The sequence below is a fragment of the Sorex fumeus genome, unplaced genomic scaffold, assembly GCF_029834395.1.
Source record: "Sorex fumeus unplaced genomic scaffold, SorFum_2.1 ptg000017l, whole genome shotgun sequence".
In the NCBI taxonomy this organism is placed as follows: Eukaryota; Metazoa; Chordata; class Mammalia; order Eulipotyphla; family Soricidae; genus Sorex; species Sorex fumeus.
Window position 1 is genome coordinate 3079094 of NW_026606074.1, and position 72089 is coordinate 3151182.

Genomic DNA, 72089 nt, shown 5'->3' on the forward strand with positions numbered 1-72089 from the left:
TGGGGCGGGGGGCGGTTCCTGTTGGAATTGGAGCCGTACAGCTTTGTTGCCCAGAGCTGGGCCTCTGTGCCCGTCCCACACAGTTCAGGGGTTGAAAACCGGCTTTCTAGGGGCTGGTTCTAGCTGTGCATGCCCAGAGAGGGACCCAGGCCCTTGGGGGGGGGGGCGGAACCTGTTGGAATTGGAGCCGTACAGCTTTGTTGCCCAGAGCTGGGCCTCTGTGCCCGTCCCACGCAGATCAGGGCTTGAAAACCGGCTTTCTAGGGGCTGGTTCTAGCTGCGCATACCCGGAGAGGGACCCAGGCCCTTGGGGGCGGGCTGTCCCTATTGGAATTGGAACCGTTCAGCTTTGCTGCCCAGAGCTGGGCCTCTGTGCCCTTCCCACCCAGATCAGGGGTTTAAAACCGGCTTTCTAGGGGCTGGTTCTAGCTGCGCATGCCCAGAGAGGGACCCAGGCCCTTGGGGGCGGGCTGTACCTGTTGGAATTGGAGCCGTACAGCTTTGTTGCCGAGAGCTGAGCCTCTGTGCCCGTCCCACGCAGATCAGGGCTTGAAAACCGGCTTTCTAGGGGCTGGTTCTAGCTGCACATGCTCAGAGAGGGACCCAGGCCCTTGGGGGCGGGCTGTACCTGTTGGAATTGGAGCCGTTCAGCTTTGTTGCCCAGAGCTGGGCCTCTGTGCCCGTCCCACGCAGATCAGGGGTTGAAAACCGGCTTTCTAGGGGCTGGTTCTAGCTGCGCATGCCCAGAGAGGGACCCAGGCCCTTGGGGGCGGGCTGTACCTATTGAAATTGTAGCCAGTCAGCCTTGTTGCCCAGAGCTGGGCCTCTGTGCCCGTCCCACGCAGATCAGGGGTTGAAAACCGGCTTTCTAGGGGCTCGTTCTAGCTGCGCATGCCCAGAGAGGCACTTAGGCCCTTGGGGACGGGCTGTACCGACCTGGGTTCAATTCCTTCATCTTTCTCGGAGAGCCCATCAAGCTACCGAGAGTATCCTTCCCGCACGGCAGAGCCTGGCAAGCTCCCCATGGTGTAATCTATATGCCCAAAACAGTATCAAGTCTCACAATAGAGATGTTACTGGTCCCCACTCGAGTACATCGATGAACAAAGGGAGGACGGTGCTACAGACTAAATAACTGTCTTGTATTGATTAAGACTGTCAGCCTCAGGGTATAAATACAAAGTCTAATGATGTGCTATTACTAATGGCCACATATATAATAAATTTACTGAGTGATTGAAAAGGAAAAGACAGAAAGAAAAAAGCTATAAAGGACAGCCCAAGATACAAGCTGAAGTAGCTCTGTTAAACCTCCAGAAGAGCGAGTTGAAGGAGGCATAAGTATTTGTGGACTCATTGCTGCCAGCTCTCCAATCTGAAAGCACCTGAAGATCCCCCGAGAGTAGCAGGAGTGCAGTGTGGCTCATTCTTGCGAAGCAAAGGAATGAATTATCAACACACATGAGCTCTTGGACAGCTCTTCAGAGCATAGGGTGAAGAGGCCAGGAATATAGTTCAAGTGGTAGAACACATGCCTTGCATGTCCAAGGCCCTGAGTTCAAGCCCTGACACTTCCCACACCTCCAATGACTTGGTGACCCCAAGCACTGTCAGGGGTGACTCTGGTGGCCTCCAGTTTGGGTGTGGCCCCCCTTTTTAAAAAAAATTTTGAGGACCGTGAGAGAGCACAGTAATTAGATGCTGGTCATGCAGGCAGCAGGCCCTGGTTCAGTCCATTGCAGCACCCCACATTCTGTCTCCTCAGCACTGCAGGAGTGATCCCTGAGAACCGCTAGTAAGCCCTGAAAACCGCCAACTGTAGCCCCAAAATAAAACCAAAAAAAGTGTTGAGTAAGGTAGTAAGGCATGAAAGAAAACATGCAGGAGGATTCTGCACGCGTGGGCAGACATTCTAGGCTGGGCAAAACAGCACATTACTTTAGGAGCCGTTAGTACTACCTAGGTGCTAGGAAACCCCGTGAAGGGTCCATCTCTCTGTCAGTTTACGTGGATTCCTTTTCCAAAAAGCCAGGTTCAGTGTCTTGATAGATCATGGGTTTGTTTCTGGAAATGAGTAGGGCATGGAGAGGAACTCCTTAGGCCAAGCATCACCTAATTTCAGGCTTCCTTGACAACTCTTTGCTAAGGGCACACACGGGGATGGGGCCTGATGAAGGCTAAAGGAAGAAGAGATAGGGAACTCCTGCCCTCGCTGGCCTGTGCTGTTGGGCTCCATGGTATTCACAAGCCATGGAATGAATGACGCTCGTTCAGGGCAATTGCCCCTCAAAGGCATTGAACAAAGGACCCTGCAACGAACACCTGAGCTTCAGAAGCAGTTGTGAAAGGCTCTCAAGCTCTTTCTATAATTAATTGTGTCAGCTTGGAGAAGGATCGAGGAAGTAAGTGGATTTTCCAACAGTGCCTTCAGCTCAGGTGGCCAGGCCAAAGCTGGCTGTAGCTGGCTGGGTCAGCGCATCTCCTGTGTATGGTGGGCCAAACCTGTTTGATGTTTTGGCTTGGGGCCACATTCTTTGAGTCTGCTTGCCTTCATCTAGGAATATAGCCCTCAACTGGGGACTGACCTGCATCCCCAGGGGACACCCAGAAATATAGGCAGACATTTTTAGTTGTTACAACTTGGGGCAGGGGGCTATATACTGGCCTCCAGTGGGCAGAGGTCAGGGATGCTGTTCAACTTCCTTTGAGGCAGACTGGAGGTCCAGCACCATATGGGCCTCTGAGCACCACTGGAATCTGGTCCTCTGCACAGAGCCAGGAGTAGCCCCCAAGCACCACTGGGTGGGCTCTGAAGCCATAGTACAGTAGTAGGCAGAGCACTTGCCTTGCACGTGGCTGACCCAGGTTTGATTCCCAGCAACTGACAGGGTCCTGCGAGCCCCACCAGGAATAATTTCTGAGTGCAAAGCCAGGAGTAATTCCTGAGCATCACCAGGTGTGCCACAAAACAAAAGCACTACTGTATGACAAAATAATAATAATAATAATAGTAATAATGGGACGGAGAGAGAGACAAAGGAGAAAAAGAGAAAATAGTCCCCCTTTGGAAGTTATAGGAGAGTTTTTTCTCTTGCCACAGTCTAAAAGTATAGAGAAGACAACCTACAGCCACCCTCTACCACCCCCCATCTCACTACCCAGACAGTATTCCACTCCAGACAGGGATCATCCCTTCAAATTTCTCTTTTTGCATATTTACATGTGGATTAAAAAATAGGTATCATGTGACAGAAACCCGCTCATGGTAGACGTGCAGTCTTGTACCCCATTTCTCTTTCTCACTCAATAACACACCATGTGCATCTTTCCATTGTCAACAAATGGAGATTTGCAACATCCTTTGGAGACGTCTGCGTGGCATTCCATAGTAGGGATGTAACACTTTATTTAGACAATCCCTTCTGGATGGATCTGCAGCTCATTTCCAGAATATTGCTGGTATAAACACTCCGGAGATGAATATCATTGTATATACATCTCTGTGCACTTGTCTGAGTCAGTCCTTAAGGAGATTCTAGAGTGAAATCACTGGCCAGTAAAAATTGCGTGTGTGTGTGTGTGTGTAAACTTTGAACACACAAAGCTGAATTGGCACGTGAAATGACACAACCTTTCACAGGGCATAGGAGGGCCCATCTCTGCCCCTTTGCCTCACTGTATATTAACCAATGTCTTCGTCTGCACAATAATATTCGTCTGCAATGCACTGTAGCACTGTCGTCCTGTTGCTCATCGATTTGCTCCAGCGGGCCCAGGAACGTCTCCATTGTGAGACTTGTTAGTGTGTTTAGCATATTAATTACGCACAAGATTTTTTTTTAAATTAAGCTCTAGCAGAGAATAGGCAGGAATGTGCAGAGCTGTTCCCCCCGGCAGTTGACTCCTGGGATTTGATATCATCTTTCTGGAGTCTGATTTTCTGTCCCCTTTCCCCGACCCTACTCCTACCCTGGTTCCAGCTCCATGTGGAGTCCTCAGCTTGTTTTCCAGAATTGCTACCTTTACTAGAAAGCTCTTTCTTCAGTATTTTTGTTTGTTTTTGAGCCATGCCCAGTAGTGCTCAGAGCTTAATCCTGAATCTACTCAGGAATTACTTCTGGTGGGGATTGGGGAACCATTCATGGTGCCAGGGATTGAACCTGGGCTGGCTGCATGCAAGGCAAGCACCCTACTGCTATAGTAGTTCTATCAGTTCATATATCAGCTATTTCTCTGTCCTCAAGCACACCACTTGTTTTTGGTGGTGGTGGGGTCACGCCCAGTGAATGCTCAGGAGTTATTCCTGGCTCTGTACTCAGAAAGTACTCCTGGTGGTCTCAGGGGATTATGTAGGTTTCTGGGATTGAACTTGGGGAGCCTCATGCAAGGCAGACACCCTACTCAACTCACTGTATTATTGCTCTGTTCCCTCAAATACACCACTTTCGAGGCCATCAGAGTGATTTTGGTTCCTTGAGTTCAAGTGACTGATGTTTTCCGAACAGTCCTTCCATTGCACATTGCTAGCACTTTCCCACCATACATATCTTTCTGGGACTAACAGCTCTTCTTGGCTCCCTTTTAGCTACCTACCTTTTAGTTGCTATAGGACTCCTGTCTTTGCCAACTCCCTAGGTGCTTTGGATATCAGCGATGGACATGGACTGTGGATAGCTGCTGTGGATACTCACTGTGGATACCAGTGGTGGATAATGACTGTGGACACCTGTAATGGATACTGTCTGTGGCTGCCCGCTGTGAATACTTTCTGTGGATAATGGCTGTGCATACCAGCCATGAATACCTGCTGTGAACACTCTCTTTGGATACCTGTTGTAGATACGAACTGTGGATACTCTCTGTAGATACCTGCTGTGCTGTGTGCACTGGCTGTGGAAACCTGCTGTGAATACTTTCTGTTGATACTTGTATATACCAACTGTGGGTACTGGCTGTGGATACCCTGCTGTGGATACTGGCTGTGGATACCTTCTGTGGATACTGGCTATGGATACCTGCTCTGAATACTCTCTGTGGATACCTGCTGTGGATACCTGTTGTGAATACTGGCTGTGGATACTGGTTGTGGATATCTGCTGTGGATGCCAGCTGTGAATACTGGCTGTGGATACCTGCTCTAAATACTCTCTGTGGATACCTGCTGTGAATACTGGTTGTGGATACCTGTTGTAGATACCTGCTGTGGATACTGGCTGTGGATATCTGCTGTGGACACCGGCTATGGATAATAGCTGTGGATACCTGCTGTGGATACCTGCTGTAGATACAGGCTGTGGATACCCGCTGTGGACACCGGCTATGGATAATGGCTGCGGATACCTGCTGTGGATACCTGCTGTGGATACCTGTTGTAGATACCAGCTGTGGATATCCTGCGTGGATACTAGCTGTGGATACCTGCTGTGGATACCAACTGTGGATACCTGCTCTGAATACTCTCTGTGGATACCTGCTGTGGATATCAACTGTGGATACTGGCTGTGGATACCAGTTATGGATGCCTGCTCTGGATACCTGCTGTGGATACCCACTGTGGATTCCTGTTGCGGATACTGGCTGTGGATACCTACTGTGGATACTGGTTGTGGATACGTGCTGTGGATACTGGTTGTGGATACCTGCTGTGGACACCTGCTGTGGATACCCACTGTGGATACCTGCTTGACTACTTTCAGTGGATACCTGTTGTACATACCAGCTGTGGATATCCTGCTGCGGATACTGGCTGTGGATACAGTTGTGAATATGTGCTGTGGATACCTGCTGTGGATACTGGCTGTGGATACCTGCTGTGGATTCCCGCTGTGGATACCTTCTGTGGATACTGGCTGTGGATACCAGTTGTGAATATGTGCTGTGGATACCTGCTGTGGATACCTGCTGTGGATACCTGCTGTGGATACCCGCTATGGATACCTTCTGTGGATACTGGCTGTGGATACATGCTGTGGAAACTGGCTGTAAATACTGGCTGTGGATACCCGCTGTGGATACCTGCTGTGGATACATGCTGTGGAAACTGGCTGTGGATACTGGCTGTGGATACCCACTGTGGATACCTGCTGTGGATACCCGCTGTGGATACCCGCTGTGGACACCGGTTATGGATAATGGCTGTGGATACCCGCTGTGGATACCTGTTGTAGATACTAGCAGTGGATACCCTGCTGTGGATACTAGCTGTGGATACCTGCTGTGTATACCCGCTGTGGATACCTTCTGTGGATACTGGCTGTGGATACATGCTGTGGAAACTGGCTGTGGATACTGGCTGTGGATACTGGCTGTGGATAATGGCTGTGGATACCCGCTGTGGATACATGCTGTGGAAACTGGCTGTGGATACTGGCTGTGGATACTGGCTGTGGATACCCGCTGTGGATACCTGCTGTGGATACCCGCTGTGGATACCCACTGTGGACACCGGCTATGGATAATGGCTGTGGATACCCGCTGTGGATACTAGCTGTGGATACCTGCTGTGGATACCAACTGTGGATACCTGCTCTGAATACTCTCTGTGGATACCTGCTGTGGATATCAACTGTGGATACTGGCTGTGGATACCAGTTATGGATGCCTGCTCTGGATACCTGCTGTGGATACCCACTGTGGATTCCTGTTGCGGATACTGGCTGTGGATACCTACTGTGGATACTGGTTGTGGATACGTGCTGTGGATACTGGTTGTGGATACCTGCTGTGGACACCTGCTGTGGATACCCACTGTGGATACCTGCTTGACTACTTTCAGTGGATACCTGTTGTACATACCAGCTGTGGATATCCTGCTGCGGATACTGGCTGTGGATACAGTTGTGAATATGTGCTGTGGATACCTGCTGTGGATACTGGCTGTGGATACCTGCTGTGGATTCCCGCTGTGGATACCTTCTGTGGATACTGGCTGTGGATACCAGTTGTGAATATGTGCTGTGGATACCTGCTGTGGATACCTGCTGTGGATACCTGCTGTGGATACCCGCTATGGATACCTTCTGTGGATACTGGCTGTGGATACATGCTGTGGAAACTGGCTGTAAATACTGGCTGTGGATACCCGCTGTGGATACCTGCTGTGGATACATGCTGTGGAAACTGGCTGTGGATACTGGCTGTGGATACCCACTGTGGATACCTGCTGTGGATACCCGCTGTGGATACCCGCTGTGGACACCGGTTATGGATAATGGCTGTGGATACCCGCTGTGGATACCTGTTGTAGATACTAGCAGTGGATACCCTGCTGTGGATACTAGCTGTGGATACCTGCTGTGTATACCCGCTGTGGATACCTTCTGTGGATACTGGCTGTGGATACATGCTGTGGAAACTGGCTGTGGATACTGGCTGTGGATACTGGCTGTGGATAATGGCTGTGGATACCCGCTGTGGATACATGCTGTGGAAACTGGCTGTGGATACTGGCTGTGGATACTGGCTGTGGATACCCGCTGTGGATACCTGCTGTGGATACCCGCTGTGGATACCCACTGTGGACACCGGCTATGGATAATGGCTGTGGATACCCGCTGTGGATACTAGCTGTGGATACCTGCTGTGGATACCAACTGTGGATACCTGCTCTGAATACTCTCTGTGGATACATGCTGTGGAAACCAACTGTGGATACTGGCTGTGGATACCAGTTATGGATGCATGCTCTGGATACCTGCTGCGGATACCCACTGTGGATTCCTGTTCCGGATACTGGCTGTGGATACTGGTTGTGGATACCTGCTGTGGATACTGGTTGTGGATGCCTGCTGTGAATACCAACAGTGGATACTGCCTTTGCATATGGCTGTGAATACTGGCTGTGGATACCAGTTGTGGATACATGCTGTGGATACCAGCTGTGGATAATCGCTGTGGATAACTGCGGTGGACACCAGCTATGGATATTGGCTGTGGATACCTGCTTTAGATACCCGCTTTGGATACTGGCTGTGGATACCCTTTGTGGACACGGGCTATGGATAATGGCTGTGGATACCTGCTGTGGATACCCGCTGTGGATTCCTGTTGTAAATACCAGCTGTGGATACCTGCAGTCGATACTAGCTGTGGATACCTGCTGTGGACACCACCCAGGAATACCTGCTCTGAATACTTTCTGTGGATACCTGCTGTGAATACCAACAGTGGATACTGCCTTTATATACGGCTGTGAATACTGGCTGTGGATACCAGTTGTGGATACCTGCTGTGGATACCGGCTGTGGAATCCGCTGAGGATACCTGCTCTGAATACTTTCTGTGGATACCTATTGTGGATATCTGCTGTGAAAACTGGTTGTGGATACCTGTGTTGGATACCTGCTATGGATACTGGCTGTGGATACCTGCCTGTGAAGACCAGCTATGGATAATGGCTGTGGATACCTGCTGTGGATACCCGCTTTGGATACTGGCTGTGGATACCCGCCTTGGACACCGGCTATGGATAGTGGCTGTGGATACCTGCTGTGGATACCTGCTATGGATACTGGCTGTAGATACCTGCGGTGGACACCAGCTATGGATAATGGCTGTGGATACCTGCTGTAGATACCAGCTTTGGATACTGGCTGTGGATACCCGCTGTGGACACCGGCTATGGATAATGGCTGTGGATACCTGCTGTGGATACCGGCTGTGGATACCTGTTGAAGATACCAGCTGTGGATACTAGCTGTGGATACCTGCTGTGGATGCCAACAGTGGATACTGCCTTTGGATACGGCTGTGAATACTGGCTGTGGATACCAGTTGTGGATACCTGCTGTGGATACCAGTTGTGGAATCCGCTGTGGATACCTGCTCTGAATACTTTCTGTGGATACCTGTTGTAAATACCAGCTGTGGATACCTGCTGTCGATACCTGCTGTGGATACCACCCGTGGATACCTGCTCTGAATACTCTCTGTGGATACCTGCTGTGAATACCAACAGTGGATACTGCCTTTGGATACGGCTGTGAATACTGGCTGTGGATACCAGTTGTGGATGCCTGCTGTGGATACCGGCTGTGGAATCCGCTGTGGATACCTGCTCTGAATACTTTCTGTGGATACCTATTGTGGATATCTGCTGTGAAAACTGGTTGTGGATACCTGTGGTGGATACCTGCTATGGATACTGGCTGTGGATTCCTGCTGTGAAGACCAGCTATGGATAATGGCTGTGGATACCTGCTGTGGATACCCGCTTTGGATACTGGCTGTGGATACCCTTTGTGGACACCGGCTATGGATAATGACTGTGGATACCTGCTGTGGATACCGGATGTGTATACCTGATGTAGATTCCAGCTGTGGATACCTGCTGTGGATACTAGCTGTAGATACCTGCTATGGATACTGGCTGTGGATACCCGCTGTGGACACCTGCTTTGGATAATGGCTGTGGATACCTGCTGTGGATACCCGCTGTGGATACCTGCTATGGATACTGGCTGTGGATACCTGCTGTGGACACCGGCTATGGATAATGGCTGTGGATACCTGCTGTGGATACCCGCTGTGGATACCGGCTGTGGATACCGGTTGTGGATACCTGCTGTGGATACTGGTTGTGGATAACTGCTGTGGATACCCACTGTGGATACCTGCTGTGGATAGTTTCTGTGGATAACTGTTGTACATACCTGCTGTGGATACCCTGCTGTGGATACTGTCTGTGGATACCTGCTGTGGATACCTGCTGTGGATGCCTGCTCTGGATACCAACTGTGGATACCTACGCTGAATACTCTCTGTGGATACCTGCTGTGGATACCAGTTATGGATGCCTCCTCTGGATACCTGCTGTGGATACCGGCTGTGGATTCCTGTTGTAGATACCAGCTGTGGATACATGCTGTCGATACTAGCTGTGGATACCTGCAGTGGATACCAACCGTGGATACCTGCTCTGAATACTCTCTGTGGATACCTGCTGTGAATACCAACAGTGGATACTGCCTTTATATACGGCTGTGAATACTGGCTGTGGATACCAGTTGTGGATACCTGCTGTGGATACCGGCTGTGGAATCCGCTGAGGATACCTGCTCTGAATACTTTCTGTGGATACCTATTGTGGATATCTGCTGTGAAAACTGGTTGTGGATACCTGTGGTGGATACCTGCTATGGATACTGGCTGTGGATACCTGCCTGTGAAGACCAGCTATGGATAATGGCTGTGGATACCCGCTTTGGATACTGGCTGTGGATACCCGCCTTGGACACCGGCTATGGATAGTGGTTGTGGATACCTGCTGTGTACACCAGCTATGGATAATGGCTGTGGCTACCTGCTGTAGATACCCGCTTTGGATACTGGCTGTGGATACCCGCTGTGGACACCGGCTGTGGATAATGGCTTTGGATACGTGCTGTGGATACTGACTGTGGATACCAGACTGGACACCGGCTATAGATAATGGCTGTGGATACCTGCTGTGGATACCAACCGTGGATACCTGCTCTGAATACTCTCTGTGGATACCTGCTGTGAATACCAACAGTGGATACTGCCTTTGGATACGGCTGTGAATACTGGCTGTGGATACCAGTTGTGGATACCTGCTGTGGATATCAGCTGTGGAATCCGCTGTGGATACCTGCTCTGAATCCTTTCTGTGGATACCTGTTTTAAATACCAGCTGTGGATGCCCTGCTGTGGATACTGGCTGTGGATACCTGCTCTAAATACTCTCTGTGTATACCTATTGTGGATATCTGCTGTGAAAACTGGTTGTGGATACCTGTGGTGGATACCTGCTATGGATACTGGCTGTGGATTCCTGCTGTGAAGACCAGCTATGGATAATGGCTGTGGATACCTGCTGTGGATACCCGCTTTGGATACTGGCTGTGGATACCCGCCTTTGACACCGGCTATGGATAGTGGCTGTGGATACCTGCTGTGGATACCGGCTGTGGATACCTGCTGTGGATACCTGCTATGGATACTGGCTGTAGATACCTGTGGTGGACACCAGCTATGGATAATGGCTGTGGATACCTGCTGTGGATACCCGCTTTGGATACTGGCTTTGGATACCCGCCTTGGACACCGACTATGGATAGTGGCTGTGGATACCTGCTGTGGATACCTGCTATGGATAATCGCTGTGGATAACTGCGGTGGACACCAGCTATGGATTTGGCTGTGGATACCTGCTTTAGATACCCGCTTTGGATACTGGCTGTGGATACCCTCTGTGGACACCAGCTATGGATAATGGCTGTGGATACCTGCTGTGGATACCCGCTGTGGATTCCTGTTGTAAATACCAGCTGTGGATACCTGCAGTCGATACTAGCTGTGGATACCTGCTGTGGACACCACCCAGGAATACCTGCTCTGAATACTCTCTGTGGATACCTGCTGTGAATACCAACAGTGGATACTGCCTTTATATACGGCTGTGAATACTGGCTGTGGATACCAGTTGTGGATACCTGCTGTGGATACCGGCTGTGGAATCCGCTGAGGATACCTGCTCTGAATACTTTCTGTGGATACCTATTGTGGATATCTGCTGTGAAAACTGGTTGTGAATACCTGTGGTGGATACCTGCTATGGATACAGGCTGTGGGTACCTGCCTGTGAAGACCAGCTATGGATAATGGCTGTGGATACCTGCTGTGGATACCCGCTTTGGATACTGGCTGTGGATACCCGCCTTGGACACCGGCTATGGATAGTGGCTGTGGATACCTGCTGTGTATACCTGCTGTGGACACCAGCTATGGATAATGGCTGTGGCTACCTGCTGTAAATACCCGCTTTGGATACTGGCTGTGGATACCCGCTGTGGACACCGACTGTGGATAATGGCTTTGGATACGTGCTGTGGATACTGACTGTGGATACCAGATGTGGACACCAGCTATGGATAATGGCTGTGGATACCTGCTGTGGATACCCGCTTTGGATACTGGCTGTGGATACCCGCTGTGGACACCGGCTATGGATAATGGCTGTGGATACCTGCTGTGGATACCGGCTGTGTATACCTGTTGTAGATTCCAGCTGTGGATACCTGCTGTGGATACTAGCTGTGGACACCCGCTGTGGATACCTGCTATGGATACTGGCTGTGGATACGTGCTGTGGACACCAGCTATGGATAATTGCGGTGGATACCTGCTGTAGATACCCACTTTGGATACTGGCTGTGGATTCCCGCTGTGGACACCCGCTTTGGATAATGGCTGTGGATACCTGCTGTGGATACCGGCTGTGGATACCTGTTGTAGATACCAGCTGTGGATACCTGCTGTGGATACTAGCTGTGGATACCTGCTGTGGATACCCGCTGTGGATACTTGCTATGGATACTGGCTGTGGATACCTGCTGTGGACACCAGCTATGGATAATGGCTGTGGATACCTGCTGTAGATACCCACTTTGGATACTGGCTGTGGATACCTGCTGTGGACACCGGCTATGGATAATGGCTGTGGATACCTGCTGTGGATACCCGCTGTGGATACCGGCTCTGGATACTGGTTGTGGATTCCTGCTGTGGATACTGGTTGTGGATAACTGCTGTGGATACCCACTGTGGATACCTGCTGTGGATAGTTTCTGTGGATACCTGTTGTACATACCAGCTGTGGATACCCTGCTGTGCATACCTGCTGTGGGTCCTGGCTGTGGCTATTTGCTGTGGATACCTGCTGTGGAATCTGCTGTGGATACCTGCTCTGAATACTTTCTCTGGATACCTGTTGTACATACCAGCTGTGGATACCCTGCTGTGGATACTGTCTGTGGATACCTGCTGTGGATACCTGCTGTGGATGCCTGCTCTGGATAACAACTGTGGATACCTACGCTGAATACTCTGTGGATACCTGCTGTGGATACCAGTTATGGATGCCTCCTCTGGATACCTGCTGTGGATACCGGCTGTGGATTCCTGTTGTAGATACCAGCTGTGGATACATGCTGTCGATACTAGCTGTGGATACCTGCAGTGGATACCAACCGTGGATATCTGCTCTGAATACTCTCTGTGGATACCTACTGTGAATACCAACAGTGGATACTGCCTTTATATACGGCTGTGAATACTGGCTGTGGATACCAGTTGTGGATACCTGCTGTGGATAACGGCTGTGGAATCCGCTGAGGATACCTGCTCTGAATACTTTCTGTGGATACCTATTGTGGATATCTGCTGTGAAAACTGGTTGTGGATACCTGTGGTGGATACCTGCTATGGATACTGGCTGTGGATACCTGCCTGTGAAGACCAGCTATGGATAATGGCTGTGGATACCTGCTGTGGATACCCGCTATGGATACTGGCTGTGGATAACCGCCTTGGACACCGGCTATGGATAGTGGCTGTGGATACCTGCTGTGGATACCTGCTGTGGATACCTGCTATGGATACTGGCTGTAGATACCTGCGGTGGACACCAGCTATGGATAATGGCTGTGGATACCTGCTGTAGATACCAGCTTTGGATACTGGCTGTGGATACCCGCTGTGGACACCGGCTATGGATACCTGCTGTGGATACCTGCTGTGGATACCGGCTGTGGATACCTGTTGAAGATACCAGCTGTGGATACTAGCTCTGGATACCTGCTGTGGATGCCAACAGTGGATACTGCCTTTGGATACGGCTGTGAATACTGGCTGTGGATACCAGTTGTGGATACCTGCTATGGATACCAGTTGTGGAATCCGCTGAGGATACCTGCTCTGAATACTTTCTGTGGATACCTATTGTGGATATCTGCTGTGAAAACTGGTTGTGGATACCTGTGGTGGATACCTGCTATGGATACTGGCTGTGGATACCTGCCTGTGAAGACCAGCTATGGATAATGGCTGTGGATACCTGCTGTGGATACCCGCTTTGGATACTGGCTGTGGATACCCGCCTTGGACACCGGCTATGGATAGTGGCTGTGGATACCTACCGTGGATACCTGCAGTGGATACCTGCTATGGATACTGGCTGTTGATACCTGCGGTGTACACCAGCTATGGATAATGGCTGTGGATACCTGCTGTAGATACCAGCTTTGGATACTGGCTGTGGATACCCGCTGTGGACACCGGCTATGGATAATGGCTGTGGATACCTGCTGTGGATACCGGCTGTGGATACCTGTTGTAGATACCAGCTGTGGATACCTGCTGTGAATACTACCTGTGGATACCTGCTGTGGATGTCAACAGTGGATACTGCCTTTGGATACGGCTGTGATTACTGGCTGTGGATACCAGTTGTGGATACCTGCTGTGGATACCAGTTGTGGAATCTGCTGTGGATACCTGCTCTGAATACTTTCTGTGGATACCTGTTGTAAATACCAGCTGTGGATACCAGCTGTCAATACCTGCTGTGGATACCACCCGTGGATACCTGCTCTTAATACTCTCTGTGGATACCTGCTGTGAATACCAACAGTGGATACTGCCTTTGGATACGGCTGTGAATACTGGCTGTGGATACCAGTTGTGAATACCTGCTGTGGATACTGGCTGTTGATACCCACTATGGACACCGGCTATGGATAATGGCTTTGGATACTTGCCGTGGATACTGACTGTGGATACCAGCTGTGGACACTGGCTATGGATAATGGCTGTGGATACCTGCTGTGGATACCTGCTGTGGATACCAGCTGTGGATACCTGCTGTGGATACTAGCTGTGGAATCCGCTGTGGATACCCGCTCTGAATACTTTCTGTGGATACCTGTTGTATATACCAGCTTTGGATACCCTACTGTGGATACTGGCTGTGGATACCCGCCTTGGACACCTGCTATGGACAGTGGCTGTGGATACCTGCTGTGGATACCCGCTGTGGATACCTGCTGTGAATACTGGCTGTGGATACCTGCTGTGGATACGCACTATGGATTCTTGTGGATACTGGCTGTGGATACCCACTGTGGATACTTGTTGTGGATAACTGCTGTGGATACCCACTGTGGATACCTGCTGTGGATAGTTTCTGTGGATACCTGCTGAGGATACCAACTGTGGATACCTTCTCTGAATACTCTCTGTGGATACCTGCTGTCGATACCTGCTGTGGATACTGGGTTTGGATGCCAGTTGTGGATACCTGCTGTGGATACCTGCTGTGGAATCTGCTATGGATACCTGCTCTGAATACTTTCTGTGGATACCTGTTGTACATTCCAGCTGTGGATACCCTGCTGTGGATACTGTCTGTGGATACCTGCTGTGGATACCAACTGTGGATACCTTCTCTGAATACTCTCTTTGGAAACCTGCTGTCGATACCTGCTGTGGATACTGGCTGCGGATACCAGTTATGGATGCCTCATCTGGATACCTGCTGTGGATACCCACTGTGGATTCCTGTTGTGGATACTGGCTGTGGATACCCGCTGTGGACACCGGCTATGGATAATGACTTTGGATACGTGCTGTGGATACTGACTGTGGATACCAGATGTGGACACCGGCTATGGATAATGGCTGTGGATACCGTCTGTGGATACCAACCGTGGATACCTGCTCTGAATACTCTCTGTGGATACCTATTGTGGATATCTGCTGTGAAAACTGGTTGTGAATACCTGTGGTGGATACCTGCTATGGATACTGGCTGTGGATACCTGCTGTGGATACCGGCTGTGGAATCCGCTGTGGATACCTGCTCTGAATACTTTCTGTGGATACCTATTGTGGATATCTGCTGTGAAAACTGGTTGTGAATACCTGTGGTGGATACCTGCTATGGATACTGGCTGTGGATACCTGCCTGTGAAGACCAGCTATGGATAATGGCTGTGGATACCTGCTGTGGATACCCGCTTTGGATACTGGCTGTGGATACCCGCCTTGGACACCGGCTATGGATAGTGGCTGTGGATACCTGCTGTGGATACCTGCTGTGGACACCAGCTATGGATAATGGCTGTGGCTACCTGCTGTAGATACCCGCTTTGGATACTGGCTGTGGATACCCGCTGTGGACACCGGCTGTGGATAATGGCTTTGGATACGTGCTGTGGATACGACTGTGGATACCAGATGTGGACACCGTCTATGGATAATGGCTGTGGATATCTGCTGTGGATACCAACCGTGGATACCTGCTCTGAATACTCTCTGTGGATACCTGCTGTGAATGCCAACAGTGGATACTGCCTTTGGATACGGCTGTGAATACTGGCTGTGGATACCAGTTGTGGCTACCTGCTGTGGATACCAGCTGTGGAATCCGCTGTGGATACCTGCTCTGAATCCTTCCTGTGGATACCTGTTTTAAATACCAGCTATGGATGCCCTGCTGTGGATACTGGCTGTGGATACCTGCTCTAAATACTCTCTGTGTATACCTATTGTGGATATCTGCTGTGAAAACTGGTTGTGGATACCTGTGGTGGATACCTGCTATGGATACTGGCTGTGGATTCCTGCTGTGAAGACCCGCTATGGATAATGGCTGTGGATACCTGCTGTGGATACCCGCTTTGGATACTGGCTGTGGATACCCGCTGTGGACACCGGCTATGGATAATGGCTGTGGATACATGCTGTGGATACCGGCTGTGTATACCTGATGTAGATTCCAGCTGTGGATACCTGCTGTGGATACTAGTTGTGGATACCTGCTGTGGACACCCGCTGTGGATACCTGCTATGGATACTGGCTGTGGATACGTGCTGTGGACACCAGCTATGGATAATGGCGGTGGATACCTGCTGTAGATACCCACTTTGGATACTGGCTGTGGATTCCCGCTCTGGACACCTGCTTTGGATAATGGCTGTGGATACCTGCTGTGGATACCGGCTGTGGATACCTGTTGTAGATACCAGCTGTGGATACCTGCTGTGGATACTAGCTGTGGATACCTGCTGTGGATACCCGCTGTGGATACCTGCTATGGATACTGGCTGTGGATACCTGCTGTGGACACCGGCTATGGATAATGGCTGTGGATACCTGCTGTGGATACCCGCTGTGGATACCGGCTGTGGATACTGGTTGTGGATACCTGCTGTGGATACTGGTTGTGGATAATTGCTGTGGATACCCACTGTGGATACCTGCTGTGGATAGTTTTTGTGGATACCTGTTGTACATACCAGCTGTGGATACCCTGCTGTGCATACCTGCTGTGGGTCCTGGCTGTGGCTATTTGCTGTGGATACCTGCTGTGGAATCTGCTGTGGATACCTGCTCTGAATACTTTCTCTGGATACCTGTTGTACATACCAGCTGTGGATACCCTGCTGTGGATACTGTCTGTGGATACCTGCTGTGGATACCTGCTGTGGATGCCTGCTCTGGATACCAACTGTGGATACCTACGCTGAATACTCTCTGTGGATACCTGCTGTGGATACCAGCTGTGGATTCCTGTTGTAGATACCAGCTGTGGATACATGCTGTCGAGACTAGCTGTGGATACCTGCAGTGGATACCAACCGTGGATACCTGCTCTGAATACTCTCTGTGGATACCTGCTGTGAATACCAACAGTGGATACTGCCTTTGGATACGGCTGTAAATACTGGCTGTGGATACCAGTTGTGGATACCTGCTGTGGATACCGGCTGTGGAATCCGCTGTGGATACCTGCTCTGAATACTTTCTGTGGATACCTATTGTGGATATCTGCTGTGAAAACTGGTTGTGGATACCTGTGGTGGATACCTGCTATGGATACTGGCTGTGGATTCCTGCTGTGAAGACCAGCTATGGATAATGGCTGTGGATACCTGCTGTGGATACCCGCTTTGGATACTGGCTGTGGATACCCGCCTTGGACACCGGCTATGGATAGTGGCTGTGGATACCTGCTGTGGATACCTGCTGTGGACACCAGCTATGGATAGTGGCTGTGGATACCTGCTGTGGACACCAGCTATGGATAATGGCTGTGGATACCTGCTGTAGATACCCGCTTTGGATACTGGCTGTGGATACCCGCTGTGGACACCGGCTATGGATAATGGCTTTGGATACGTGCTGTGGATACTGACTGTGGATACCAGATGTGGACACCGGCTATGGATAATGGCTGTGGATACCTGCTGTGGATACCAACCGTGGATACCTGCTCTGAATACTCTCTGTGGATACCTGCTGTGAATACCAACAGTGGATACTGCCTTTGGATACGGCTGTGAATACTGGCTGTGGATACCAGTTGTGGATACCTGCTGTGGATACCACCTGTGGAATCCGCTGTGGATACCTGCTCTGAATCCTTTCTGTGGATACCTGTTGTAAATACCAGCTATGGATGCCCTGCTGTGGATACTGGCTGTGGATACCTGCTCTAAATACTCTCTGTGTATACCTATTGTGGATATCTGCTGTGAAAACTGGTTGTGGATACCTGTGGTGGATACCTGCTATGGATACTGGCTGTGGATTCCTGCTGTGAAGACCAGCTATGGATAATGGCTGTGGATACCTGCTGTGGATACCCGCTTTGGATACTGGCTGTGGATACCCGCTGTGGACACCGGCTATGGATAATGGCTGTGGATACCTGCTGTGGATACCGGCTGTGGATACCTGTTGTAGATTCCAGCTGTGGATACCTGCTGTGGATACTAGCTGTGGATACCTGCTGTGGACACCCGCTGTGGATACCTGCTATGGATACTGACTGTGCATACCAGATGTGGACACCAGCTATGGATAATGGCTGTGGATACCTGCTGTAGATACCCACTTTGGATACTGGCTGTGGATACCCGCTGTGGACACCGGCTTTGGATAATGGCTGTGGATACCTGCTGTGGATACCGGCTGTGGTTACCTGTTGTAGATACCAGCTGTCGATACCTGCTGTGGATTCTAGCTGTGGATACCTTCTGTGGATACCCGCTGTGGATACCTGCTATGGATACTGACTGTGGATACCTGCTGTGGACACCAGCTATGGATAATGGCTCTGGATACCTGCTGTAGATACCCGCTTTGGATACTGGCAGTGGATATCCGCCTTGGACACCGGCTATGGATAGTGGCTGTGGATACCTGCTATGGATAATGGCTGTGGATACCTGCGGTGGACACCAGCTATGGATAATGGCTGTGGATACCTGCTGTAGATACCCGCTTTGGATACTGGCTGTGGATACCCTTTGTGGACACCGGCTATGGATAATGGCTGTGGATACCTGCTGTGGATACCCGCTGTGGATTCCTGTTGTAGATACCAGCTGTGGATACCTGCTGTCGATACTATCTGTGGATACCTGCTATGTATACTGGGTGTGGATACCTGCTGTGAAAACCAGCTATGGATAATGGCTGTGGATACCTGCTGTGGATACCCGCTTTGGATACTGGCTTTGGATACCCGCCTTGGACACCGACTATGGATAGTGGCTGTGGATACCTGCTGTGGATACCTGCTATGGATAATCGCTGTGGATAACTGCGGTGGACACCAGCTATGGATTTGGCCGTGGATACCTGCTTTAGATACCCGCTTTGGATACTGGCTGTGGATACCCTCTGTGGACACCGGCTATGGATAATGGCTGTGGATTCCTGCTGTGGATACCCGCTGTGGATTCCTGTTGTAAATACCAGCTGTGGATACCTGCAGTCGATACTAGCTGTGGATACCTGCTGTGGACACCACCCAGGAATACCTGCTCTGAATACTCTCTGTGGATACCTGCTGTGAATACCAACAGTGGATACTGCCTTTATATACGGCTGTGAATACTGGCTGTGGATACCAGTTGTGGATACCTGCTGTGGATACCGGCTGTGGAATCCGCTGAGGATACCTGCTCTGAATACTTTCTGTGGATACCTATTGTGGATATCTGCTGTGAAAACTGGTAGTGGATACCTGTGGTGGATACCTGCTATGGATACTGGCTGTGGATACCTGCCTGTGAAGACCAGCTATGGATAATGGCTGTGGATACCTGCTGTGGATACCCGCGTTGGATACTGGCTGTGGATACCCGCCTGGGACACCAGCTATGGATAGTGGCTGTGGATACCTGCTGTGGATACCAACCGTGGATACCTGCTCTGAATACTCTCTGTGGATACCTGCTGTGAATACCAACAGTGGATACTGCCTTTGGATACGGCTGTGAATACTGGCTGTGGATACCAGTTGTGGATACCTGCTGTGGATACCACCTGTGGAATCCGCTGTGGATACCTGCTCTGAATCCTTTCTGTGGATACCTGTTTTAAATACCAGCTGTGGATGCCCTGCTGTGGATACTGGCTGTGGATACCTGCTCTAAATACTCTCTGTGTATACCTATTGTGGATATCTGCTGTGAAAACTGGTTGTGGATACCTGTGGTGGATACCTGCTATGGATACTGGCTGTGGATTCCTGCTGTGACGACCAGCTATGGATAATGGCTGTGGATACCTGCTGTGGATACCCGCTTTGGATACTGGCTGTGGATACCCGCTGTGGACACCGGCTATGGATAATGGCTGTGGATACCTGCTGTGGATACCGGCTGTGGATACCTGTTGTAGATACCAGCTGTGGATACCTGCTGTGGATACTAGCTGTGGATATCTGCTGTGGATACCCGCTGTGGATACCTGCTATGGATAGTGGCTGTGGATACCTGCTGTGGACACCAGCTATGGATAATGGCTGTGGATACCTGCTGTAGATACCCACTTTGGATACTGGCTGTGGATACCTGCTGTGGACATCGGCTATGGATAATGGCTGTGGATACCTGCTGTGGATACCGGCTGTGGATACCGGCTGTGGATACTGGTTGTGGATACCTGCTGTGGATACTGGTTGTGGATAACTGCTGTGGATACCCACTGTGGATACCTGCTGTGGATAGTTTCTGTGGATACCTGTTGTACATACCAGCTGTGGATACCCTGCTGTGCATACCTGCTGTGGGTCCTGGCTGTGGCTATTTGCTGTGGATACCTGCTGTGGAATCTGCTGTGGATACCTGCTCTGAATACTTTCTCTGGATACCTGTTGTACATACCAGCTGAGGATACCCTGCTGTGGATACAGTCTGTGGATACCTGCTGTGGATACCTGCTGTCGATGCCTGCTCTGGATACCAACAGTGGATACCTACGCTGAATACTCTCTGTGGATACCTGCTGTGAATACCACCAGTGGATACTGGCTTTATATACGGCTGTGAATACTGGCTGTGGATACCAGTTGTGGATTCCTGCTGTGGACACCGGCTGTGGAATCCGCTGAGGATACCTGCTCTGAATACTTTCTGTGGATACCTATTGTGGAAATCTGCTGTGAAAACTGGTTGTGGATACCTGTGGTGGATACCTGCTATGGATACTTGCAGTGGATACCTGCCTGTGAAGACCAGCTATGGATAATGGCTGTGGATACCTGCTTGTGGATACCCGCTTTGGATACTGGCTGTGGATACCCGCCTTGGACAGCGGCTATGGATAGTGGTTGTGGATACCTACCGTGGATACCTGCTGTGGACACCAGCTATGGATAATGGCTGTGGATACCTGCTGTAGATACCCACTTTGGATACTGGCTGTGGATACCTGCTGTGGACACCGGCTATGGATAATGGCTGTGGATACCTGCTGTAGATACCTGCTGTGGACACCAGCTATGGATAATGGCTGTGGATACCTGCTGTAGATACCAGCTTTGGATACTGGCTGTGGATACCCGCTGTGGACACCGGCTATGGATAATGGCTGTGGATACCTGCTGTGGATACCTGCTGTGGATACCGGCTGTGGATACCTGTTGTAGATACCAGCTGTGGATACCTGCTGTGGATGTCAACAGTGGATGCTGCCTTTGGATACGGCTGTGAATACTGGCTGTGGATACCAGTTGTGGATAACTGCTGTGGATACCAGTTGTGGAATCCGCTGTGGATACCTGCTCTGAATACTTTTTGTGGATACCTGTTGTAAATACCAGCTGTGGATACCTGCTGTCCATACTAGCTGTGGATACCTGCTGTGGATACCTGCTCTGAATACTCTCTGTGGATACCTGCTGTGAATACCAACAGTGGATACTGCCTTTGGATACGGCTGTGAATACTGGCTGTGGATACCAGTTGTGGATACCTGCTGTGGATACCGGCTGTGGAATCCGCTGTGGATACCTGCTCTGAATACTTTCTGTGGATACCTATAGTGGATATCTGCTGTGAAAACTGGTTGTGGATACCTGTGGTGGATACCTGCTATGGATACTGGCTGTGGATACCTGCCTGTGAAGACCAGCTATGGATAATGGCTGTGGATACCTGCTGTGGATACCCGCTTTGGATACTGGCTGTGGATACCCGCCTTGGACACCGGCTATGGATAGTGGCTGTGGATACCTGCTGTGGATACCTGCTGTGGACACCAGCTATGGATAATGGCTGTGGAATCCTGCTGTAGATACCCGCTTTGGATACTGGCTGTGGATACCCGCTGTGGACACCGGCTGTGGATAATGGCTTTGGATACGTGCTGTGGATACTGACTGTGGATACCAGATGTGGACACCGGCTACGGATAATGGCTGTGGATACCTGCTGTGGATACCAACCGTGGATACCTGCTCTGAATACTCTCTGTGGATACCTGCTGTGAATACCAACAGTGGATACTGCCTTTGAATACGGCTGTGAATACTGGCTGTGGATACCAGTTGTGGATACCTGCTGTGGATACCGGCTGTGGAATCCGCTGAGGATACCTGCTCTGAATACTTTCTGTGGATACCTATTGTGGATATCTGCTGTGAAAACTGGTAGTGGATACCTGTGGTGGATACCTGCTATGGATACTGGCTGTGGATACCTGCCTGTGAAGACCAGCTATGGATAATGGCTGTGGATACCTGCTGTGGATACCCGCTTTGGATACTGGCTGTGGATACCCGCCTTGGACACCGGCTATGGATAATGGCTGTGGATACCTGCTGTGGATACCAACCGTGGATACCTGCTCTGAATACTCTCTGTGGATACCTGCTGTGAATACCAACAGTGGATACTGCCTTTGGATACGGCTGTGAATACTGGCTGTGGATACCAGTTGTGGATACCTGCTGTGGATATCAGCTGTGGAATCCGCTGTGGATACCTGCTCTGAATCCTTTCTGTGGATACCTGTTTTAAATACCAGCTGTGGATGCCCTGCTGTGGATACTGGCTGTGGATACCTGCTCTAAATACTCTCTGTGTATACCTATTGTGGATATCTGCTGTGAAAACTGGTTGTGGATACCTGTGGTGGATACCTGCTATGTTTACTGGCTGTGGATTCCTGCTGTGAAGACCAGCTATGGATAATGGCTGTGGATACCTGCTGTGGATACCCGCTTTGGATACTGGCTGTGGATACCCGCCTTGGACACCGGCTATGGATAGTGGCTGTGGATACCTGCTGTGGATACCTGCTGTGGATTCCTGCTATGGACACTGGCTGTAGATACCTGCGGTGGACACCAGCTATGGATAATGGCTGTGGATACCTGCTGTGGATACCCGCTTTGGATACTGGCTTTGGATACCCGCCTTGGACACCGACTATGGATAGTGGCTGTGGATACCTGCTGTGGATACCTGCTATGGATAATCGCTGTGGATAACTGCGGTGGACACCAGCTATGGATTTGGCTGTGGATACCTGCTTTAGATACCCGCTTTGGATACTGGCTGTGGATACCCTCTGTGGACACCGGCTATGGATAATGCCTGTGGATTCCTGCTGTGGATACCCGCTGTGGATTCCTGTTGTAAATACCAGCTGTGGATACCTGCTGTGGATACTAGCTGTGGATACCTGCTGTGGATACCTGCTATGGATACTGGCTGTGGATACCTGCTGTGGACACCAGCTATGGATCATGGCTGTGGATTCCTGCTGTAGATACCCACTTTGGATACTGGCTGTGGATTCCCGCTCTGGACACCTGCTTTGGATAATGGCTGTGGATACCTGCTGTGGATACCGGCTGTGGATACCTGTTGTAGATACCAGCTGTGGATACCTGCTGTGGATACTAGCTGTGGATACCTGCTGTGGATACCCGCTGTGGATACCTGCTATGGATACTGGCTGTGGATACCTGCTGTGGACACCAGCTATGGATCATGGCTGTGGATTCCTGCTGTAGATACCCACTTTGGATACTGGCTGTGGATTCCCGCTCTGGACACCTGCTTTGGATAATGGCTGTGGATACCTGCTGTGGATACCGGCTGTGGATACCTGTTGTAGATACCAGCTGTGCATACCTGCTGTGGATTCTAGCTGTGGATACCTGCTGTGGATACCCGCTGTGGATACCTGCTATGGATACTGGCTGTGGATACCTGCTGTGGACACCAGCTATGGATAATGGCTGTGGATACCTGCTATAGATACCCACTTTGGATACTGGCTGTGGATACCCGCTGTGGACACCGGCTTTGGATAATGGCTGTGGATACCTGCTGTGGATACCCGCTTTAGATACTGGCTGTGGATACCCGCTGTGGACACCGGCTATGGATAATGGCTGTGGATACCTGCTGTGGATACCGGCTGTGGATACCTGTTGTAGATTCCAGCTGTGGATACCTGCTGTGGATACCCGCTGTGGATACCTGCTATGGATACTGGTTGTGGATACCTGCTGTGGACACCAGCTATGGATAATGGCTGTGGATACCTGCTGTAGATACCCACTTTGGATACTGGCTGTGGATACCCGCTGTGGACACCGGCTTTGGATAATGGCTGTGGATACCTGCTGTGGATACCGGCTGTGGTTACCTGTTGTAGATACCAGCTGTGCATACCTGCTGTGGATTCTAGCTGTGGATACCTGCTGTGGATACCCGCTGTGGATACCTGCTATGGATACTGACTGTGGATACCTGCTGTGGACACCAGCTATGGATAATGGCTCTGGATACCTGCTGTAGATACCCACTTTGGATACTGGCTGTGGATACCCTCTGTGGACACCGGCTATGGATAATGGCTGTGGATACCTGCTGTGGATACCCGCTGTGGATTCCTGTTGTAAATACCAGCTGTGGATACCTGCTGTGGATACTAGCTGTGGATACCTGCTGTGGATACCCGCTGTGGATACCTGCTATGGATACTGGCTGTGGATACCTGCTGTGGACACCAGCTATGGATCATGGCTGTGGATACCTGCTGTAGATACCCACTTTGGATACTGGCTGTGGATTCCCGCTCTGGACACCTGCTTTGGATAATGGCTGTGGATACCTGCTGTGGATACCGGCTGTGGATACCTGTTGTAGATACCAGCTGTGGATACCTGCTGTGGATACTAGCTGTGGATACCTGCTGTGGATACCCGCTGTGGATACCTGCTATGGATACTGGCTGTGGATACCTGCTGTGGACACCAGCTATGGATAATGGCTGTAGATACCTGCTGTAGATACCCACTTTGGATACTGGCTGTGGATACCTGCTGTGGACACCGGCTATGGATAATGGCTGTGGATACCTGCTGTGGATACCCGCTGTGGATACCGGCTGTGGATACTGGTTGTGGATACCTGCTGTGGATACTGGTTTTGGATAACTGCTGTGGATACCCACTGTGGATACCTGCTGTTGATAGTTTCTGTGGATACCTGTTGTACATACCAGCTGTGGATACCCTGCTGTGCATACCTGCTGTGGGTCCTGGCTGTGGCTATTTGCTGTGGATACCTGCTGTGGAATCTGCTGTGGATACCTGCTCTGAATACTTTCTCTGGATACCTGTTGTACATACCAGCTGTGGATACCCTGCTGTGGATACAGTCTGTGGATACCTGCTGTGGATACCTGCTGTCGATGCCTGCTCTGGATACCAACTGTGGATACCTACGCTGAATACTCTCTGTGGATACCTGCTGTGGATACCAGTCATGGATGCTTCCTCTGGATACCGGCTGTGGATTCCTGTTGTAGATACCAGCTGTGGATACATGCTGTCGATACTAGCTGTGGATACCTGCAGTGGATACCAACCGTGGATACCTGCTCTGAATACTCTCTGTGGACACCTGCTGTGAATACCACCAGTGGATACTGGCTTTATATACGGCTGTGAATACTGGCTGTGGATACCAGTTGTGGATTCCTGCTGTGGATACCGGCTGTGGAATCCGCTGAGGATACCTGCTCTGAATACTTTCTGTGGATACCTATTGTGGATATCTGCTGTGAAAACTGGTTGTGGATACCTGTGGTGGATACCTGCTATGGATACTGGCTGTGGATACCTGCCTGTGAAGACCAGCTATGGATAATGGCTGTGGATACCTGCTGTGGATACCTGCTATGGATACTGGCTGTAGATACCTGCGGTGGACACCAGCTATGGATAATGGCTGTGGATACCTGCTGTAGATACCAGCTTTGGATACTGGCTGTGGATACCCGCTGTGGACACCGGCTATGGATAATGGCTGTGGATACCTGCTGTGGATACCGGCTGTGGATACCTGTTGTAGATACCAGCTGTGGATACCTGCTGTGGATGTCAACAGTGGATACGGCCTTTGGATACGGCTGTGAATACTGGCTGTGGATACCAGTTGTGGATACCTGCTGTGGATACCAGTTGTGGAATCCGCTGTGGATACCTGCTCTGAATACTTTCTGTGGATACCTGTTGTAAATACCAGCTGTGGATACCTGCTGTCCATACTAGCTGTGGATACCTGCTGTGGATACCTGCTCTGAATACTCTCTGTGGATACCTGCTGTGAATACCAACAGTGGATACTGCCTTTGGATACGGCTGTGAATACTGGCTGTGGATACCAGTTGTGGATACCTGCTGTGGATACCGGCTGTGGAATCCGCTGTGGATACCTGCTCTGAATACTTTCTGTGGATACCTATTGTGGATATCTGCTGTGAAAACTGGTTGTGGATACCTGTGGTGGATACTGGCTGTGGATACCTGCCTGTGAAGACCAGCTATGGATAATGGCTGTGGATACCTGCTGTGGATACCCGCTTTGGATACTGGCTGTGTATACCTGCCTTGGACACCGGCTATGGATTGTGGCTGTGGATACCTGCTGTGGATACCTGCTGTGGACACCAGCTATGGATAATGGCTGTGGCTACCTGCTGTAGATACCCGCTTTGGATACTGGCTGTGGATACCCGCTGTGGACACCGGCTGTGGATAATGGCTTTGGATACCAGGTGTGGACACCGGCTACGTATATTGGCTGTGGATACCTGCTGTGGATACCAACCGTGGATACCTGCTCTGAATACTCTCTGTGGATACCTGCTGTGAATACCAACAGTGGATACTGCCTTTGGATACGGCTGTGAATACTGGCTGTGGATACCAGTTGTGGATACCTGCTGTGGATACCACCTGTGGAATCCGCTGTGGATACCTGCTCTGAATCCTTTCTGTGGATACCTGTTGTAAATACCAGCTATGGATGCCCTGCTGTGGAGACTGGCTGTGGATACCTGCTCTAAATACTCTCTGTGTATACCTATTGTGGATATCTGCTGTGAAAACTGGTTGTGGATACCTGTGGTGGATACCTGCTATGGATACTGGCTGTGGATTCCTGCTGTGAAGACCAGCTATGGATAATGGCTGTGGATACCTGCTGTGGATACCCGCTTTGGATACTGGCTCTGGATACCCGCTGTGGACACCGGCTATGGATAATGGCTGTGGATACCTGCTGTGGATACCGGCTGTGGATACCTGTTGTAGATTCCAGCTGTGGATACCTGCTGTGGATACCCGCTGTGGATACCTGCTATGGATACTGGCTGTGGATACCTGCTGTGGACACCAGCTATGGATAATGGCTGTGGATACCTGCTATAGATACCCACTTTGGATACTGGCTGTGGATACCCGCTGTGGACACCGGCTTTGGATAATGGCTGTGGATACCTGCTGTGGATACCCGCTTTAGATACTGGCTGTGGATACCCGCTGTGGACACCGGCTATGGATAATGGCTGTGGATACCTGCTGTGGATACCGGCTGTGGATACCTGTTGTAGATTCCAGCTGTGGATACCTGCTGTGGATACCCGCTGTGGATACCTGCTATGGATACTGGCTGTGGATACCTGCTGTGGACACCAGCTATGGATAATGGCTGTGGATACCTGCTGTAGATACCCACTTTGGATACTGGCTGTGGATACCCGCTGTGGACACCGGCTTTGGATAATGGCTGTGGATACCTGCTGTGGATACCGGCTGTGGTTACCTGTTGTAGATACCAGCTGTGCATACCTGCTGTGGATTCTAGCTGTGGATACCTGCTGTGGATACCCGCTGTGGATACCTGCTATGGATACTCACTGTGGATACCTGCTGTGGACACCAGCTATGGATAATGGCTCTGGATACCTGCTGTAGATACCCACTTTGGATACTGGCTGTGGATACCCACTGTGGACACCGGCTATGGATAATGGCTGTGGATACCTGCTGTGGATACCCGCTTTGGATACTGGCGGTGGATATCCGCCTTGGACACCGGCTATGGATAGTGGCTGTGGATACCTGCTATGGATAATGGCTGTGGATACCTGCGGTGGACACCAGCTATGGATAATGGCTGTGGATACCCTTTGTGGACACCGGCTATGGATAATGGCTGTGGATACCTGCTGTGGATACCGCTGTGGATTCCTGTTGTAGATACCAGCTGTGGATACCTGCTGTCGATACTATCTGTGGATACCTGCTATGTATACTGGGTGTGGATACCTGCTGTGAAAACCAGCTATGGATAATGGCTGTGGATACCTGCTGTGGATACCCGCTTTGGATACTGGCTCTGGATACCCGCTGTGGACACCGGCTTTGGATAATGGCTGTGGATACCTGCTGTGGATACCGGCTGTGGTTACCTGTTGTAGATACCAGCTGTGCATACCTGCTGTGGATTCTAGCTGTGGATACCTGCTGTGGATACCCGCTGTGGATACCTGCTATGGATACTGACTGTGGATACCTGCTGTGGACACCAGCTATGGATAATGGCTCTGGATACCTGCTGTAGATACCCACTTTGGATACTGGCTGTGGATACCCTCTGTGGACACCGGCTATGGATAATGGCTGTGGATACCTGCTGTGGATACCCGCTGTGGATTCCTGTTGTAAATACCAGCTGTGGATACCTGCTGTGGATACTAGCTGTGGATACCTGCTGTGGATACCCGCTGTGGATACCTGCTATGGATACTGGCTGTGGATACCTGCTGTGGACACCAGCTATGGATCATGGCTGTGGATACCTGCTGTAGATACCCACTTTGGATACTGGCTGTGGATTCCCGCTCTGGACACCTGCTTTGGATAATGGCTGTGGATACCTGCTGTGGATACCGGCTGTGGATACCTGTTGTAGATACCAGCTGTGGATACCTGCTGTGGATACTAGCTGTGGATACCTGCTGTGGATACCCGCTGTGGATACCTGCTATGGATACTGGCTGTGGATACCTGCTGTGGACACCAGCTATGGATAATGGCTGTAGATACCTGCTGTAGATACCCACTTTGGATACTGGCTGTGGATACCTGCTGTGGACACCGGCTATGGATAATGGCTGTGGATACCTGCTGTGGATACCCGCTGTGGATACCGGCTGTGGATACTGGTTGTGGATACCTGCTGTGGATACTGGTTGTGGATAACTGCTGTGGATACCCACTGTGGATACCTGCTGTTGATAGTTTCTGTGGATACCTGTTGTACATACCAGCTGTGGATACCCTGCTGTGCATACCTGCTGTGGGTCCTGGCTGTGGCTATTTGCTGTGGATACCTGCTGTGGAATCTGCTGTGGATACCTGCTCTGAATACTTTCTCTGGATACCTGTTGTACATACCAGCTGTGGATACCCTGCTGTGGATACAGTCTGTGGATACCTGCTGTGGATACCTGCTGTCGATGCCTGCTCTGGATACCAACTGTGGATACCTACGCTGAATACTCTCTGTGGATACCTGCTGTGGATACCAGTCATGGATGCTTCCTCTGGATACCGGCTGTGGATTCCTGTTGTAGATACCAGCTGTGGATACATGCTGTCGATACTAGCTGTGGATACCTGCAGTGGATACCAACCGTGGATACCTGCTCTGAATACTCTCTGTGGACACCTGCTGTGAATACCACCAGTGGATACTGGCTTTATATACGGCTGTGAATACTGGCTGTGGATACCAGTTGTGGATTCCTGCTGTGGATACCGGCTGTGGAATCCGCTGAGGATACCTGCTCTGAATACTTTCTGTGGATACCTATTGTGGATATCTGCTGTGAAAACTGGTTGTGGATACCTGTGGTGGATACCTGCTATGGATACTGGCTGTGGATACCTGCCTGTGAAGACCAGCTATGGATAATGGCTGTGGATACCTGCTGTGGATACCTGCTATGGATACTGGCTGTAGATACCTGCGGTGGACACCAGCTATGGATAATGGCTGTGGATACCTGCTGTAGATACCAGCTTTGGATACTGGCTGTGGATACCCGCTGTGGACACCGGCTATGGATAATGGCTGTGGATACCTGCTGTGGATACCTGTTGTAGATACCAGCTGTGGATACCTGCTGTGGATGTCAACAGTGGATACGGCCTTTGGATACGGCTGTGAATACTGGCTGTGGATACCAGTTGTGGATACCTGCTGTGGATACCAGTTGTGGAATCCGCTGTGGATACCTGCTCTGAATACTTTCTGTGGATACCTGTTGTAAATACCAGCTGTGGATACCTGCTGTCCATACTAGCTGTGGATACCTGCTGTGGATACCTGCTCTGAATACTCTCTGTGGATACCTGCTGTGAATACCAACAGTGGATACTGCCTTTGGATACGGCTGTGAATACTGGCTGTGGATACCAGTTGTGGATACCTGCTGTGGATACCGGCTGTGGAATCCGCTGTGGATACCTGCTCTGAATACTTTCTGTGGATACCTATTGTGGATATCTGCTGTGAAAACTGGTTGTGGATACCTGTGGTGGATACTGGCTGTGGATACCTGCCTGTGAAGACCAGCTATGGATAATGGCTGTGGATACCTGCTGTGGATACCCGCTTTGGATACTGGCTGTGTATACCTGCCTTGGACACCGGCTATGGATTGTGGCTGTGGATACCTGCTGTGGATACCTGCTGTGGACACCAGCTATGGATAATGGCTGTGGCTACCTGCTGTAGATACCCGCTTTGGATACTGGCGGTGGATATCCGCCTTGGACACCGGCTATGGATTGTGGCTGTGGATACCTGCTATGGATAATGGCTGTGGATACCTGCGGTGGACACCAGCTATGGATAATGGCTGTGGATACCCTTTGTGGACACCGGCTATGGATAATGGCTGTGGATACCTGCTGTGGATACCGCTGGGGATTCCTGTTGTAGATACCAGCTGTGGATACCTGCTGTCGATACTATATGTGGATACCTGCTATGTATACTGGGTGTGGATACCTGCTGTGAAAACCAGCTATGGATAATGGCTGTGGATACCTGCTGTGGATACCCGCTTTGGATACTGGCTTTGGATACCCGCCTTAGACACCGACTATGGATAGTGGCTGTGGATACCTGCTGTGGATACCTGCTATGGATAATCGCTGTGGATAACTGCGGTGGACACCAGCTATGGATTTGGCTGTGGATACCTGCTTTAGATACCCGCTTTGGATACTGGCTGTGGATACCCTCTGTGGACACCGGCTATGGATAATGGCTGTGGATACCTGCTGTGGATACCCGCTGTGGATTCCTGTTGTAAATACCAGCTGTGGATACCTGCAGTCGATACTAGCTGTGGATACCTGCTGTGGACACCACCCAGGAATACCTGCTCTGAATACTCTCTGTGGATACCTGCTGTGAATACCAACAGTGGATACTGCCTTTATATACGGCTGTGAATACTGGCTGTGGATACCAGTTGTGGATACCTGCTGTGGATACCGGCTGTGGAATCCGCTGAGGATACCTGCTCTGAATACTTTCTGTGGATACCTATTGTGGATATCTGCTGTGAAAACTGGTAGTGGATACCTGTGGTGGATACCTGCTATGGATACTGGCTGTGGATACCTGCCTGTGAAGACCAGCTATGGATAATGGCTGTGGATACCTGCTGTGGATACCCGCTTTGGATACTGGCTGTGGATACCCGCCTTGGACACCGGCTATGGATAATGGCTGTGGATACCTGCTGTGGATACCAACCATGGATACCTGCTCTGAATACTCTCTGTGGATACCTGCTGTGAATACCAACAGTGGATACTGCCTTTGGATACGGCTGTGAATACTGGCTGTGGATACCAGTTGTGGATACCTGCTGTGGATATCAGCTGTGGAATCCGCTGTGGATACCTGCTCTGAATCCTTTCTGTGGATACCTGTTTTAAATACCAGCTGTGGATGCCCTGCTGTGGATACTGGCTGTGGATACCTGCTCTAAATACTCTCTGTGTATACCTATTGTGGATATCTGCTGTGAAAACTGGTTGTGGATACCTGTGGTGGATACCTGCTATGGATACTGGCTGTGGATACCTGCCTGTGAAGACCAGCTATGGATAATGGCTGTGGATACCTGCTGTGGATACCCGCTTTGGATACTGGCTGTGGATACCCGCCTTGGACACCGGCTATGGATAATGGCTGTGGATACCTGCTGTGGATACCAACCGTGGATACCTGCTCTGAATACTCTCTGTGGATACCTGCTGTGAATACCAACAGTGGATACTGCCTTTGAATACGGCTGTGAATACTGGCTGTGGATACCAGTTGTGGATACCTGCTGTGGATACCTGCTGTGGAATCTGCTGTGGATACCTGCTCTGAATACTTTCTCTGGATACCTGTTTTAAATACCAGCTGTGGATGCCCTGCTGTGGATACTGGCTGTGGATACCTGCTCTAAATACTCTCTGTGTATACCTATTGTGGATATCTGCTGTGAAAACTGGTTGTGGATACCTGTGGTGGATACCTGCTATGGATACTGGCTGTGGATTCCTGCTGTGAAGACCAGCTATGGATAATGGCTGTGGATACCTACTGTGGATACCCTCTTTGGATACTGGCTGTGGATACCCGCTGTGGACACCGGCTATGGATAATGGTGTGGATACCTGCTGTGGATACCGGCTGTGTATACCGGCTGTGGATACCTGTTGTAGATACCAGCTGTGGATACCTGCTGTGGATACTAGCTGTAGATACCTGCTATGGATAATGGCTGTGGATACCTGCTGTGGATACCCGCTTTGGATACTGGCTGTGGATACCCGCTGTGGACACCGGCTATGGATAATGGCTGTGGATACCTGCTGTGGATACCGGCTGTGTATACCTGTTGTAGATTCCAGCTGTGGATACCTGCTGTGGATACTAGCTGTGGATACCTGCTGTGGATACCCGCTGTGGATACTTGCTATGGATACTGGCTGTGGATACCTGCTGTGGACACCAGCTATGGATAATGGCTGTGGCTACCTGCTGTAAATACCCGCTTTGGATACTGGCTGTGGATACCCGCTGTGGACACCGGCTGTGGATAATGGCTTTGGATACGTGCTGTGGATACTGACTGTGGATACCAGATGTGGACACCAGCTATGGATAATGGCTGTGGATACCTGCTGTGGATACCCGCTTTGGATACTGGCTGTGGATACCCGCTGTGGACACCGGCTATGGATAATGGCTGTGGATACCTGCTGTGGATACCGGCTGTGTATACCTGTTGTAGATTCCAGCTGTGGATACCTGCTGTGGATACTAGCTGTGGATACCTGCTGTGGATACCCGCTGTGGATACCTGCTATGGATACTGGCTGTGGATACCTGCTGTGGACACCAGCTATCGATAATGGCTGTGGATACCTGCTGTAGATACCCACTTTGGATACTGGCTGTGGATTCCCGCTCTGGACACCGGCTTTGGATAATGGCTGTGGATACCTGCTGTGGATACCGGCTGTGGATACCTGTTGTAGATACCAGCTGTGGATACCTGCTGTGGATACTAGCTGTGGATACCTGCTGTGGATACCCGCTGTGGATACCTGCTATGGATACTGGCTGTGGATACCTGCTGTGGACACCAGCTATGGATAATGGCTGTGGATACCTGCTGTAGATACCCACTTTGGATACTGGCTGTGGATACCTGCTGTGGACACCGGCTATGGATAATGGCTGTGGATACCTGCTGTGGATACCCGCTGTGGATACCGGCTGTGGATACTGGTTGTGGATACCTGCTGTGGATACTGGTTGTGGATAACTGCTGTGGATACCCACTGTGGATACCTGCTGTGGATAGTTTCTGTGGATACCTGTTGTACATACCAGCTGTGGATACCCTGCTGTGCATACCTGCTGTGGGTCCTGGCTGTGGCTATTTGCTGTGGATACCTGCTGTGGAATCTGCTGTGGATACCTGCTCTGAATACTTTCTCTGGATACCTGTTGTACATACCAGCTGTGGATACCCTGCTGTGGATACTGTCTGTGGATACCTGCTGTGGATACCTGCTGTGGATGCCTGCTCTGGATACCAACTGTGGATACCTACGCTGAATACTCTCTGTGGATACCTGCTGTGGATACCAGTAATGGATGCCTCCTCTGGATACCTGCTGTGGATACCGGCTGTGGATTCCTGTTGTAGATACCAGCTGTGGATACATGCTGTCGATACTAGCTGTGGATACCTGCAGTGGATACCAACCGTGGATACCTGCTCTGAATACTCTCTGTGGATACCTGCTGTGAATACCACCAGTGGATACTGGCTTTATATACGGCTGTGAATACTGGCTGTGGATACCAGTTGTGGATTCCTGCTGTGGATACCGGCTGTGGAATCCGCTGAGGATACCTGCTCTGAATACTTTCTGTGGATACCTATTGTGGATATCTGCTGTGAAAACTGGTTGTGGATACCTGTGTTGGATACCTGCTATGGATACTGGCTGTGGATACCTGCCTGTGAAGACCAGCTATGGATAATGGCTGTGGATACCTGCTGTGGATACCTGCTGTGGATACCGGCTGTGGATACCTGTTGTAGATACCAGCTGTGGATACCTGCTGTGGATACTACCTGTGGATACCTGCTGTGGATGTCAACAGTGGATACTGCCTTTGGATACGGCTGTGATTACTGGCTGTGGATACCAGTTGTGGATACCTGCTGTGGATACCGGCTGTGGAATCCGCTGTGGATACCTGCTCTGAATACTTTCTGTGGATACCTATTGTGGATATCTGCTGTGAAAACTGGTTGTGAATACCTGTGGTGGATACCTGCTATGGATACAGGCTGTGGGTACCTGCCTGTGAAGACCAGCTATGGATAATGGCTGTGGATACCTGCTGTGGATACCCGCTTTGGATACTGGCTGTGGATACCCGCCTTGGACACCGGCTATGGATAGTGGCTGTGGATACCTGCTGTGGACACCAGCTATGGATAATGGCTGTGGATACCTGCTGTGGATACCCGCTTTGGATACTGGCTGTGGATACCCGCTGTGGACACCGGCTATGGATAATGGCTGTGGATACCTGCTGTGGATACCGGCTGTGGATACCTGTTGTAGATTCCAGCTGTGGATACCTGCTGTGGATACTAGCTATGGACACCCGCTGTGGATACCTGCTATGGATACTGGCTGTGGATACGTGCTGTGGACACCAGCTATGGATAATGGCGGTGGATACCTGCTGTAGATACCCACTTTGGATACTGGCTGTGGATTCCCGCTGTGGACACCTGCTTTGGATAATGGCTGTGGATACCTGCTATGGATACCGGCTGTGGATACCTGTTGTAGATACCAGCTGTGGATACCTGCTGTGGATACTAGCTGTGGATACCTGCTGTGGATACCCGCTGTGGATACCTGCTATGGATACTGGCTGTGGATACCTGCTGTGGACACCAGCTATGGATAATGGCTCTGGATACCTGCTGTAGATACCCACTTTGGATACTGGCTGTGGATACCTGCTGTGGACACCGGCTATGGATAATGGCTGTGGATACCTGCTGTGGATACTGGTTGTGGATAACTGCTGTGGATACCCACTGTGGATACCTGCTGTGGATAGTTTCTGTGGATACCTGTTGTACATACCAGCTGTGGATACCCTGCTGTGGATACTGTCTGTGGATACCTGCTGTGGATACCTGCTGTGGATGCCTGCTCTGGATACCAACTGTGGATACCCTGCTGTGGATACTGTCTGTGGATACCTGCTGTGGATACCTGCTGTGGATGCCTCCTCTGGATACCTGCTGTGGATACCTGCTGTGGATACCTGCTATGGATACTGGCTGTAGATACCTGCGGTGGACACCAGCTATGGATAATGGCTGTGGATACCTGCTGTAGATACCAGCTTTGGATACTGGCTGTGAATACCCGCTGTGGACACCGGCTATGGATAATGGCTGTGGATACCTGCTGTGGATACCGACTGTGGATACCTGTTGTAGATACCAGCTGTGGATACCTGCTGTGAATACTACCTGTGGATACCTGCTGTGGATGTCAACAGTGGATACTGCCTTTGGATACGGCTGTGATTACTGGCTGTGGATACCAGTTGTGGATACCTGCTGTGGATAACAGTTGTGGAATCCGCTGTGGATACCTGCTCTGAATACTTTCTGTGGATACCTGTTGTAAATACCAGCTGTGGATACCTGCTGTCGATACTAGCTGTGGATACCTGCTGTGGATACCACCCGTGGATACCTGCTCTGAATACTCTCTGTGGATACCTGCTGTGAATACCACCAGTGGATACTGGCTTTATATACGGCTGTGAATACTGGCTGTGGATACCAGTTGTGGATACCTGCTGTGGATACCGGCTGTGGAATCCGCTGTGGATACCTGCTCTGAATACTTTCTGTGGATACCTATAGTGGATATCTGCTGTGAAAACTGGTTGTGGATACCTGTGGTGGATACCTGCTATGGATACTGGCTGTGGATACCTGCCTGTGAAGACCAGCTATGGATAATGGCTGTGGATACCTGCTGTGGATACCCGCTTTGGATACTGGCTGTGGATACCCGCCTTGGACACCGGCTATGGATAGTGGCTGTGGATACCTGCTGTGGACACCAGCTATGGATAATGGCTGTGGATACCTGCTGTAGATACCCGCTTTGGATACTGGCTGTAGATACCCGCTGTGGACACCGACTATGGATAATGGCTTTGGATATGTGCTGTGGATACTGACTGTGGATACCAGATGTGGACACCGGCTATGGATAATGGCTGTGGATACCTGCTGTGGATACAAACCGTGGATACCTGCTCTGAATACTCTCTGTGGATACCTGCTGTGAATACCAACAGTGGATACTGCCTGTGGACACGGCTGTGAATACTGGCTGTGGATACCAGTTGTGGATACCTGCTGTGGATACCAGCTGTGGAATCCGCTGTAGATACCTGCTCTGAATACTTTCTGTGGATACCTGTTGTAAATACCAGCTGTGGATACCTGCTGTCGATACTAACTGTGGATACCTGCTGTGGATACCAACCGTGGATACCTGCTCTGAATATTCTCTGTGGATACCTGCTGTGAATACCAACAGTGGATACTGCCTTTGGATACGGCTGTGAATACTGGCTGTGGATACCAGTTGTGGATACCTGCTGTGAATACCGGCTGTGGAATCAGCTGTGGATACCTGCTCTGAATACTTTCTGTGGATACATATTGTGGATATCTGCTGTGAAAACTGGTTGTGAATACCTTTGGTGGATACCTGCTATGAATACTGGCTGTGGATACCTATTGTGGATATCTGCTGTGAAAACTGGTTGTGGATACCTGCTGTGGACACCAGCTATGGATACTGGCTGTGGATTCCTGCTGTGAAGACCAGCTATGGATAATGGCTGTGGATACCTGCTGTGGATACCCGCTTTGGATACTGGCTGTGGATACCCGCTGTGGACACCGGCTATGGATAATGGCTGTGGATACCTGCTGTGGATACCGGCTGTGGATACCTGTTGTAGATACCAGCTGTGGATACCTTCTGTGGATAATAGCTGTGGATACCTGCTTTGGATGCCAACAGTGGATACTGCCTTTGGATACGGCTGTGAATACTGGCTGTGGATAACAGTAGTGGATACCTGCTGTGGATACCAGCTGTGGAATCCGCTGTGGATACCTGTTCTGAATACTTTCTTTGGATACCTGTTGTAAATACCAGCTGTGGATACCCTGCTGTGGGTACTGGCTGTGGATACCTACTCTAAAGACTCTCTGTGGATACCTATTGTGGATATCTGTTGTGAAAACTGGTTGTGGATACCTGTGGTGGATACCTGCTATGGATAATGGCTGTGGATACCTGCTGTGGATACCCGCTTTGGATACTGGCTGTGGATGCCCGCTGTGGACACCGGCTATGGATAATGGCTGTGGATACCTGCTGTGGATACCGGCTGTGGATGCCCGCTGTGGACACCGGCTATAGATAATGGCTGTGTATACCTGCTGTGGATACCGGCTGTGGATACCTGTTGTAGATACCAGCTGTGGACAACTGCTGTGGATACTAGCTGTGGATACCTGCTATGGATACTGGCTGTGGATACCTGCTGTGGACACCAGCTATGGATAATGGCTGTGGAGACCTGCTGTAGATACCCAGTTTGGATACTGGCTGTGCATACCCACTGTGGACACCAGCTATGGATAATGGCTGTGGATACCTGCTGTGGATACCCGCTGTGGATACCAGCTGTGGATACTGGTTGTGGATACCTGCTGTGGATACCTGCTTTGGAATCTGCTGTGGATACCTGCTCTGAATACTTTCTCTGGATACCTGTTGTACATACCAGCTGTGGATACCCTGCTGTGGATACTGTCTCTGGATACCTGCTGTGGATACCTGCTGTGGATGCCTGCTCTGGATACCAACTGTGGATACCTACGCTGAATATTCTCTGTGGATACCTGCTGTGGATACCAGTTATGGATGACTACTCTTGATACCTGCTGTGGATACCCACTGTGGATTCTTGTTGCAGATACTGGCTGTGGGTACCGGCTGTAGATACCCACTGTGGATACCTTCCGTGAATACTTTCTGTGGATGCCTGTTGTACATACCAGCTGTGGATACTCTGCTGTGGATACTGGCTGTGGATACCAGTTGTGGATATCTGCTGTGGATTCCTGGTGTGGATACTGGCTGTGGATACCTGCTGTGAATACTTTCTGTGGATTCCTGTTGTACATACCAGCTGTGGATACCCTGCTGTGGATACCTGCTGTGAATACCGGTTGTAGATACTGGCTGTGGATACCAGTTGTGGATACCTGCTGTTGATACCTGCTGTGGATACCCATTGTGGATATCTGCTGTAGATACTAGCTGTGGGTACCTGCTGTGGATACCCACTGTGGATACCTGCTATGGAAACATGCTGTGGATACCAAGTGTGGATACCTTCTCTGAATACTCTCTGTGGATACCTGCTGTCGATACCTGCTGTGGATACTTGCTGTGGATACCAGTTATGGATGCCTCTTCTGGATACCTGCTGTGGATACCCACTGTGGATTCCTGTTGTGGATACTGGCTGTGGATACCAGCTTTGGACACCGGCTATGGATAATGGCTTCGGATACGTGCTGTGGATACTGACTGTGGATACCAGATGTGGACACCGGCTATGGATAATGGCTGTGGATACCTGCTGTGGATACCCGCTGTGGATTCCTGTTGTAGATACCAGCTGTGGATATCTGCTGTCGATACTAGCTGTGGATACCTGCTGTGGATACCAACCGTGGATACCTGCTCTGAATACTCTCTGTGGATACCTGCTGTGAATACCTACAGTGGATACTGCCTTTGCATACGGCTGTGAATACTGGCTGTGGATACAAGTTGTGGATACCTGCTGTGGATACCACCTGTGGAATCCGCTGTGGATACCTGCTCTGAATCCTTTCTGTGGATACCTGTTTTAAATACCAGCTGTGGATGCCCTGCTGTGGATACTGGCTGTGGATACCTGCGGTGGACACCAGCTATGAATAATGGCTGTGGATACCTGCTGTAGATACCCGCTTTGGATACTGGCTGTGGATACCCGCTGTGGACACCGGCTATGGATAATGGCTGTGGATACCTGCTGTGGATACCGGCTGTGGATACCTGTTGTAGATACCAGCTGTGGATACCTGCTGTGGATACTAGCTGTGGATACCAACAGTGGATACTGCCTTTGGATACGGCTGTGAATACCGTCTGTGGATACCTGTTGTGGATACCTGCTGTGGATACCAGCTGCGGAATCCGCTGTGGATACCTGCTCTGAATACTTTCTGTGGAAACCTGTTGTAAATACCAGCTGTGGATACCCTGCTGTGGATACTGGCTGTGGATACCTGATCTAAATACTCTCTGTGGATACCTATTGTGGATATCTGCTCTGAAAACTGGTTGTGGATACCAGTATTGGATACCTGCTATGGATACTGGCTGTGGGTTCCTGCTGTGAAGACCAGCTATGGATAATGGCTGTGGATACCTGCTGTGGATACCCGCTTTGAATACTGGCTGTGGATACCCGCTGTGGACACCGGTTATGGATAATGGTGTGGATACCGGCTGTGGATACCTGTTGTAGACACCAGCTGTGGATACCTGCTGTGGATACTAGCTGTGGATACGTGCTGTGGATACCTGCTATGGATACTGGCTGTGGATACCTGCTGTGGACACCAGCTATGGATAATGGCTGTGGATACCTGCAGTGGATACCGGCTGTGGATACCTGTTGTAGATACCAGCTGTGGATACCTGCTCTGGATACTAGCTGTGGATACCTGCTGTCGATATCCGCTGTGGATACCTGCTATGGATACTGGCTGTGGATACCTGCGGTGGACACCAGCTATGGATAATGGCTGTGGATACCTGCTGTAGATACCCGCTTTGGATACTGGCTGTGGATACCCGCTGTGGACACCGGCTATGGATAATGGCTGTGGATACATGCTGTGGATACCGGCTGTGGATACCTGTTGTAGATACCAGCTGTGGATACCTGCTGTGGATACTAGCTGTGGATACCTGCTGTGGATACCAACAGTGGATACTGCCTTTGGATATGGCTGTGAATTCCGTCTGTGGATACCTGTTGTGGATACCTGCTGCGGAATCCGCTGTGGATACCTGCTCTGAATACTTTCTGTGGAAACCTGTTGTAAATACCAGCTGTGGATACCCTGCTGTGGATACTGGCTGTGGATACCTGATCTAAATACTCTCTGTGGATACTTATTGTGGATATCTGCTCTGAAAACTGGTTGTGGATACCAGTATTGGATACCTGCTATGGATACTGGCTGTGGATTCCTGCTGTGAAGACCAGCTATGGATAATGGCTGTGGATACCTGCTGTGGATACCCGCTTTGGATACTGGCTGTGGATACCCGCTGTGGACACCAGTTATGGATAATAGTGTGGATACCTGCTGTGGATACCGGCTGTGGATACCTGTTGTAGACACCAGCTGTGGATACCTGCTGTGGATACTAGCTGTGGATACCTGCTGTGGATACCACTGTGGATACCTGCTATGGATACTGACTGTGGATACCTGCTGTGGACACCAGCTATGGATAATGGCTGTGGATTCCTGCTTTGAAGACCAGCTATGGATAATGGCTGTGGATACCTGCTTGGATACCCGCTTTGTATACTGGCTGTGGATACCCGCTGTGGACACCGGCTATGGATAATGGCTGTGGATACTTGCTGTGGATACCGGCTGTGGATACCTGTTGTAGATACCAGCTGTGGATACCTGCTCTGGATACTAGCTGTGGATACCTGCTGTCGATATCCGCTGTGGATACCTGCTATGGATACCGGCTGTTGATACCTGCTGTGGACACCAGCTATGGATAATGGCTGTGGATACTTGCTGTAGATACCCGCTTTGGATACTGGCTGTGGATACCTGCTGTGGACACCGGCTATGGATAATGGCTGTGGATACCTGCTGTGGATACACGCTGTGGATACCTGCTGTGGATACTGGCTGTGGATACCTGCTCTGAATACTCTCTGTGGATACCTGCTGTGGATACTGGCTGTGGATACCAGTTATGGATGCCTGCTCTGCATACCTGCTGTGGACACCGGCTATGGATAATGGCTGTGGATACCTACTGTGGAAACCCGCTGTGGATACCTGATGTGGATACTGGATGTGGATACCCGCTGTGGACACCGGCTGTGTATAATGGTTGTGGATACCCTGCTGTGGATTCTAGCTGTGGATACCTGCTGTAAATACCAACTGTGGATACCTGCTCTGAATACTCTCTGTGGATACCTGTTCTGGATACTGGCTGTGGATACCAGTTATGGGTGCCTGCTCTGGATACCTGCTGTGGATACCCACTGTGGATTCTTGTAGCGGAAACTGGCTGTGGATACTGGCTGTGGATACTGGTTGTGGATACCTGCTGTGGATACTGGTTGTGGATAACTGCTGTGGATACCCACTGTGATACCTGTTATGGATAGTTTCTGTGGATACCTGTTGTACATACCAGCTGTGGATACCCTGCTGTGGATACCTGCTTTGGATACCAGTTATGGATGACTACTCTTGATACCTGCTGTGGATACCCACTGTGGATTCTTGTTGCAGATACTGGCTGTGGATACTGGCTGTAGATACCCACTGTGGATACCTGCCGTGAATACTTTCTGTGGATGCCTGTTGTACATACCAGCTGTGGATACTCTGCTGTGGATACTGGCTGTGGATACCAGTTGTGGATATCTGCTGTGGATACCTGCTGTGGATACCTGCTGTGGATGCCTGCTCTGGATACCAACTGTGGATACCTACGCTGAATACTCTCTGTGGATACCTGCTGTGGATACCAGTTATGGATGCCTCCTCTGGATACCAGCTGTGGATACCGGCTGTGGATTCCTGTTGTAGATACCAGCTGTGGATACATGCTGTCGATACTAGCTGTGGATACCTGCAGTGGATACCAACCGTGGATACCTGCTCTGAATACTCTCTGTGGATACCTGCTGTGAATACCAACAGTGGATACTGCCTTTATATACGGCTGTGAATACTGGCTGTGGATACCAGTTGTGGATACCTGCTGTGGATACCGGCTGTGGAATCCGCTGAGGATACCTGCTCTGAATACTTTCTGTGGATACCTATTGTGGATATCTGCTGTGAAAACTGGTTGTGGATACCTGTGGTGGATACCTGCTATGGATACTGTCTGTGGATACCTGCTGTGGATACCTGCTGTCGATGCCTGCTCTGGATACCAACTGTGGATACCTACGCTGAATACTCTCTGTGGATACCTGCTGTGGATACCAGTTATGGATGCCTCCTCTGGATACCTGCTGTGGATACCCACTGAGCATTCCTGTTGTGGATAATGGCTGTGGATACCAGCTGTGGATACCTGCTGTGAATACTTTCTGTGGATATCTGGTGTACATACCAGCTGTGGATACCATCTGTGGTACCTGCTGTGGATACCGGTGGTGGATACCTGCTATGAATACTCTCTGTGGATACCTGCTGTGGATTATCAGCTGTAGATACTTGCTTTGGATGCCAGTTGTGGATACCTGCTGTGGATACTTGCTGTGGAATCCGCCTTGGATACCTGCTCCGAATACTTTCTGTGGATACCTGTTGTAGATACTAGCTGTGGATAGCCTGCTGTGGATACTGGCTGTGGATACCTGCTCTAAATACTTTCAGTGGATACCTGTTGTGGATACCTACTGTGAATACTGATTGTGGATATCTATTGTGATACCTGCTGTGAATACTGGTTATGGATACCTGTTGTGGATACCTGCTGTGGATACTGGTTGTGCATACCTGCTGTGAACACCAGCTATGGATAATAGCTGTGGATACCTGCTGTAGATACCCGCTTTGGATACTGGCTGTGGATACCTGCTATGGACACCGGCTATGGATAATGGCTGTAGATACCTGCTGTGGATACCCGCTGTGGATACCTGCTGTGGATACTGGCTGTTGATACCCACTGAGGACACCGGCTATGGATAATGGCTTTGGATACGTGCTGTGGATACTGACTGTGGATACCAGCTGTGGACACCGGCTATGGATAATGGCTGTGGATACCTGCTGTGGATACACGCTGTGGATACCTGTTGTAGATACCAGCTGTGGATACCTGCTGTGGATAATAGCTGTGGAATCCGCTGTGGATACCTGTTCTGAATACTTTCTGTGGATACCTGTTGTAAATACCAGTTGTGGATACCCTGCTGTGGATACTGGCTGTGGATACCCGCCATGGACACCGGCTATGGATAATGGCTGTAGATACCTGCTGTGGATACCCGCTGTGGATATCTACTATGGATACTGGCTGTGGATACCTGCAGTGGACACCAGCTATGGTTAATGGCTGCGGATACCTGCTGTAGATACCCGCTTTGGATATTGGCTGTGGATACCCGCTGTGGACACCGGCTATGGATAATGGCTGTGGATACCTGCTGTGGATACCTGCTGTGGATACCCGCTGTGGATTCCTGTTGTGGATACCTGCTGTCGATACTAGCTGTGGATACCTGCTGTGGATACCAACCGTGGATACCTGCTCTGAATACTCTCTGTGGATACCTGCTGTGAATGCCAACAGTGGATACTGCCTTTGGATACGGCTGTGAATACTGACTGTGGATACCAGTTGTGGATACCTGCTGTGGATACCAGCTGTGGAATCCGCTGTGGTTACCTGCTCTGAATGCTTTCAGTGGATACCTGTTGTAAATACCAGCTGTGGATACCCTGCTGTGGATACTGGCTGTGGATACCTGCTCTAAATACTCTCTGTGTATACCTATTGTGGATATCTGCTGTGAAAACTGGTTGTGGATACCTGTGGTGGATACCTGCAATGTATACTGGCTGTGGATACCTGCTGTGAAAACCACCTATGGATAATGACTGTGAATACCTGCTGTGGATACCCGCTTTGGATACTGGCTGTGGATACCTGCCTAGGACACCGGCTAAGGATAGTGGCTGTGGATACCTGCTGTGGATACCTGCTATGGATAATCACTGTGGATACCTGCGGTGGATACCAGCTATGGATAATGGCTGTGGATACCTGCTGTAGATACCTGCTTTGGATACTGGCTGTGGATACCCTCTGTGGACACCGGCTATGGATAATGGGTGTGGATACCTGCTGTGGATACCCGCTGTGGATTCCTGTTGTAGATACCAGCTGTGGATACCTGCTGTCGATACTAGCTGTGGATACCTGCTGTCGATACCACCCGTGGATACCTGCTCTGAATACTCTCTGTGGATACCTGCTGTGAATACCAACAGTGGATACTGCCTTTGGATACGGCTGTGAATACTGGCTGTGGATACCAGTTGGGGATACCTGCTGTGGATACCGGCTGTGGAATCCGCTGTGGATACCTGCTCTGAATACTTTCTCTGGATACCTATAGTGGATATCTGCTGTGAAAACTGGTTGTGGATACGTGTAGTGGATACCTGCTATGGATACTGGCTGTGGGTATCTGCCTGTGAAGACCAGCTATGGATAATGGCTGTGGATACCTGCTGTGGATACCCGCTTTGGATACTGGCTGTGGAAACCCGCCTTGGACACCGGCTATGGATAGTGACTGTGGATACCTGCTGTGGATACCTGCTGTGCATACCTGCTGTGGATACCTGCTATGGATACTGGCTGTGGATACCTGCTGTAGATACCCGCTTTGGATACTGGTTGTGGATACCCGCTGTGGACACCAGCTATGGATAATGGCTGTGGATACCTGCTGTGGATACCCGCTGTGGATAGTTGTTGTAGATACTAGCTGTGGATACCTGCTGTGGATACTGGCTGTGGATACCTGCTGTGGATGCCAACAGTGGATACTGCCTTTGGATACGGCTGTGAATACTGGCTGTGGATACCAGTTGTGGATACCTGCTGTGGATACCAGCTGTGGAATCTGCTGTGGATACCTGCTCTGAATACTTTCTGTGGATACCTGTTGTAAATACCAGCTGTGGATACCCTTCTGTGGATATTGGCTGTGGATACCTACTCTAAATACTCTCTGTGGATACCTATTGTGGATGTCTGCTGTGAAAACTGGTTGTGGATACCTGTGGTGGATACCTGCTATGGATAATGGCTGTGGATACCTGCTGTGGATACCGGCTGTGGATACCTGTTGTAGATACCAGCTGTGGATACCTGCTGTGGATACTAGCTGGGGATACCTGCTGCGGATACCCGCTGTGGATACCTGCTATGGATACTGGCTGTGGATACCGGCTGTGGATACCTGTTGTAGATACCAGCTGTGGATACTAGCTGTGGATACCTGCTGTGGATACCCGCTGTGGATACCTGCTATGGATACTGGCTGTGGATACCTGCTGTGGACACCAGCTATGGATAATGGCTGTGGATACCTGCTGTAGTTACCCAGTTTGGATACTGGCTGTGCATACCCGCTGTGGACACCGGCTATGGATAATGGCTGTGGATACCTGCTGTGGATACCCGCTGTGGATACCGGCTGTGGATACTGGTTGTGGATACCTGCTGTGGATACCTGCTGTGGAATCTGCTGTGGATACCTGCTCTGAATACTTTCTGTGGATACCTGTTGTACATACCATCTGTGGATACCCTGCTGTGGATATTGTCTGTGGATACCTACTGTGGATACCTGCTGTGGATGCCTGCTCTGGATACCAACTGTGGATACCTACGCTGAATATTCTCTGTGGATACCTGCTGTGGATACCAGTTATGGATGACTACTCTTGATACCTGCTGTGGATACCCACTGTGGATTCTTGTTGCAGATACTGGCTGTGGGTACCGGCTGTAGATACCCACTGTGGATACCTTCCGTGAATACTTTCTGTGGATGCCTGTTGTACATACCAGCAGTGGATACTCTGCTGTGGATACTGGCTGTGGATACCCGCTGTGAATACTTTCTGTGGATTCCTGTTGTAATACCAGCTGTGGATACCCTGCTGTGGATAGCTGCTGTGATTACCGGTTGTAGATAGTGGCTGTGGATACCCGTTTTGGATACCTGCTGTTGATACCTGCAGTGAATACCCATTGTGGATACCCGCTGTGGATACCTGCTGTGGGTACCTGCTGTGGATACCCACTGTGGATACCTGCTGTGGAAACCTGCTGTGGATACCAACTGTGGATACCTTCTCTGAATACTCTCTGTGGATACCTGCTGTCGATACCTGCTGTGGATACTGGCTGTGGATACCAGTTGTGGATGCCTCCTCTGGATACCTGCTGTGGATACCCACTGTGGATTCCGGTTGTGGATACTGGTTGTGGATTCCAGCTGTGGACACCGGCTTTGGATAATGGCTTTGGATACGTGCTGTGGATACTGACTTTGGATACCAGCTGTGGACACCGGCTATGGATAATGGCTGTGGATACCTCCTGTGGATACCCACTGTGGATTCCTGTTGCAGATACCAGCTGTGGATATCTGCTGTCGATACTAGCTGTGGATACCTGCTGTGGATACCAACCGTGGATACCTGCTCTGAATACTCTCTGTGGATACCTGCTGTGAATACCAACAGTGGATACTGCCTTTGCATACCGCTGTGAATACTGACTGTGGATACCAGTTGTGGATACCTGCTGTGGATACCAGCTGTGGAATCTGCTGTGGATACCTGCTCTGAATCCTTTCTGTGGATACCTGTTTTAAGTACCAGCTGTGGATGCCCTGCTGTGGATACTAGCTGTGGATACCTGCTCTAAATACTCTCTGTGTATACCTATTGTGGATATCTGCTGTGAAAACTGGTTGTGGATATCTGTGGTGGATACCTGCTATGTATATTGGCTGTGGATTCCTGCTGTGAAGACCAGCTATGGATAATGGCTGTGGATACCTGCTGTGGATACCCGCTCTGGATACTGGCTGTGGATACCCGCCTTGGACACCGGCTATGGATAGTGGTTGTGGATATCTGCTGTGGATACCTGCTATGGATACTGGCTGTGGATACCTGCGGTGGACACCAGCTATGGATAATGGCTGTGGATACCTGCTGTAGATACCAGCTTTGGATACTGGCTGTGGATACCCGCTCTGGACACCGGCTATGGATTATGGCTGTGGATACCTGCTGTGGATACCGGCTGTGGATACCTGCTGTGGATACTAGCTGTGGATACCTGCTGTGGATACCAACAGTGGATACTGCCTTTGGATAAGGCTGTGAATACCGGCTGAGGATACCAGTTGTGGATACCTGCTGTGGATACCAGCTGTGGAATCCGCTGTGGATACCTGCTCTGAATACTTTCTGTGGATACCTGTTGTAAATACCAGCTGTGGATACCCTGCTGTGGATACTGGCTGTGGATACCTGATCTAAATACTCTTTGTGGATACCTATTGTGGATATCTGCTGTGAAAACTGGTTGTGGATACCTGTGGTGGATACCTGCTATGGATACTGGCTGTGGATTCCTGCTGTGAAGACCAGCTATGGATAATGGCTGTGGATACCTACTGTGGATACCCTCTTTGGATACTGGCTGTGGATACCCGCTGTGGACACCGGCTATGGATAATGGTGTGGATACCTGCTGTGTATACCGGCTGTGGATACCTGTTGTAGATACCAGCTGTGGATACCTGCTGTGGATATTAGCTGTGGATACCTGCTGTGGATACCCGCTGTGGATACCTGCTATGGATACTGGCTGTGGATACCTGCTGTGGACACCAGCTATGGATAATGGCTGTGGATTCCTGCTGTGAAGACCCGCTATGGATAATGGCTGTGGATACCTGCTGTGGATACCCGCTTTGGATACTGGCTGTGGATACCCGCTGTGGACACCGGCTTTGGATAATGGCTGTGGATACCTGCTGTGGATACCGGCTGTGGATACCTGTTGTAGATACTAGCTGTGGATACCTGCTGTGGATACTAGCTGTGGATACCTGCTGTGGATACCCGCTGTGGATACCTGCTATGGATACCGGCTGTGGATACCTGCTGTGGACACCAGCTATGGATAATGGCTGTGGATACTTGCTGTAGATACCCGCTTTGGATACTGGCTGTGGATACCCGCTGTGGACACCAGCTTTGGATAATGGCTGTGGATACCTGCTGTGGATACCGGCTCTGGATACCTGTTGTAGATACTAGCTGTGGATACCTGCTGTGGATACTAGCTGTGGATACCTGCTGTGGATACCCGCTGTGGATACCTGCTATGGATACCGGCTGTGGATACCTGCTGTGGACACCAGCTATGGATAATGGCTGTGGATACTTGCTGTAGATACCCGCTTTGGATACTGGCTGTGGATACCCGCTGTGGACACCGGCTATGGATAATGGCTGTGGATACCTGCTGTGGATACCCGCTGTGGATACCTGCTGTGGATACTGGCTGTGGATACCTGCTCTGAATACTCTCTGTGGATACCTGCTGTGGATACTGGCTGTGGATACCAGTTATGGGTGCCTGCTCTGGATACCTGCTGTGGACACCGGCTATGGATAATGGCTATGGATACCTACTGTGGAAACCCGCTGTGGATACCTGATGTGGATACTGGATGTGGATACCCGCTGTGGACACCGGCTGTGGATAATGGCTGTGGATACCCTGCTGTGAATTCTAGCTGTGGATACCTGCTGTGAATACCAACTGTGGATACCTGCTCTGAATACTCTCTGTGGATACCTGCTGTGGATACCTGTTGTGAATACTGGCTGTGGATACTGGTTGTGGATACCTGCTGTGGATACCAGCTGTGAATACTGGCTGTGGATACCTGCTCTAAATACTCTCTGTGGATACCTGCTGTGAATACTGGTTGTGGATACCTGTTGTAGATACCTGCTGTGGATACTGGCTGTGGATATCTGCTGTGGACACCGGCTATGGATAATAGCTGTGGATACCTGCTGTGGATACCTGCTGTAGATACAGTCTGTGGATACCCGCTGTGGACACCGGCTATGGATAATGGCCTCGGATACCTGCTGTGGATACCTGCTGTGGATACCTGTTGTAGATACCAGCTGTGGATATCCTGCGTGGATACTAGCTGTGGATACCTGCTGTGGATACCAACTGTGGATACCTGCTCTGAATACTCTCTGTGGATACCTGCTGTGGATATCAACTGTGGATACTGGCTGTGGATACCAGTTATGGATGCCTGCTCTGGATACCTGCTGTGGATACCCACTGTGGATTCTTGTTGCGGATACTGGCTGTGGATACCGGCTGTGGATACTGGTTGTGGATACCTGCTGTAGATACTGGTTGTGGATAACTGCTGTGGATACCCACTGTGGATACCTGTTATGGATAGTTTCTGTGGATACCTGTTGTACATACCAGCTGTGGATACCCTGCTCTGGATACCTGCTGTGGGTACCGGCTGTAGATACTGGCTGAGGATACCGGTTGTGGATACCTGCTTTTGATACCTGCTCTGGATACCCATTGTGGATATCTGCTTTAGATACAGGCTGTGAATACCTGCTGTGGATACACACTGTGTATACCCGCTGTGGATACTCGCTGTGGATACCTATTGTAGATGCCAGCTGTGGATACACTCTGTGGATACCTGCTGTGGTTACTGGCTGTGGATACCAGTTATGGATACCTGCTCTGGATACCTGCTGTGGATACCTGTTGTACATACCAGCTGTGGATACCCTGCTGTGGATACCTGCTCTGAATACTTTCTTTGGATACCTGCTGTGGATACCAGTTATGGATGCCTGCTCTGGACACATGCTGTGGATACCCACTGTGGATTCCTGTTGTGGATACTGGCTGTGGATACCAGCTGTGGATACCTGCTGTGAATACTGGTTGTGGATACCTATTGTGGATACCTGCTGTAAACACTGGCTATGGATAATCGCTTTGGATACCCTGCTGTGGATACCTTCTGTGGCTACCGGCTGTAGATACTGGCTGTGGATACCTGCTGTGGATACTCACTGAGGATACCTGCTGTGGATACTGGTTGTGGATACCAGTTATGGATGCCTGCTCTGGATACCTGCTGTGGATACTGGCTGTGGGTTCCTTATCTGAATACTCCCTGTGGATACCTGCTGTGGAAACCTGAGGTGGATACCTGCTGTGGATACCTGCTATGGATACTGGCTGTGGATACTAGTTATGGATGCCTGCTCTGGATACCTGCTGTGGATACCCACTGTGAATTCCTGTTGTGGATACTGGCTGTGGATACCAGCTGTGGATACCTGCTGTGAATACTTTCTGTGGATACCTGTTGTACATACCAGCTGTGGATACCCTGCTCTGGATACCTGCTGTGATTACCGGTTGTAGATACTGGCTGTGGATACCGGTTGTGGATACCTGCTGTTGATACCTGCTGTGGATACCCATTGTGGATATCTGCTGTAGATACTGGCTATGGATACCTGCTGTGGATACCCACTGTGGATACCTGCTGTGGAAACCTGCTGTGGATACCATCTGTGGATACCTTCTCTGAATACTCTCTGTGGATATCTGCTATCGATACCTGCTGTGGATACTGGCTGTGGATACCAGTTATGGATGCCTGCTCTGGATACCTGCTGTGGTTACCCACTGTGGATTCCTGTTGTGGATACTGGCTGTGGATACCAGCTGTGGATACCTGCTGTGAATACTTTCTGTGGATATCTGTTGTACATACCAACTGTGGATACCCTGCTGTGGATACCTGCTGTGGATACTGGCTGTCTATACCTGCTCTGAATACTCTCTGAGGATTCCTGCTGTGGATACCGGCTGTAGATACTGGCTTTGGATGCCAGTTGTGGATACCTGCTGTGGATACCTATTGTGGATATCTGCTGTGGATACTGACTGTGGATACCGGCTGTGGATACTGCTGTGGATACCAGTTGTGGATACCTGCTGTGGATACCTGCTGTGGAATCCGCTGTGGATACCAGCTCTGAATACTTTCTGTGGTTATCTATTGTAGATAGCATCTGTGGATACCCTGCTGTGGATACTGGCTGTGAATACCTGCTCTAAATACTCTCTGTAGATACCTATTGTAGATACCTGCTGTGAATACTGGTTGTGGATACCTGTTGTGGATACCTGCTGTAGATACCTGCTGTGGACAACAGCTATGGATAATGGCTGTGGATACCTGTTGTGGATACTGGCTGTGGATACCCGCTGTGGACACCGGCTCTGGATAATGGCTGTGGATACCTGCTGTGGATACTGGCTGTGGATACCAGTTATGGATGCCTGCTCTGGATACCTGCTGTGGATACCCACTGTGGATTCCTGTTGTTGATACTGGATGTGGATACCAGCTGTGGATACCTGCTGTGAATACTTTCTGTGGATATCTGTTGTACATACCAGCTGTGGATACCCTGCTGTGGATACCTGCTGTGGATACTGGCTGTGGATACCTGCTCTGAATATTCTCTGAGGATACCTGCTGTGGATACTGGCTGTGGATACCAGTTATGGATGCCTGCTCTGGATACCTGCTGTGGATACCCACTGTGGATTCCTGTTGTTGATACTGGATGTGGATACCAGCTGTGGATACCTGCTGTGAATACTTTCTGTGGATATCTGTTGTACATACCAGCTGTGGATACCCTGCTGTGGATACCTGCTGTGGATACTGGCTGTGGATACCTGCTCTGAATATTCTCTGAGGATACCTGCTGTGGATACTGGCTGTAGATACTGGCTTTGGATGCCAGTTGTGGATACCTGCTGTGGATACCTACTGTGCATACCCACTGCGGATACCTGCTGTGGAAACTGGCTGTGGATACCAATTGTAGATGCCAGCTGTGGATACTCTCTGTGGATACCCTGCTATGGATACTGGCTCTGGATTCCTTACCTAAATACTCTTTGTGGATACCCGCTGTGGATACCTGCTGTGAATATCCACTGTGGATACCAGCTGTGGATACTGGCTGTGGATACCTGCTGCAGATACTGGCTGTGGATAGCGGCTGTAGATAATTGCTCTTTATACCAGTTGTGAATACCTGTTGTACATACCAGCTCTGGATACCCTGCTGTCTATACCTGCTGTGGATACTGGCTGTGGATACCTGATTAGAATACTCTTTATGGATACCTGCTGTGGATACTTGCTGTGGATACTGACTGTAGATACCTGCTGTGGATACCCACTGTGGATACTGGCTGTGGATACCAGTTGTGGATACCTGCTGTGGAATCCGCTGTGGATACATACTGGTTGTGGATACCTGCTTTGGATACCCACTGTGAATACTGGCTGTGGCTATCTATTGTAGACACCAGCTTTGGATACTCTCTGTGGATACCTTGCTGTGGATACTGGCTGTGGATACCTTATCTGAGTACTCTCTGTGGATACCCACTGTGGATACTGGCTGTGGATGCCAGTTGTGGATACCTGCTGTGAATACTCACTGTGGATACCTGCTGTAGACACTGGCTGTGGATACCTTATCTGAATACTCTCTGTGGATACCCGCCGTGGATACCGGCTGTGCATACCCGCTGTGGTTACTGGCTGTGGATGCCAGTTGTGGATACCTGCTTTGGATACCCACTGTGGATACCTGCTGTCAATACTGGCTGTGGATACTTATTGTAGATGCCAGCTGTGGATACTCTCTGTGGATACCCTGCTGTGGATACTGGCTGTGGATTCCTTATCTGAATACTCTCTGTGGATACCTGCTCTGGATACCTGCTGTGGATACCTGCTCTGGATACCTGCTGTGGATACCTGCTGTGGATACCCGCTGTGGATACAGGCTGTGCATACCGGCTATTGATACTGGCTGTGGATACTGGCTCTGGACAGCGGCTGTGGATACTGGTTGTGGATACCTGCTGTGGATACCCACTGTGGATACCAGCTGTGGATACCCACTGTGGGTACCCACTGTGGATACTCTCTGTGGATACCTGCTGTTGATACTGGCTATGGATACCGGTTGAGGATACCTGCTGTGGATACTGGCTATGGATACCCGCTGTGGATACCTGCTATGGATACTGGTCCCCTGCTGTGGATACTGGCTTGTGGATACCTTATCTGAATACTCTCTGTGGATACCCATTGTCGATACCAGGTGTGGATACTGCTGTGGATACCCACTGTGGATACCTGCTGTGGATACCCACTGTGGATACTGGTTGTGCATACCGGCTGTGGATACTGGCTGTGGATACCCACTTTGGATACCTGCTGTGGATATTTACTGTGGATACCTGCTGTGGATACTCTCTGTGGATATCCTGCTGTGGATACTGGCTATGGATACCTGCTGTGGATCCCTGCTGTGGGTACTCACTCTGGATACCTGCTATGGATACTGGCTGTGGATACCTATTGTAGATACCAGATGTGGATACTGGCTGTGGATATCTGATCTGAATACTCTTTGTGGATACCCGCTGTGGATACCTGCTATGGATACGGGTTGTGTTACCTGCTGTGAATACTGGTGGTGGATACCCGCTGTGGATACCTGCTATGGATACTGGCTGTGGATACCTATGTAGATACCAGCTGTGGATACTGGCTGTGGATACCGGTTGTGGATACCCGCTTTGGATACCTGCTGTGGATGCCCGCTTTGGATACCTGCTATGGATACCCGCTGTGGATACCCGTTGTGGATACCAGTTGTGGATACCTGCTGTGGATACTGGCTGTGGATACCAGCTGTGGATACCGGTTGTGGATACCCACTTTGGATACCTGCTGTGGATGCCCGCTTTGGATACCTGCTATGGATACCCGCTGTGGATACCCGTTGTGGATACCAGTTGTGGATACCTGCTGTGGATACTGGCTGTGGATACCAGCTGTGGATACCCGCTGTGGATACCCGCTGTGGATACCGGCTGTGCATACCGGCTGTGGATACCAGCTGTGGATATCCGCTTTGGATACCTGCTGTGGATACCAGCTGTGGATACATGCTGTGTATACCGGCTGTGGATACTGGCTGTAGATACTGGCTATGGATACCTATCTCTGTGGATACTGCTGTGGATACCAGCTATGGCTACCCGCTTTGGATATCTGCTGTGGATACCTACTGTGGAGACCCACTGTGAATACCTGTTGTGGATGCCGGCTGTGTATACTTGTTGTGGATACCAGCTCTGGATACCTGCTGTGGATACCCGCTGTGGATACATGCTGTGGATACTGGCTGTAGATACTGGCTGTAGACACTGGCTGTGGATACCAGCTGTGAATATCTGCTGTGAATACCTACTATGGATACCCAAGGTTGATACTGGCTGTGGATACCTGCTGTGGATACTGGCTGTGGAAACCTGCTGTGAATACCCACTGTGGATACTGACTGTGGATGTCTGCTGTGGATATCTGCTGTGGATACTCTCTGGATACCTGCTGTGGATACCAGTTCTGGATATCTGCTGTGGATACCCTCTGCAGATACCTGCTGTGGATACTTGCTGTGGATACTGTCTGTGGATACCTTCTGTGGATACCTGCTGTATATACTCTCTGTGGATACCCTGCTGTGGATACTAGCTCTGGATACTGGCTGTGGATACCAGTTCTGGATACCTGCTGTGCATACCCGCTGTGGATACCTGCTGTGGATACCTGCTGTGGATACTGGCCATGGATACTGGACATGAATACTGACTTTGAACTTGGTGTAGATACCTGCTCTCAACATTCTCTGTGGATACCTATTGTGGATCCCGGCTGTGGATCCCAGCTGTGAATTCCCTTTTTTGAGACCAACTGCAGATACCGGCTGTGGTTAGCTGTAGTTACCTGCTGTGGATACGCGTCATGGATACAGGCTGTGAATAAGCTATGGATACCCTTTGTAGTAACCAGCTGTGGATACTTTTTGTGGATACTGGCTGTGGACACTGTCTGTAGAAACCAGTTCTGGATACTGGATGTGCATACTGGTTGTAGATACTGGCTATGGGTACCAATTGTGGATATCCTCTCTGGTAAGGGATGGAGATAAGATCATGGGCCTTGCCATCTTGAAGCTCAGTCTAGTGTAGGAACTAACCCCTGAAGCACATTCCATGCATATCATCCTCATCCAAGGGTGCTGGGGGCTGTCTACTCCCCCACCCAGTCTTCTGCTGGGGACTGCGGGTGGCAGTTCGCAGGAGCCCCAGTCCTTTTAGTCAGTTCCCCAGCCCCTTTGTCCTATACTCATGGGCACTGTTGCCAAGGAGGGATTCTGGGCACAGTGAACTGTAGTCCAGAGACCCACAGACAGTAAAGGAGAGGAATCAGAACTGAAACTCTTGTCTCCTTCTTGACAGATGGACATGGACTTGCACGACAACAGGTTACAGCCCCGAAGAGGGTCATTCTGAGCAATGTTGCTGCATCCACAGCCCACCCACCTGCTGTCAAAATGCAAACTCCCCCCAGGCCATGGTGATTGGCTCAGAGATGAGCACATGACCCTCACTATCCAATTAGAGTTGAGTTTTAGATTTTGAAAAATTTGCCGTTAGAAAATTGTTTTCTTGTTACTTGCAGGAAATGGAGGTGGCAGGGGTGAGAGACAGGTGCTAGGGCAGAAGCTTCAGAGGGGAAGGAGATGTGGGTGGGGTTGTGGCAGTGGCCTTGAGAGGCAGGATCAAATGAGAGGGGAGGGTGGGAGACCCATTAACTGACTGAGTGAAGCAGGCAGGGGAAGGTGCCCAGACTCAGGAAACTATTAATTCTCCTATTTGGATTAAAATTTACAAGGAATGGGTAGCAGGAAAACTCCTCATTCGAGGAAAAGGCTATGCTTTTGTTTCAACGGATGATAACCCTATTGAAAAACTTTGGGTTCCGTTACGTCTCATCAGGAGTAGAATTCATCCACCTGAGTTGGATCGCAGACCACCAGAGACTCACAACCCTTCAAATTCCAGACCCAAGTTATCACCAAAATGATTTCAGCTGGAAGTCACAAGGGAAAGAAGAGGAGCCAGCATCAGAGGAACTGCAGCAAGGCCTCTGGATCCTTTAACATATCATGAGTTCACATGAAGACATTCCTCATACCTCTCTTTTTACAGGTTGTGGATTAGACACTGCCAGGCCTCCATATTTTGAATTAACATTTCTCTACTCTTCCCTTCCCTTGGAATTCACAGGTTCCGGAATGAGAACGGAATGGTTTGACAAACACCTTTTCATTTCTCTCTAGGATATCCATTTGTATTGGAGCTTCCCTGTCTTTCTCTCTACTCACAGACACAGAGACCAAACCCCGATGGTCAAAGCCTCTTATAACTTTAAAAAAGTGTTTTTCTCAAACATAAGCTAGGTTGCACATCTATGACTCTGATGAACCTGACCGAAGAATGGCTGCATTCCCCTACTGAAGTGCTCCTGCCAGAAGTTGTGATGCCCCTGTTCCAGTACTCCTCGACTGATCAAGTGCTTCCTGAAATTTATTGGACTCCTAATAGCTATTCCCCTGGGACTGATTGCTGCAACCACTACTGATGCTGTTACAGGAACAACTCTTCAGTTTTGATCCAGACACTTCATTTCTTCAGAATGGGACTAAATGACTCTCATCATTGGTGACTCTTATCACCCCTGGACAGTCAGGACAATTGGACGCTTCACTAAAGAACTGCTCTGAGTCCAGGGTTAGACTGAAATCTTAGTACAACTAATGAGACTGTTTTATACTGGAATTGTTCCTGTTTCAAATTTTGTGTTTTTGTAAAAAGAAAAAGGGGGAAATGTAGGATAACACTCTTTTGTCCTTCCTCAGGTAGCTTAGGTTTGTCAAGTCACACCCATCTAAGAACACTGAACTTGTATTGTAAGCAATGTCCTTTCTGTGTGGACACAGGAAGACAGTTAATATTATGCTTTGTAACTTGGGAGTTGATTGACTCCGAATAATATTTACTCCTGGGCATCTGATTTCTTGACTCAGTTGCCCTTAGTTCCTAGCACCCCAAAAGCAGGGTCCCGACGAGGGACTGAATGGACCCAGGGCAAGCAGTGAGCTACCCTGGCATCGAAATGGGCCAGGCCAAAGAGCCACGATACTCAACTGTAAGTTGAGGGCATGATCATGGGCAAATGCTGTCATGATCCAAAAGTAAGTAATGACGAGACTAGGACCCTGCTGGAGCTAGGAAGATTAACCTGGCCTGAGGACTGCGAAATGTATTGTGAGATGTTCTCAGGAAGAACCAAACTAAATTTATATCTCTTACTGTGCTCATACAGAATGACATTGCTAGAAATATTAGAAGTAGATTTATTACAACTATTTAAGTAGATTACTAACTGAGGGAAGAACACACCCTTGTTGGGATCCCACCCTTGGGTGGATCTCCTAGTAATCTAAAGTAATCTCTGTAGATGAGATTTTATCCTTGAGTTAATCTCCTGGAGGAGTGGTCTTACCTCTCTTTGTTGATTCGTCAGTATTCAACCCACCTTTATGTCACCGCCTTATGTGACTGCTATATAAACTAAGACGTAAGCTCGGAAAGGGAGTCAGAAGTGAGAGAGCTCGGGCTCCAGAGATCCAGAGTCAGAGCCAGAAGGAGAGAGGTTTGGGGCCCAGGAGAGGAGGCAGAGAGATTGGGGCCCAGGAGAGAAGGAGGCAGAGAAAGACAGGAGTGAAGAGGATTGGAATAAACTACTATTGATATAGACCAGCCTGTCCCTCGTTTCTTCTTCCGTCTGCCCTTGGCCAACAGCCGTTCCGATCCAGGCCACACACAGCGGCTCAAGAGCACCAAACGCAGGTGGTGAGACAGTGTCGTCCAGTGAGCCCGTGAACACACAACCTTCGGCGTGATAAGATTTTACAATGGGGTACCTAGCAACCCCCCTCAGTCCTAACTTGGAGTCCAAGGCCAGATACACCCCCATCTGAAGCCCACAGGCTAAGCCTATTTGTGGTAGACCGAGAGTATTTTTTTCTGGAGGTCAGGACATGAGTGAGCAGGCAGTAAGGTGCTCCTTGTACTGTCGTGAATGACTGCCCTGACCTCAGGGACTGCATGTCCCAGTGAATGACTGCCCTGACCTCAGGGACTGCATGTCCCAGCGGAGTTCCAGAATGCTGCATCTGCTGTCCCAGGAGTCAGCTGGAGATTGAGATTGTAGCAAATCGCTCTTGGCACTTTTGTCTGTGAGTGGTGCTCAGGGCTTACTCTTGACAGCTCCCAGGGGTCACTCCCAGCAGGGCTTGGGGACCATATATGGTGCTGGGAATTGAAACTGGGTCCACCACATGCAAGGCAAGTGCCCTACCTGCTGCACCATTACTCCTGCCCTCTTGGCACTTCTTGGCCAGTGGGCACAGGTCCTGTCACTCCTGCTTTCTTTCTGTAACCCTCAGGAATGACCACCCACCTCTTTTTAGCAAAACCACGCGGTTGCTTCTCCCAAACCATGGTGAGGTTGTTCTCTAGGGGTCGACCTTCTGTGGCTGACTGAGCCCTAGAATAGGAAGGAGCCCCACCCATGCACCTATCTGGCACCCCAAATTAGACCGGGCCACCCCCAGAGACAACAAACCCCAATCCCCCCATACCCCTGGCATTTTTTCTGTTTGTCTTTGGGAAGAGTTCCTGAGAGGGTGCCCATCTCCTGGACAGGGCCCGTGTTGTTTACAGTTATCAATAGGTTACTCTGAGTCACTACAGTACCAGGCTCTTGCACATCCTGGTGCTTTTCCCCAGGGCCCAGCCTGGGGGCTATTTCCATCCTCTTCAGCAGTGCCTGGAGGGGCCTAAGGCTTGCCAGAGTAAAGGAGCCCAGCTCAAAGCAGGAGGGAGGGGAATGGGACTGGTGGGGTGGAGGGGCAGGATCCCAGGCCCTTTTGTGCCTCTGGGCCTCTGGCACAGGGCTGTCTCCTCCCAGCCCAGCTCCCAAATGACACTTGGAACAGACCCAGACCCACCCAAGAGACTGGCCACTAAGCCCCCATAGCTGCCTTGTGCTTCAGGGGCATAGGCCGAGCTAACAGCACAAAAGGTTGATCCACCCGGTCCCAACCCCTGCTGCTAATCTCTGGGTGTCTCACATTTGTTTCTTGGCTCATTCAACAGAACCTCGCCCCACCACATCCAGCACAAGCCCGGCCAGCCCAGGGCCTAGAAAACCCTCCTTGGTGGACAGGGTGGAGGGGCTAGCCAAGGGCCTGGAAGGAGGAGAAGTTGGTGTTTGGGGAGGGCCAGGCGAATGCGTGCTGCTGGGGCAGAAACAAGAGAAGGACCCTCAAGAGAAGGACCCTGGCAGCTGTGCTGGGCTTGCCGGGCAACGAGGAAAGTAGGCAAGTGAGGAGCTATTTACAAGCCGGGGTCCTAGTGTTTCTGTGTCAGGGCGAGCTGGTAACAAACCGCCCCTCACTCTGGGAACCTAACACGAGAGCATGGTTTAGGGTGGATTGTTCTGTATTTTTGTGAGTTGCCTCTCTCTCTTTTTTTTTTTTGGTGTGGCCATTTTGAAATGACCCCTTTCGAAAGTCAGAGGGGGCAGGTTTCAGCGGGGAAATGCTGAGAATTTGGGAATCAGAATGATGGGTGTTCAGGACACGAAGGCCTCTACTTTGTGTACGCCCATGATGCACTTCTGTAGGTTTGTTTCCTACTCACTCATACAAGTGTCACAGTGCCCAGCCTATACTCACTTGCCTGGCAGGACTCTCACTGCACTCCTTGGCACCACAGGAAAGCCACACATTTACTCGGGCACCCTGCATTCATTCTCTCATTTATTCACACATTCATCCATTCATCCGTACACACATCCACCCTTTAATTCATCCATTCACTCATATATCACTTCATTCATTTATCTGTTCACTCATCCATTCATTCATCCATTTGCTCATCCATCCCTTCATTCATTCATTCATTCATTCGCTCATCCATCCCTTCATTCATTCATCCATTCTCTTATCTGTCCCTTCATTCATCCATTCTCTCATCCATCACTTCATTCATTCATCCATTCACTCATCCATCCACTCATTCAGCCCTGACCACCATGTACTGCCCCCCCTCTCCCCAGCTGTTTCTGCCTGGGGCCCTGCCACTCCAGCCCCAAGCCCTGATTCATGTTCATATCTCATTCTCCCCAGATCCTGGCCCTTCAGCCCATCCTCCCCCAAACCCGCTGTCCCCGGAGACTTCAGAAGCCACAGAGGGTGGGTGACATCATAGGCACTGGGCCTCCAGACCCAATCTCTGGGCCGTGTGGGTGCACGCCCTACGTTTTCCCACAGGAAAGCGCCTTCCCTCTCTCCTGACCCTGCTCTGCTCCTGGGGAGCTTGGCCCAGGCCCACAGGCTCCACCTCCAAAAAAACCCAAGCCCTTCCCTGTGGACATGACATTTAGCTGCGGTCCCCCTTCCACCCTGCGGCTTTGATACCAGGGCTACAGCTCCACAGGGCTGGGACTGGGGCCATGGCTCAGAGGGCTGTGTAGACTTTGCATACCGGAGGCCTGGGTTGAATCCCCAGCACCGCATGGTAACCCCCTGCTCCCGCCAAGAATCAGGAATGTACCCTGTTCCCCATCCCCAGCACAGAGCCAGAAATAACCTCTGAGCATCAATGGGTGTGTCCCCCACCACCAAAACAAGCAGCAACAACAAATCAGCAGTTTGGGCACCAGATTGACCAAAATTCTCATTTAGGTCACAATTCTTCCTTTCTTCCTGGATGGGAACTGTGAGTTGAGGGCTACTCCTGGCTCAGAACTTTGGGGTGGGGGCGCTGGAGCAACAGCACAGTGGGTAGAGTGTTTGGCTTGCACGCGGCAAACCCGGATTGGATTCCCAGCATCCCAGATGGTCCTCCGAGCACCACCAGGAGTAATTCCTGAGTGCATGAGCCAGGAATAACCCCTGTGCATCGCCAGGTGTGACTCAAAAAGTCAAAAAAGAAAGATCTTTGGGGGACACTCCCGATGGTACTTGGGGGACCCTATGATGCTGGGGATCAAACCTGGAGCTGTTACATGCTAAGTATGCTCTCTAGCCCATTGACCTAGCTCCTGGTCCTCACTTTATTATTATGTATTTTAGATTCCTTTGGGGGTGTCTCCTAAGTCATGCTCAGTGGCCTCAGTATCATTTCGGGCGATAGTCAGTGAACCAGACAAGTGGCTCAATGTTAGGGACCTATGGTATGAGGGAGCATCAGGAATCAAATTAGAGCCCCCAGCATGCAAAGCATGTGCCCCGACAACTGAGCTACCTCCTCAAGCCTGTTATCTCCTCTTTTGGGCAATAATAACAATCTTATGTCATTCAGTCCCTTAAATTTAATCCTCTGTTTCAAGATACAAATCTGGGGCTGGAGAGAGCTCACAGGAGGGAAGGAACTTGCTTTGCATGTGGCTGCAGTATTGGCAACCCTGGTCCAAATCCTGGCGCCATTTATGCTCCCCGAGCACTGCCAAGGGTTCACTCCCGAGCAGAGAGCAGGAATAGCCCCTGAGCACCATCAGCCGTGGCCCAATCCAACAGCCCCTCCCTCAACATACAAACCTGGTACCCACTTTACAGATGGGGAGCCAGGAAGAGGAGGTTAGACATATGCCTGAGAGATGGGGATGGGGGGAATATCTCCTTCCTACACAAGGGAAAAATGGGAGGACCAGCACCTGGATAAAGACCCCTGAGATCAGAACTCAGAAACAAGATGTTCAGAGAGCAGGGAAGGATTTGGAGCCCAGGGATGGGGAAGGGAGGGAGTGGAGTGTTAGGGGACGCCCCGGTTCCCTGCCAGCCTTGGACAGGGGTTATGTTCATTTCTAGGGGACTGTTTTTCAGGCTGTTTCATGGCCATGTAAGGTACCTCCAGGACGCTGTCCTGAGACAATTCCGCGGAATGCATATCACTTCTCGGGTCCACCCACATGACCCCTACTCAGTCAAGTATCAGGCTTCCCGTCCCTCCCCCCTTCCACGAACCCTAATGTGTGATTGGAGTGTACTTATTGATAATGTATTGACTCGAGCTTCATATCACTCCTGTCGAGAGCAAGCTGGCACCTTAGCCAAAAATAGTCCGGAGCCCAGTGGAGCAGGTGAAAGAAGGGTCAGGCTGATGGCGTGTTCCAACCCACTTTCTCTGGCCGCTGCATCCTCTGCACTTTGCACTTTGTTCCTTTCCATTTAAAAATGTCTTCATAGTGCTGGGGAAATAGATAACACAGTGGGTAGGCACTTGCCTTGGACTCATCGACCTGGTTTGATCCCAACATCCCATATGGTCCTGCGGCCCCACCAGAAGTGACACTGAGTGGCATCCTCCATGCTCAGAAGCCTGAGATGGCTGTCTCACCGGGGACAAGCTGGCCACTCTCCTCCAAAAGGCAGACCAGCCCCCAGAGGCACCCACCAATCAGAACCTTGTTCCCTGGCACTTGACTGTTTTGAAAACCAGTTGAGTTCTTTGTTTTTGTTTGTTTGGGGACAACACCTGGTGGTGCTCAGGGACTACTCCCAGCTCTGTGCTCTTGGGTCAATCCTGGCGGTGCTCTAAGGGACCTCGTGGTGCAGGGGATTGAGCCTGGGCTTCCTGTATGCAAAACCGGGCCATGGATAGTTGGGGGTTTGGGGGGAGAGGGGCAGGGGCACACCCAGTAGTGCTAAGGGCTTCCTCCTGGATCTGTGCTCAGGCATCACTGCTGGTGGGGCCGCAGGGCCATATGGGATGTTGGGATCAAACCAGGTCGATGAGTCCAAGGCAAGTGCCTACCCACTGTGTTATCTATTTCCCCAGCACTATGAAGACGTTTTTAAATGGAAAGGAACCTGCGTATCGTGAGGCGTCAAAACTGAAAACCTCCAGGACTGGTAGGAGATTGGTAGATGATTAGGGGGTTAGTGGGTTGATCGAAAATGAATGGATTTCACCTTTTCCTTATCCTCAACACTCTGAATCCCTTTACACAAATCACTCATGGCCACTTTTTTTCAAGCCTCTTTTTCAAATGTTTAAAATTTAAAAATTTAGTCATTGTGAAATTTCAAACGTCTTTGAAGAAAACCAAGTCTCTAATTTCACCCCAGTGCTGGGCTATCAGGTCACACTCATCCTGGATGGTGGTGCTGTTCGTGGGCTGTGCCCCATGCTTGATCGTCTTCCTGGCATCATTGGTAGTTTTTAGTGTCAACTCATACATACCCCCAGGCTGTGACTTCTGTGGGAGTCTCCTGTGCATGCCCTGGATTGGAGAAGTGTTGTTAGAGCCGGATTTCTTCCTTCCTTCCTTCCTTCCTTCCTTCCTTCCTTCCTTCCTTCCTTCCTCCCTCCCTCCCTCCCTCCCTCCCTCCCTCCCTCCCTTCCTCTCTCTTTCTCTCTCTTTCCCTCCCTCTTTCATTTTTTCTCCCTCTCTCTTTCTCTCTCCCTCCCCCTTTCTTTCTTTCTTTCTTTCTCTCTTTTTTTCGCCTTTTGGGTCACAACCGGCAATGCACAGGGGTTACTGCTGGCTCATGCACTCAGGAATTACTCCTGGCGATGCTCAGGGGACCATAAGGGATGCTGGGAATCAAACCTGGGTCGGCCGCGTGCAAGGCAAATGCCCTTCCTGCTGTTCTGTCGCTCCAGCCCCTCTCTTTCTCTCTCTTTCTTTCCTTTTATTTTCTCTCTTTTTCTTCCTTCCTTCCTTCCTTCCTTCCTTCCTTCCTTTCTTTCTTTCTTTCTCTTTCTCTCCCTCCCTTCTTTTTTCTCTTTTCTCTCTCTCTCATTATTTCTTTCTTCCTTCCTTTCTTCCTTTCTTTTCCTCCACCCTCCCTCCCCCCCTGTTGCCTCCCTCTCCTCCTCCTTCCATTTCACTAAGTACTGGCTATTTTTACACGTGACAGCTAAAACGTAATATCCTCCAAAGGCTATAGTTCTTTCTTTTAATTTTATGAATGTTCTAAATGGATTAAGAGTGACAGGCCTGTTTTCATCACTTTCATTCAATGCTGAATTTTTTTGTCTGTAACATTCAAGTCTATCCACAGTACAAAGTGGGAAGGAAAAGAAAACAAAAACCAGCACTGCAGCCCAGCCATCAGAACCCCAGCCTGCCCTCCCCGTGCTCCCAAGTCCGCACCAGTTGAGTTTTACGTTTGCCGTCTCTGGGTTCTGTTTCCTGTCAATGTAATCTCTGCTCACTCACAGGCTCCAGGCTGGAGATTTCAAAACTCTCAAGAGAGGGCTGGAGAGATAACACAGGGGTTTAGGAGCTTGCCTTGAGAATTTTGACTTGGGGGCCACACCTGACAGTGCTCAGAGCTTACTCCTGGTTCTGTGCTCAGGGATCATTCCTGGAGAGGCTTAGAGGACCCTCTGGGGTGCCGGGGATCCAACCCAAGTCGGCCTCATGGATACCTCTGCCCTCCCTGCTGTACTGGCTCCATCAGCTCAGTTTTTAACTCTCGTATTTTACCCAGCCCTTCTCGAGGCTTCTGTGGGATTCGGTGAGGACGGAGATGTGTCTGTTCAGTTGGCCGCGCTGCCCAGCTCAGGAAAGTGTGTGTGTTGGTGTCCTCTGGTCCGGGAGCGGCTCTCCGGAGGGAGGCCCCTTGTGTCTGACAGCAGTCATGAGTCTCCATTGCTCTCTGCCCAGCGGCTTTTGCATGATATGTTGCTCTCGTGGGCTCGAGTGATAGCACAGTGGGTAGGGCGTTTGCCTTGCACGCAGCCAACATGGCCGACCCGAGTTCGATTCCTCCGCCCCTCTCGGAGAGCCCGGCAAGCTACCGAGAGTATTCGATATGCCAGACACAGTAACAACAAAGTCTCCAATGGAGACGTTACTGAGCCCGCTCGAGCAAATCGATGATCAACGGGAGAGCCTTTACCTTTACCTATGTTGCTCTCGTGTGTCCCCCCTTGGTGGGCACTCAGGTTGCTTTCAGTTTCTCACAGTCCCCATTAGAGAGGGTGTGAACACACTAACCCATGCGACTTTCAAACTATCTTAACAACAGGCAGCTGTCTGGGCTCGGCACTGGCCAGGCAGGTGGAGCAGGCGCTGGTCGTGAGAGCCGGTTTGGCAGTGCCTGCTGCCCCCATCACCTGGATATTTGTCTGTACTGGGGGTGGGCAGGGGTCCCAAAATAACAGCCACTCCGGGAGATACTCGGTCATCCAGAACAGACAGCACAGAGCCATGACCAGAGAACACGCTGCTGCTGGCGTTTGCAGTGTTGGGGATCACACAGGACACCCCAGTATCCTCGTGTGGTTGCAGGAACGGGACGGGTTCCCCATCCTCTCTGTTATCTTCCTGTCCCCATGGGTATTGATCTTCGTGTATATCCTGTGGTTTCCACTGGGTAAGTTCCAAGAAGTGACATTTCTGGGTGGCCCAAGGGATAAGTGAGACTTTTCAGACTTTTGACACTTACCCCTGAGTGTCTCCATCACTTTATAAGCAACCCCTCCCATTCCCGGTCCCCCCCCCGCCATCTTCCATTCCCAGGGCTGCTGATCCAAGACAGGGTGTGGGAGGGGGGGGTCAAGAAGTCCCGGGTGGAATTTCTTGCCAGAAGCTCCTTGGTCAGCCGGACTTGTGGCTGGCTCCTATCACAGGCTGATAATGCTAATGGCTCAGGGGCTGTCCCGGGTCCGGGGGTCAAGCCGAGGGTGGGGAATTGGAGGTGTGAGCGGGGGAAGGGGCGCTCTTTCCCATGGCCTCTGAGCGAGCAGGCCCGGCCTGGCTCCACAGAGAGGGAGTGTGTGAACTGCTGGGCAGTGTAGTCTCAGCCCTCAGAGTTCTCAAAGTCCTGTCCAGGGGAAGGGGGTGGCACAGAGGACAGAGTGCAGGCTTCACACAGGGGTCCTGGGCCCCATCCCCAGCACTGTGTTGCCCCTGAGCACCCTGAAATATGGTCCCAAACCAAAGTAAACAAACCAAGGGGGAGAGGCTCTGGGCCTAGGCAGTGCTCCCTGATGTCTGACACGCACAGTGTGTGGCCCTGAGCCAGACTCTCCTGACCCAGCCTCAGTTTCTTCATCTGGGACTGGACCTGCCTCTTTTCTGGGCTCCGAGGACCACACATGACCATGTCTCCCTGAGACTGGCCACACGCGCTGAGGAAATGGTAGGGCTAGGGCCGAGGATGTTGATGGAGGTGAAAATGGACCCGTGCACCCCTCACGCTGCTTTTAAACCCCACTTTGGACCTCTCTTTCCTCCCTGCACCAGGTCAGCCTTCAGGGAGAGCCGTGAATGCATTCCTGCCACAGGGCCTTTGCACATGCATTTTGAGCTTCCACTGGGAAAGTGCTCCCTGGTTGTTCCAGGCACTTTACTCTTTCTAGGCAGCAGCTGAAGCACTACCTTCTCAGGAAGGCTGTTCCTGATAAAACAGAAGCCGGGGGCTGGGGACACACCCCAGGGGGCAGGGCATGAGTTTGAGCCCCAGTACCACATGGCTCCCTGACACCATCAGGGGTGGCCCCACTGACCCCTCAGTACTGTTGAGTCAAGCACTGAACCATGCAGCCTGGTTGACCGAGTGTGGTAGAGAGTGCTGCTTAGCTGGGGGGCAGTTTCTGCTTCTTACCTTGCCTGATGCCCAGCTGCACAGGTGTCCTCACGCCTTGGGAAGAGTTGAGGATATGTGAGTCCCTCTTGGAGCATCCCATAGTCCCCAGCCATGGGGGAGGCAGACTTATTTTTTTTTTATTTTATTGAATCACTGTGATAAAGTTACAAGCTTTCATGTTTGGATTACAGTCACACAATGATCGGACACCCATCCCTCCAGCAGTGCACATTCCCCACCACCAATATCCCCATTATACCCCCACCACCACTCCCCGCCTCCATGGCAGACAATATTCCCCATACTCTCTCTCTACTTTTGGGCATTATGGTTTGCAATACAGACACTGAGAGGTCATCATGTTTGGTCCATTATCTACTTTCGGCACACGTCTCCCATCCTGATTGATTCCTCCAGCCATCATTTTTTAAGTGATCCCTTCTCTATTCCATCTGCCTTCTCCCCTTTGCTCATGAGGCAGGCTTCCAGCTATGGGGCCCTTGTGTCTACTATTCCTTGGATGTCAGCCTCATGTTATGTTATTCTATACTCCACAAATGAGTGCAGTCCTTCTATGTCTGTCCCTCTCTTTCTGACTCGTTTCACTTAGCATGACACTCTCCATGTCTATCCACTTATAAGCAAATTTCATGACTTCATCCATCCTAACAGCTGCATAGTATTCCACTGTGTAGATGTACCAAAGTTTTTTTTCTTTTCTTTTCTTTTCTTTTCTTTTCTTTATTAGTGAAACACCATGAGGTACCATTGTAGACTTACAAACTTTCGTGCTTGAGTTTCAGTTATACAATGATCGAGTACCCATCCCTCCACCAATGCTCATTCTCCACCACCAGTGATCCTAGTAACCTTCCCACCCCCACACCCCACCCCGCCTCTGTGACAGGACATTCCCTTTTGCTCACTCTTTCCTTTAGGGTGTTGTTGTTTGCAATAGAGGTTTTGAGTGGCCATCGTGTTCAGTCTATAGTCTACTTTCAGCATGCATCTCGCTTCCTGAGTGAGTTCTCCAAACATCCTTTACTTGGTGTTCCCTTCCCTATCTGAGCTGCCTTTTCCCCTAGTATGTGAGGCCAGCTTCCAAGCCCTGGAGCAGACCTCCCGGTACTTATCTCAATTATTCTTGGGTGTTCGACTCCCATTCTGTTACTTTATATTCCCCAGATGAGTGCAGTCTTTCTATATCTGTCCCTCTCTTTATGGCTCATTTCACTTAGTATGATACTTTCCATGTAGAACCACTTGTACGTAAATTTCATGACTCCATCTTTTCTAACAGCTGTGTAGTATTTCATTGTGTAGATGTACCAAAGTTTCTTTAACACTTTTTCCACCTTCCTGGCACCCCGACTGGCCTCTCTGTGAGTCATGAATCACCCTGTCTTTGTGTGTGTGTGTGTGTGTATGTGTGTTCCGCTCGAGCAAATCGATGAACAACGGGAGGACCGTGACCGTGACCGTGTATGTGTGAGTGTGTGTGTGTGTGTGTGAAAGAGAGAGAGAGAGAGAGAGAGAGAGAGAGAGAGAGAGAGAGAGAGGCACCCGGCAATGCACAGGGGTTACTCTTGGCTTTCCACTCAGAAATTACTCCTGGCGGCGCTCGGGGGACCATATGGGACGCTGAGAATCAAACCCGGGTCAGCTGCATGCAGGGCAAATGCCCTCCCCACTGTACTATCACTCTAGCCTCGAGTCACCCTGTCTTTGTCCTGCATCTCATCTCCTCAAAGCCCCAGGAACTTCTCAAAAGTGTGGGCGAGGGCTGGAGTGACAGCACAGCGCTCATGTTAGACATGGAGCCTTGGTTCCAGCCCCAGCACCGTCAGGAGTGGCCCCTGGCTCTGTGCTGGTGGGGTCACCAGGGCCTGGAGCAGCATCAGGGTACAGAGATCCCAGCCAGCTCCTGGCCCCCTCCAGCTCTCAATGAAGAATCACGGGGGGTAATGCCCCCCACCGCCCATGGCATGCCACCCCCGGGCAGTGTCCTTGGGTCCCATACAGAGCACCCAGGGAGTTGAAACTCCTTAGTCACCCTCAGTTCAGTCCCAGAGCACGTCTTGCTGTGGGCTAGTCAGGACCATCCCATTACCCGCTTGGCAAGTAATAGTAATAGACGTTGTTGTCTTTGTGAGAAGTGGGGTTCTAGGCTTTGGGGCTCCCCCACGGGGGCTCAGCTCCTAGGCGTTTGCAGAGGCAGTGGACTCAGGCCTCACCCACGCGGCCCCAAGCCGAGCCTCCCAGGTCCCGTCTGAAGCAAGGGTTCAGAGATCAATCGGGCTGCCCAGAGGCCTCCCTCCCTAGTCCATAAGCAGCCCAGAAAGCTGGGGGAACCCCACCTCGGTGCTGAACACAGCATTGAGCAGCCTGGCCAGCAGCTGAGGGTGGAGGGAGACCACCATCACCATCCCAGACCACCCGTCAGAATGGAACTCGAGGCCTGATAGATGGCACCGGAGGGAAAAACACTTGCCTTGTATGTGGCTTCAGCTGCCGAGGCCCAGGTTCGAATCTCCAGCACCACATGGGGTCCCCTGAGCACTTCCACAGGGAGCACTCCTGAGCACAGAGCCAGGAGAAGTCCCTAAGCCCCCAAAGTGGAGATAGCAGCAGCTACTCCTCACTCTGTTTTCAGGGATCACTCCTGGCGGTGCTCGGGGACCCTATGCGGTGAGATGGATGGAACCCAGGACTGGCCCCATGCAAGGCGGCCCCATACTATCTCTCCGGCCCCAAATATTAATTCTGGAAGAAGACATGGCTCAAGGGGCAGGGCACGAGGCCTTGAGTTTGATCCCCAGCATCACGCCGGTTGGGTGTGGCCTCTATTAAAGAAATAAGGGCATGCTGGAGGGAGATCTCAACGCACTGAGCATATAGGCTTTGGCTGCTGGACCCCGAGGTCAGTCCTAGCCACCCCATGGCCCCTGGTGCATCTCCCAGGAGCGATCCCTGAGTAGCCAGGAATAGCTCCCCCCCCCCAAAAAAAAAATAAATAATTCATTTTAAAAATGTAATTTTGAAATAGCCATCAAGTCGTTAGCACTGATGTCTCCTCCTTGTTCCTCACCCTGTGTTCCTCAGCCTGAGGCTCGACTTGGGTCTCACGGATGCAGCCACACGCTCGGTGTGTCTGAACGCAAACACGTTTTATTTTTGAAAGAGCTTCCCGACCACTGGTGTCAAGGCAAGGAGCAGAAGGAACTCCAGCCGGGGAAGGGGCCGACCCAGACGCTCAGGAAGGAAGCCAGGGCCTCTAAGCGCTGCTGGGGGGCTCTGCACCCCCAGAGCCTTGCCCTTGGGGCTGGGGAATTTCCTGGAGGCCTGAAACACTAGAGAAAAACATCATCTTCTCACGGTTTTTGGACAAAGGAAGTCGGGGGTTGGTGTGTGCGGGGTGCCTTTTAATTAGCATTCTCGTCATTTTTTCCCTTATTTTCCAAAGTCCAAACCCTCGGTGGAGGGATGAAGCTCAGAGAGGAGTGGTCAACATTTTACTAGGCGGGTCTGGTCCCCAGAAGAGAGCTGTTTTCTGGAAAAACCCAGACCAGGCCAGAGGACCTCTGGCCAAAAAAAAAAAAAAAAAAAAGTTTAATTTTGTTAAAATTTTTGTTTTGTTTTGTTTTGTTTTGGGGACATGCCCAGCAATGCTCAGGGGTTACCCCTATCTCTGCACTTAAGAATCACTCCTGGTGGGGCTCAGGGGACCGTATGGGATGCCAGGGATTGGACCCGGGAAGGCTGCATGTAAGACTCGTTCTCAACCTATTCACTGCACTATTGCTATGGCCCCCATTTATAAAAATTTGGGGGAGCACCTGGCAGTGCTCAGAGGTTACTCCTGCACTCACATCACTCCCAGTGGGACTTGGTTGGGAACACATCGAGTGCTGGGGATTGAACCCGGGTCAGCTGCATGCAAGACACATGATCTACGCTCTGTACTAAGTCTGGTCCCACAAATCACTATTGAATTTTACAAGTAACATATGAGAAGATCCTCTTAACAGTTCCAAACACTGCCAGGGAGCCGAGGTTCCGTCTTCCCTACACTCTCCACTTGGTTCCCTCTTGAAAAGGACCGTCCTTCCCAACTCAAAGAACATCCAGAATTTTCTCGGGACCTTTATTTGCCTACCTGGACCTGTGGGAATGTGTGCTCGTGCCGGGCGGGGTATTTCAGGATTTTGTTTGTTCTGCTTTGTTCTTCAGCATTACTGATGACGGGTTTGTTTGGGGGCCACACCCAGCAGTGCTCAGGACTTACTCTTGGCTCTGCGCTCAGGGATCACTCCTGGTAGGCTTAGGGGACCATACAGAGTTGTGGGGA